At 37.1% G+C, this 72,089-nt stretch overlaps 1 protein-coding gene across 1 annotated transcript; it reads left to right on the top strand.

Moving 5' to 3' along the window:
- The first annotated feature begins 44,737 nt into the window (after positions 1-44,737).
- LOC130817634 (PHD finger protein At1g33420) lies at positions 44,738-51,570 on the top strand. Its single transcript, XM_057683461.1, has 5 exons — positions 44,738-45,554; positions 46,466-46,592; positions 48,834-49,049; positions 49,767-50,381; positions 50,465-51,570. Exons 1-5 carry the CDS (start codon positions 45,230-45,232, stop codon positions 51,312-51,314), a joined length of 2,133 nt encoding a protein of 710 aa, XP_057539444.1. The 5' UTR covers positions 44,738-45,229; the 3' UTR covers positions 51,315-51,570.
- Positions 51,571-72,089: the final 20,519 nt, after the last annotated feature.

Genomic DNA, 72,089 nt, shown 5'->3' with positions numbered 1-72,089 from the left:
CACACAATCCAATATGTTGATCTTCAGTTATTGAAGCACTGTTTATCTTCCGTGGTTAATCAACATTAACCATTGCTGTTTATCACCTTTAAACATTGCCTTTGATTGCTGGTCCAGTCTACAGCTTGTTGCTACCAATATTGGTGCGTTGATCAACTTATCATTTTGACACTTTATCTGCAACAGCTTATGAACCCTAAGTGCACAAGCAAATATAATACCATAAGCTATCGTTTTAAGGTATTTTGCTATAATTTTGTATTTGGACGTGAGATTATATTATCAAAGATCATTTCATCCATAAACTCTTTATCTTTTTATTAACTTGATTCATTTATTTATTCTCGTCTTTTTCTTCCATTTATAAATCAACAGCTATCTTGTCTTAATCCTTTTAAACTGAATTGCAAGTATGTAGGGAAATATGCTTAGCCTTGCTACTTTTACTTCTTTGCCTTGTATTGCTATTTATGTTACCTATGGTGTATTCTGGGACAAGTTTTATATGTTTCAGGTCATCCCCAAGTTACACTATCAATCTTCCAACAATCAGATGGGCCATATATGGTGATTGCTTCTTTCTCAACTATGTCAAACTGGATAAATGAAATAAAACAGTATAAAAGTGGTTTCTTCTTCCTGTTTTTTTTTTTTTTTTGAGAATTTAATACATAATTGTGCTCTTTTTAAATTTCAGGTTTACACCATTAATGAAAGCCATTATTTATCATGGTGATGCAAAAGAAAGGAATCAGATTCGACTGAAACATATGCCAAAGAACAAAATCCGGTTCAACATGATCGCACCAAACATGTAGAAGTGGACAGGAATTTTATAAAGGAGAAATTAGAAGCCCAAGTAATCAAGCTTCCGCATGTAAAGTCCAAGGATCAGCTAGCAGACATTCTTACAAAGGCAGTTGGAACTCAATTTTTTGAAGAGGTTCTGTGCAAGTTGGGTGTTGGTGACCCTACGACCCAACTTAAGGGGGAGTGTTAGATTATGCATTACGGTTATTCTTAGGAGCAGTTACTTGTATTAGTGGTGTGTAGTGTTGCAGTTACTAGTTATTCTTAGGAGCAGTTATTTTAAACATCTGTATAAATAACCATCATCAGTTGTTGAATGAAATACAAGAAACACAAAAACCTTGCTGGTTAAACAGAAAACATGGTATCAGAGCTAGAACGATTCTGAATCGTTCTTCGCAGCTTCGTCACATACCAATTAACCTACCTTAAAATCCAACAATGGAAGATGAATCAAGAACTGTCATAGCACCAGACCAACCGGTCACAATGGGGCAGTTTTTGCAACTCTTTAAGCAGTTAAACCCCAACAAACCACCCACTGAAACCAGCACACATACCCTCCTAATCTCAGAGAAATTAACTAATCAAAATTACACAAAATGGTCAAGGCTGATGCACTTAGCCATTAGTGGACGGGATCGTCTCAATCACATCATCGACGATCCTCCACCCACAAATGACCCAGCGTACAACCAATGGATCAGAAGTGATTCAATAGTTATCTCATGGATTCTGGAGAATATAGAGTCTGATCTAGTCAATCAATATCTCGATTTCCCGACAGCCAAAACATTGTGGCAAGGGATTGAAACACTGTATAGCAGTGGGAGGGATGGCCTGCAAATTTTCGACTTAACAGTCAAAACCAACAAGATCCAACAAGGGCCAGACACCATTGAAACATACTACAGCAAATTGATTGTGTTATGGAAAGAAATCGACAGAAGACAACCAAATCCGATGAAGGATCCATGCGACATCATCATTTATAATCAAATAACTCAACAAAACAGATTATACCAGTTTTTAGGAGGCATCAATGAAACATACGACAAGGATAGAAGAGATCTCCTCCTCTTAGACCCTCTTCCCACAGTGGAGGAGGCCTATGCTAGTATCAGAAGGGAGATTCTGAGACGAGGAATCATGAAGACAAACCCCTCATCTGATTTTGAGTCACCAGACACCGGAGGGATTTTTTCAGTCAAAGGGAAATCTTACCGGAGGGAGGATGAAAGATCTCACCTGAAGTGTACCTATTGTGGTGGTACTAGGCATACAAGGAACGAATGTTTCAAACTCGTGGGGTACCCAGAGTGGTGGCCGGATTCAAAGAAGAGGGGAGAAAGAAAACCGGCGGCGCGTTTTTCAGATCAAACTCGTATGGGAAAGGCAGCAGTAGGATGGCGCCAAGAGAGATCCACAACCATGGAAGAAGGAGAAAAACCAGGTGAAGCCATGAACGTTACAGGCAAGGAAGAAGGTATCAGAAACCCTAAAGGAGGCGCCCTAATAGTGAGAAGAAGAGAAAGGAGTGAAGGAAGGGAAGACCCCCCACCTCCTTTTAAAGGAGATGGATCAGAAACCCTAAAGGAGGGGGGGTCACGTGGCTCGTTTTTTCAAGTCCAAGAGTCACGTGGCTCATCATCTTTCTCATCCCACATTTTTTCTGTTTTTTCGTCCTCATTTAATACTTCGTCTTATTTTGATAAGGGTTGGATAATTGATTGTGGTGCCACCGATACAATGTCGTATGACCCGAACGATTTTTTGACTCGTGACACCCCTATAAAAACCCTTATTAAAACAGCCAATGGGGAAGGGATTAAAGTGAGCGGAGCTGAAACAATTTCTCTTACAGAAAATCTTACTTTAAAAAATTGTTTATTTGTCCCCGACTTATCTCATAAATTATTGTCAGTAAGCCAACTTACTAAAGATCTTGGTTGTTCTGTTCTCATTGAGCCCGGATGTTGTACTGTGCAGGATGCTCGGACAGGGAAAGTCATTGGGTGTGGTATTGAAAAAGGTGGATTATACTACTTGGAAGGGGAGACTCAAAAAGGCAAAGCAGTTCTTGCTCGCGGGTCAGAGGAAAGACAACTGTGGACATGGCATCGACGTTTGGGGCATCCATCAATAGGGTATTTAGGAAAACTTTTTCCTCAACTTCTAGGACTAAAAACTGATTTCATGTGTGAAACTTGTATTCGTGCAAAAAGTCATAAACACTCATACTCTACTAGTTTGAATAGAGCTGATTTACCTTTTATGCTGATTCATTCTGATGTGTGGGGTCCTGCACCCGTCATAGGGTTACATAGTTTTTCATATTTTGTCACATTTATTGATGATTGCACCCGGATGAGTTGGATTTACTTCCTCAAGCACAAATCGGAAGTATTTCATGTGTTTGTTGAATTTTATAATATGATATGTACTCAATTTCAAACTCAACCCCGCATGTTTAGAACAGATAATGGTGGAGAATATGTTAATTCAAACATGCAACAGTTCTTTAAACAAAAAGGGCTTATACACCAGACCACTTGTCCCAATACACCTCAACAAAATGGAGTAGCCGAACGGAAAAATCGCACACTTCTTGAAATGACTCGTGCGCTTATTCTTGATTCTCATGCTCCAACTTATCTTTGGCCTGAAGCCATCGCCACTGCTAATTACCTTACCAATAGACTTCCGTCAAAGAGCCTCCAATACCACACACCTCTAGCCACCCTTCAAACCTATTTCTCCTTACCTTCCTCACATACTCTACATCCTCGTGTTTTTGGGTGCATAGTTTTTGTTCACTGTCCAGCGAGAGTAAGAAACAAATTCGAACCGAGAGCAATCAAATGTGTCCTTATTGGGTATGGGAGGAATCAGAAAGGTTATCGGTGTTATGATCCCCTGACTAGAAAGATCTATACCACCATGGATTGCGAGTTCATTGAGAATGAATACTACTACCACCCTCTTCGATGTCAGGGGGAGAATCACAGTGACGATCTCAGATGGTTAATCAGTCCACGGTTGTCCAACTTAGACCCAAAAGACCAAGTGGGCAATGTTACAGAGTCACCCCACCAAGACGTTTTCTCCACTCCTCTACCATTACCAATCCTGTCTGATCATCAGGTAAGTCATACAGTTCTCGATAGTACTATTGCTCCAGACAACACTAATACTGATAATATAAGTGATGATCATGTGAATGAAGAAGTTGTTACAGATACAGTTGAAACAGGGAATCATGATAGCCAAGGTATTGAAGGTGAATCATATATGTTACCTCCTCGCTCCACTCGAGGGGTCCCTCCAAGAAGGTATGATCCTGAATATGAGGCACAACGTTCAAGATATCCTATAGAGAAGTCTTCCAAATCAGGTAATTTGTCACAAAGTGCCTTAGCGTTTAAGGTCACTTTAGATACAACCAAGAGCCCAAGAACAGTAGAAGAAGCCCTTGTATCTGCACATTGGAGGAAGGCGATGGAAGAAGAGATTAATGCTCTTAACAGGAATGGCACATGGGAGAAATGCATCCTACCGAAGGAAAAGAAAGTTGTCGGGTGCAGATGGGTATTCACGATCAAGTACAAATCAGATGGCACGATTGAAAGGTACAAAGCTCGATTGGTGGCGAAAGGATACACTCAGACATATGGGGTTGATTACTCAGAAACCTTCTCTCCTGTTGCTAAGATTGATTCAGTTCGAATTCTGTTCAGCATTGCAGCAAACTTAGACTGGCCCCTACACCAATTTGATGTTAAAAACGCATTTCTACATGGAGATCTACAAGAAGAGGTGTACATGGAAGCTCCACCAGGGTTTACATTAGGGTTCTCGGAGAATGAGGGATGCAAATTGAGAAAGGCTCTGTATGGGCTGAAACAATCTCCCAGAGCGTGGTTTGGAAGGTTTACCTCTGCAATGAAGAAATTTGGCTACAGACAAAGCAATTCAGATCACACCTTGTTCCTTAAACGAAGAGAAGGCAAAACAACGTGCTTGATAATTTATGTCGATGACATGATCATTACCGAGGATGATAGAGATGAAATTGCAATTCTGAAGGGAAAATTATTTCAAGAATTTGAGATGAAAGATCTAGGTAGGCTGAAGTACTTCCTAGGGATTGAAGTTCTTAGATCAAACAGAGGAATTTTCATATCCCAAAGGAAGTATGTTTTAGACCTGTTAACTGAAACAGGGATGCTAGATTGCAAGCCTATCGAGACACCAATGATGATGAACCATGGACTACAGATGATCGAAGGAGGAAAGTTAGCTGATCGCATGCAGTATCAACGCATGGTAGGGAAGTTGATCTACTTAGCTCATACAAGGCCAGATATTGCATATGCAGTAGGAATAGTCAGCAGGTTCATGCACAAGCCTCAGGTTCAGCATATGGATGCCGTTTATAGGATTCTAAGGTACCTTAAGGGATGTCCTGGTAAGGGAGTATTTTATCAGAAAAATGGTCATCTTGATCTTGTGGCATATACAGATGCAGATTGGGCAGGTGATAGGGATGATAGAAAGTCAACTTCAGGCTACTTTACTCTTTTGGGAGGAAATCTAGTCACGTGGAGGAGCAAGAAACAAAAGGTGGTGGCCATGTCTAGTGCAGAAGCTGAATTCAGAGGTGTAGCAAAGGGAATCACAGAAGTCCTGTGGCTGAGAAAGTTACTTACTGAACTAGGATTCCCTCCTAAAAGGAGTTGCGAGCTGTACTGCGATAATCAAGCAGCTATCAATATTTCAGAAAATCCGGTTCAACATGATCGCACCAAACATGTAGAAGTGGACAGGCATTTTATAAAGGAGAAATTAGAAGCCCAAGTAATCAAGCTTCCGCATGTAAAGTCCAAGGATCAGCTAGCAGACATTCTTACAAAGGCAGTTGGAACTCAATTTTTTGAAGAGGTTCTGTGCAAGTTGGGTGTTGGTGACCCTACGACCCAACTTGAGGGGGAGTGTTAGATTATGCATTACGGTTATTCTTAGGAGCAGTTACTTGTATTAGTGGTGTGTAGTGTTGCAGTTACTAGTTATTCTTAGGAGCAGTTATTTTAAACATCTGTATAAATAACCATCATCAGTTGTTGAATGAAATACAAGAAATAAATACAAGAAACACAAAAACCTTGCTGGTTAAACAGAAAACATGGTATCAGAGCTAGAACGATTCTGAATCGTTCTTCGCAGCTTCGTCACATACCAATTAACCTACCTTAAAATCCAACAATGGAATATGAATCAAGAACTGTCATAGCACCAGACCAACCGGTCACAATGGGGCAGTTGTTGCAACTCTTTAAGCAGTTAAACCCCAACAAACCACCCACTGAAACCAGCACACATACCCTCCTAATCTCAGAGAAATTAACTAATCAAAATTACACAAAATGGTCAAGGCTGATGCACTTAGCCATTAGTGGACGGGATCGTCTCAATCACATCATCGACGATCCTCCACCCACAAATGACCCAGCGTACAACCAATGGATCAGAAGTGATTCAATAGTTATCTCATGGATTCTGGAGAATATAGAGTCTGATCTAGTCAATCAATATCTCGATTTCCCGACAGCCAAAACATTGTGGCAAGGGATTGAAACACTGTATAGCAGTGGGAGGGATGGCCTGCAAATTTTCGACTTAACAGTCAAAACCAACAAGATCCAACAAGGGCCAGACACCATTGAAACATACTACAGCAAATTGATTGTGTTATGGAAAGAAATCGACAGAAGACAACCAAATCCGATGAAGGATCCATGCGACATCATCATTTATAATCAAATAACTCAACAAAACAGATTATACCAGTTTTTAGGAGGCATCAATGAAACATACGACAAGGATAGAAGAGATCTCCTCCTCTTAGACCCTCTTCCCACAGTGGAGGAGGCCTATGCTAGTATCAGAAGGGAGATTCTGAGACGAGGAATCATGAAGACAAACCCCTCATCTGATTTTGAGTCACCAGACACCGGAGGGATTTTTTCAGTCAAAGGGAAATCTTACCGGAGGGAGGATGAAAGATCTCACCTGAAGTGTACCTATTGTGGTGGTACTAGGCATACAAGGAACGAATGTTTCAAACTCGTGGGGTACCCAGAGTGGTGGCCGGATTCAAAGAAGAGGGGAGAAAGAAAACCGGCGGCGCGTTTTTCAGATCAAACTCGTATGGGAAAGGCAGCAGTAGGATGGCGCCAAGAGAGATCCACAACCATGGAAGAAGGAGAAAAACCAGGTGAAGCCATGAACGTTACAGGCAAGGAAGAAGGTATCAGAAACCCTAAAGGAGGCGCCCTAATAGTGAGAAGAAGAGAAAGGAGTGAAGGAAGGGAAGACCCCCCACCTCCTTTTAAAGGAGATGGATCAGAAACCCTAAAGGAGGGGGGGTCACGTGGCTCGTTTTTTCAAGTCCAAGAGTCACGTGGCTCATCATCTTTCTCATCCCACATTTTTTCTGTTTTTTCGTCCTCATTTAATACTTCGTCTTATTTTGATAAGGGTTGGATAATTGATTGTGGTGCCACCGATACAATGTCGTATGACCCGAACGATTTTTTGACTCGTGACACCCCTATAAAAACCCTTATTAAAACAGCCAATGGGGAAGGGATTAAAGTGAGCGGAGCTGAAACAATTTCTCTTACAGAAAATCTTACTTTAAAAAATTGTTTATTTGTCCCCGACTTATCTCATAAATTATTGTCAGTAAGCCAACTTACTAAAGATCTTGGTTGTTCTGTTCTCATTGAGCCCGGATGTTGTACTGTGCAGGATGCTCGGACAGGGAAAGTCATTGGGTGTGGTATTGAAAAAGGTGGATTATACTACTTGGAAGGGGAGACTCAAAAAGGCAAAGCAGTTCTTGCTCGCGGGTCAGAGGAAAGACAACTGTGGACATGGCATCGACGTTTGGGGCATCCATCAATAGGGTATTTAGGAAAACTTTTTCCTCAACTTCTAGGACTAAAAACTGATTTCATGTGTGAAACTTGTATTCGTGCAAAAAGTCATAAACACTCATACTCTACTAGTTTGAATAGAGCTGATTTACCTTTTATGCTGATTCATTCTGATGTGTGGGGTCCTGCACCCGTCATAGGGTTACATAGTTTTTCATATTTTGTCACATTTATTGATGATTGCACCCGGATGAGTTGGATTTACTTCCTCAAGCACAAATCGGAAGTATTTCATGTGTTTGTTGAATTTTATAATATGATATGTACTCAATTTCAAACTCAACCCCGCATGTTTAGAACAGATAATGGTGGAGAATATGTTAATTCAAACATGCAACAGTTCTTTAAACAAAAAGGGCTTATACACCAGACCACTTGTCCCAATACACCTCAACAAAATGGAGTAGCCGAACGGAAAAATCGCACACTTCTTGAAATGACTCGTGCGCTTATTCTTGATTCTCATGCTCCAACTTATCTTTGGCCTGAAGCCATCGCCACTGCTAATTACCTTACCAATAGACTTCCGTCAAAGAGCCTCCAATACCACACACCTCTAGCCACCCTTCAAACCTATTTCTCCTTACCTTCCTCACATACTCTACATCCTCGTGTTTTTGGGTGCATAGTTTTTGTTCACTGTCCAGCGAGAGTAAGAAACAAATTCGAACCGAGAGCAATCAAATGTGTCCTTATTGGGTATGGGAGGAATCAGAAAGGTTATCGGTGTTATGATCCCCTGACTAGAAAGATCTATACCACCATGGATTGCGAGTTCATTGAGAATGAATACTACTACCACCCTCTTCGATGTCAGGGGGAGAATCACAGTGACGATCTCAGATGGTTAATCAGTCCACGGTTGTCCAACTTAGACCCAAAAGACCAAGTGGGCAATGTTACAGAGTCACCCCACCAAGACGTTTTCTCCACTCCTCTACCATTACCAATCCTGTCTGATCATCAGGTAAGTCATACAGTTCTCGATAGTACTATTGCTCCAGACAACACTAATACTGATAATATAAGTGATGATCATGTGAATGAAGAAGTTGTTACAGATACAGTTGAAACAGGGAATCATGATAGCCAAGGTATTGAAGGTGAATCATATATGTTACCTCCTCGCTCCACTCGAGGGGTCCCTCCAAGAAGGTATGATCCTGAATATGAGGCACAACGTTCAAGATATCCTATAGAGAAGTCTTCCAAATCAGGTAATTTGTCACAAAGTGCCTTAGCGTTTAAGGTCACTTTAGATACAACCAAGAGCCCAAGAACAGTAGAAGAAGCCCTTGTATCTGCACATTGGAGGAAGGCGATGGAAGAAGAGATTAATGCTCTTAACAGGAATGGCACATGGGAGAAATGCATCCTACCGAAGGAAAAGAAAGTTGTCGGGTGCAGATGGGTATTCACGATCAAGTACAAATCAGATGGCACGATTGAAAGGTACAAAGCTCGATTGGTGGCGAAAGGATACACTCAGACATATGGGGTTGATTACTCAGAAACCTTCTCTCCTGTTGCTAAGATTGATTCAGTTCGAATTCTGTTCAGCATTGCAGCAAACTTAGACTGGCCCCTACACCAATTTGATGTTAAAAACGCATTTCTACATGGAGATCTACAAGAAGAGGTGTACATGGAAGCTCCACCAGGGTTTACATTAGGGTTCTCGGAGAATGAGGGATGCAAATTGAGAAAGGCTCTGTATGGGCTGAAACAATCTCCCAGAGCGTGGTTTGGAAGGTTTACCTCTGCAATGAAGAAATTTGGCTACAGACAAAGCAATTCAGATCACACCTTGTTCCTTAAACGAAGAGAAGGCAAAACAACGTGCTTGATAATTTATGTCGATGACATGATCATTACCGAGGATGATAGAGATGAAATTGCAATTCTGAAGGGAAAATTATTTCAAGAATTTGAGATGAAAGATCTAGGTAGGCTGAAGTACTTCCTAGGGATTGAAGTTCTTAGATCAAACAGAGGAATTTTCATATCCCAAAGGAAGTATGTTTTAGACCTGTTAACTGAAACAGGGATGCTAGATTGCAAGCCTATCGAGACACCAATGATGATGAACCATGGACTACAGATGATCGAAGGAGGAAAGTTAGCTGATCGCATGCAGTATCAACGTATGGTAGGGAAGTTGATCTACTTAGCTCATACAAGGCCAGATATTGCATATGCAGTAGGAATAGTCAGCAGGTTCATGCACAAGCCTCAGGTTCAGCATATGGATGCCGTTTATAGGATTCTAAGGTACCTTAAGGGATGTCCTGGTAAGGGAGTATTTTATCAGAAAAATGGTCATCTTGATCTTGTGGCATATACAGATGCAGATTGGGCAGGTGATAGGGATGATAGAAAGTCAACTTCAGGCTACTTTACTCTTTTGGGAGGAAATCTAGTCACGTGGAGGAGCAAGAAACAAAAGGTGGTGGCCATGTCTAGTGCAGAAGCTGAATTCAGAGGTGTAGCAAAGGGAATCACAGAAGTCCTGTGGCTGAGAAAGTTACTTACTGAACTAGGATTCCCTCCTAAAAGGAGTTGCGAGCTGTACTGCGATAATCAAGCAGCTATCAATATTTCAGAAAATCCGGTTCAACATGATCGCACCAAACATGTAGAAGTGGACAGGCATTTTATAAAGGAGAAATTAGAAGCCCAAGTAATCAAGCTTCCGCATGTAAAGTCCAAGGATCAGCTAGCAGACATTCTTACAAAGGCAGTTGGAACTCAATTTTTTGAAGAGGTTCTGTGCAAGTTGGGTGTTGGTGACCCTACGACCCAACTTGAGGGGGAGTGTTAGATTATGCATTACGGTTATTCTTAGGAGCAGTTACTTGTATTAGTGGTGTGTAGTGTTGCAGTTACTAGTTATTCTTAGGAGCAGTTATTTTAAACATCTGTATAAATAACCATCATCAGTTGTTGAATGAAATACAAGAAATAAATACAAGAAACACAAAAACCTTGCTGGTTAAACAGAAAACATGGTATCAGAGCTAGAACGATTCTGAATCGTTCTTCGCAGCTTCGTCACATACCAATTAACCTACCTTAAAATCCAACAATGGAATATGAATCAAGAACTGTCATAGCACCAGACCAACCGGTCACAATGGGGCAGTTGTTGCAACTCTTTAAGCAGTTAAACCCCAACAAACCACCCACTGAAACCAGCACACATACCCTCCTAATCTCAGAGAAATTAACTAATCAAAATTACACAAAATGGTCAAGGCTGATGCACTTAGCCATTAGTGGACGGGATCGTCTCAATCACATCATCGACGATCCTCCACCCACAAATGACCCAGCGTACAACCAATGGATCAGAAGTGATTCAATAGTTATCTCATGGATTCTGGAGAATATAGAGTCTGATCTAGTCAATCAATATCTCGATTTCCCGACAGCCAAAACATTGTGGCAAGGGATTGAAACACTGTATAGCAGTGGGAGGGATGGCCTGCAAATTTTCGACTTAACAGTCAAAACCAACAAGATCCAACAAGGGCCAGACACCATTGAAACATACTACAGCAAATTGATTGTGTTATGGAAAGAAATCGACAGAAGACAACCAAATCCGATGAAGGATCCATGCGACATCATCATTTATAATCAAATAACTCAACAAAACAGATTATACCAGTTTTTAGGAGGCATCAATGAAACATACGACAAGGATAGAAGAGATCTCCTCCTCTTAGACCCTCTTCCCACAGTGGAGGAGGCCTATGCTAGTATCAGAAGGGAGATTCTGAGACGAGGAATCATGAAGACAAACCCCTCATCTGATTTTGAGTCACCAGACACCGGAGGGATTTTTTCAGTCAAAGGGAAATCTTACCGGAGGGAGGATGAAAGATCTCACCTGAAGTGTACCTATTGTGGTGGTACTAGGCATACAAGGAACGAATGTTTCAAACTCGTGGGGTACCCAGAGTGGTGGCCGGATTCAAAGAAGAGGGGAGAAAGAAAACCGGCGGCGCGTTTTTCAGATCAAACTCGTATGGGAAAGGCAGCAGTAGGATGGCGCCAAGAGAGATCCACAACCATGGAAGAAGGAGAAAAACCAGGTGAAGCCATGAACGTTACAGGCAAGGAAGAAGGTATCAGAAACCCTAAAGGAGGCGCCCTAATAGTGAGAAGAAGAGAAAGGAGTGAAGGAAGGGAAGACCCCCCACCTCCTTTTAAAGGAGATGGATCAGAAACCCTAAAGGAGGGGGGGTCACGTGGCTCGTTTTTTCAAGTCCAAGAGTCACGTGGCTCATCATCTTTCTCATCCCACATTTTTTCTGTTTTTTCGTCCTCATTTAATACTTCGTCTTATTTTGATAAGGGTTGGATAATTGATTGTGGTGCCACCGATACAATGTCGTATGACCCGAACGATTTTTTGACTCGTGACACCCCTATAAAAACCCTTATTAAAACAGCCAATGGGGAAGGGATTAAAGTGAGCGGAGCTGAAACAATTTCTCTTACAGAAAATCTTACTTTAAAAAATTGTTTATTTGTCCCCGACTTATCTCATAAATTATTGTCAGTAAGCCAACTTACTAAAGATCTTGGTTGTTCTGTTCTCATTGAGCCCGGATGTTGTACTGTGCAGGATGCTCGGACAGGGAAAGTCATTGGGTGTGGTATTGAAAAAGGTGGATTATACTACTTGGAAGGGGAGACTCAAAAAGGCAAAGCAGTTCTTGCTCGCGGGTCAGAGGAAAGACAACTGTGGACATGGCATCGACGTTTGGGGCATCCATCAATAGGGTATTTAGGAAAACTTTTTCCTCAACTTCTAGGACTAAAAACTGATTTCATGTGTGAAACTTGTATTCGTGCAAAAAGTCATAAACACTCATACTCTACTAGTTTGAATAGAGCTGATTTACCTTTTATGCTGATTCATTCTGATGTGTGGGGTCCTGCACCCGTCATAGGGTTACATAGTTTTTCATATTTTGTCACATTTATTGATGATTGCACCCGGATGAGTTGGATTTACTTCCTCAAGCACAAATCGGAAGTATTTCATGTGTTTGTTGAATTTTATAATATGATATGTACTCAATTTCAAACTCAACCCCGCATGTTTAGAACAGATAATGGTGGAGAATATGTTAATTCAAACATGCAACAGTTCTTTAAACAAAAAGGGCTTATACACCAGACCACTTGTCCCAATACACCTCAACAAAATGGAGTAGCCGAACGGAAAAATCGCACACTTCTTGAAATGACTCGTGCGCTTATTCTTGATTCTCATGCTCCAACTTATCTTTGGCCTGAAGCCATCGCCACTGCTAATTACCTTACCAATAGACTTCCGTCAAAGAGCCTCCAATACCACACACCTCTAGCCACCCTTCAAACCTATTTCTCCTTACCTTCCTCACATACTCTACATCCTCGTGTTTTTGGGTGCATAGTTTTTGTTCACTGTCCAGCGAGAGTAAGAAACAAATTCGAACCGAGAGCAATCAAATGTGTCCTTATTGGGTATGGGAGGAATCAGAAAGGTTATCGGTGTTATGATCCCCTGACTAGAAAGATCTATACCACCATGGATTGCGAGTTCATTGAGAATGAATACTACTACCACCCTCTTCGATGTCAAGGGGAGAATCACAGTGACGATCTCAGATGGTTAATCAGTCCACGGTTGTCCAACTTAGACCCAAAAGACCAAGTGGGCAATGTTACAGAGTCACCCCACCAAGACGTTTTCTCCACTCCTCTACCATTACCAATCCTGTCTGATCATCAGGTAAGTCATACAGTTCTCGATAGTACTATTGCTCCAGACAACACTAATACTGATAATATAAGTGATGATCATGTGAATGAAGAAGTTGTTACAGATACAGTTGAAACAGGGAATCATGATAGCCAAGGTATTGAAGGTGAATCATATATGTTACCTCCTCGCTCCACTCGAGGGGTCCCTCCAAGAAGGTATGATCCTGAATATGAGGCACAACGTTCAAGATATCCTATAGAGAAGTCTTCCAAATCAGGTAATTTGTCACAAAGTGCCTTAGCGTTTAAGGTCACTTTAGATACAACCAAGAGCCCAAGAACAGTAGAAGAAGCCCTTGTATCTGCACATTGGAGGAAGGCGATGGAAGAAGAGATTAATGCTCTTAACAGGAATGGCACATGGGAGAAATGCATCCTACCGAAGGAAAAGAAAGTTGTCGGGTGCAGATGGGTATTCACGATCAAGTACAAATCAGATGGCACGATTGAAAGGTACAAAGCTCGATTGGTGGCGAAAGGATACACTCAGACATATGGGGTTGATTACTCAGAAACCTTCTCTCCTGTTGCTAAGATTGATTCAGTTCGAATTCTGTTCAGCATTGCAGCAAACTTAGACTGGCCCCTACACCAATTTGATGTTAAAAACGCATTTCTACATGGAGATCTACAAGAAGAGGTGTACATGGAAGCTCCACCAGGGTTTACATTAGGGTTCTCGGAGAATGAGGGATGCAAATTGAGAAAGGCTCTGTATGGGCTGAAACAATCTCCCAGAGCGTGGTTTGGAAGGTTTACCTCTGCAATGAAGAAATTTGGCTACAGACAAAGCAATTCAGATCACACCTTGTTCCTTAAACGAAGAGAAGGCAAAACAACGTGCTTGATAATTTATGTCGATGACATGATCATTACCGAGGATGATAGAGATGAAATTGCAATTCTGAAGGGAAAATTATTTCAAGAATTTGAGATGAAAGATCTAGGTAGGCTGAAGTACTTCCTAGGGATTGAAGTTCTTAGATCAAACAGAGGAATTTTCATATCCCAAAGGAAGTATGTTTTAGACCTGTTAACTGAAACAGGGATGCTAGATTGCAAGCCTATCGAGACACCAATGATGATGAACCATGGACTACAGATGATCGAAGGAGGAAAGTTAGCTGATCGCATGCAGTATCAACGCATGGTAGGGAAGTTGATCTACTTAGCTCATACAAGGCCAGATATTGCATATGCAGTAGGAATAGTCAGCAGGTTCATGCACAAGCCTCAGGTTCAGCATATGGATGCCGTTTATAGGATTCTAAGGTACCTTAAGGGATGTCCTGGTAAGGGAGTATTTTATCAGAAAAATGGTCATCTTGATCTTGTGGCATATACAGATGCAGATTGGGCAGGTGATAGGGATGATAGAAAGTCAACTTCAGGCTACTTTACTCTTTTGGGAGGAAATCTAGTCACGTGGAGGAGCAAGAAACAAAAGGTGGTGGCCATGTCTAGTGCAGAAGCTGAATTCAGAGGTGTAGCAAAGGGAATCACAGAAGTCCTGTGGCTGAGAAAGTTACTTACTGAACTAGGATTCCCTCCTAAAAGGAGTTGCGAGCTGTACTGCGATAATCAAGCAGCTATCAATATTTCAGAAAATCCGGTTCAACATGATCGCACCAAACATGTAGAAGTGGACAGGCATTTTATAAAGGAGAAATTAGAAGCCCAAGTAATCAAGCTTCCGCATGTAAAGTCCAAGGATCAGCTAGCAGACATTCTTACAAAGGCAGTTGGAACTCAATTTTTTGAAGAGGTTCTGTGCAAGTTGGGTGTTGGTGACCCTACGACCCAACTTGAGGGGGAGTGTTAGATTATGCATTACGGTTATTCTTAGGAGCAGTTACTTGTATTAGTGGTGTGTAGTGTTGCAGTTACTAGTTATTCTTAGGAGCAGTTATTTTAAACATCTGTATAAATAACCATCATCAGTTGTTGAATGAAATACAAGAAATAAATACAAGAAACACAAAAACCTTGCTGGTTAAACAGAAAACATGGTATCAGAGCTAGAACGATTCTGAATCGTTCTTCGCAGCTTCGTCACATACCAATTAACCTACCTTAAAATCCAACAATGGAATATGAATCAAGAACTGTCATAGCACCAGACCAACCGGTCACAATGGGGCAGTTGTTGCAACTCTTTAAGCAGTTAAACCCCAACAAACCACCCACTGAAACCAGCACACATACCCTCCTAATCTCAGAGAAATTAACTAATCAAAATTACACAAAATGGTCAAGGCTGATGCACTTAGCCATTAGTGGACGGGATCGTCTCAATCACATCATCGACGATCCTCCACCCACAAATGACCCAGCGTACAACCAATGGATCAGAAGTGATTCAATAGTTATCTCATGGATTCTGGAGAATATAGAGTCTGATCTAGTCAATCAATATCTCGATTTCCCGACAGCCAAAACATTGTGGCAAGGGATTGAAACACTGTATAGCAGTGGGAGGGATGGCCTGCAAATTTTCGACTTAACAGTCAAAACCAACAAGATCCAACAAGGGCCAGACACCATTGAAACATACTACAGCAAATTGATTGTGTTATGGAAAGAAATCGACAGAAGACAACCAAATCCGATGAAGGATCCATGCGACATCATCATTTATAATCAAATAACTCAACAAAACAGATTATACCAGTTTTTAGGAGGCATCAATGAAACATACGACAAGGATAGAAGAGATCTCCTCCTCTTAGACCCTCTTCCCACAGTGGAGGAGGCCTATGCTAGTATCAGAAGGGAGATTCTGAGACGAGGAATCATGAAGACAAACCCCTCATCTGATTTTGAGTCACCAGACACCGGAGGGATTTTTTCAGTCAAAGGGAAATCTTACCGGAGGGAGGATGAAAGATCTCACCTGAAGTGTACCTATTGTGGTGGTACTAGGCATACAAGGAACGAATGTTTCAAACTCGTGGGGTACCCAGAGTGGTGGCCGGATTCAAAGAAGAGGGGAGAAAGAAAACCGGCGGCGCGTTTTTCAGATCAAACTCGTATGGGAAAGGCAGCAGTAGGATGGCGCCAAGAGAGATCCACAACCATGGAAGAAGGAGAAAAACCAGGTGAAGCCATGAACGTTACAGGCAAGGAAGAAGGTATCAGAAACCCTAAAGGAGGCGCCCTAATAGTGAGAAGAAGAGAAAGGAGTGAAGGAAGGGAAGACCCCCCACCTCCTTTTAAAGGAGATGGATCAGAAACCCTAAAGGAGGGGGGGTCACGTGGCTCGTTTTTTCAAGTCCAAGAGTCACGTGGCTCATCATCTTTCTCATCCCACATTTTTTCTGTTTTTTCGTCCTCATTTAATACTTCGTCTTATTTTGATAAGGGTTGGATAATTGATTGTGGTGCCACCGATACAATGTCGTATGACCCGAACGATTTTTTGACTCGTGACACCCCTATAAAAACCCTTATTAAAACAGCCAATGGGGAAGGGATTAAAGTGAGCGGAGCTGAAACAATTTCTCTTACAGAAAATCTTACTTTAAAAAATTGTTTATTTGTCCCCGACTTATCTCATAAATTATTGTCAGTAAGCCAACTTACTAAAGATCTTGGTTGTTCTGTTCTCATTGAGCCCGGATGTTGTACTGTGCAGGATGCTCGGACAGGGAAAGTCATTGGGTGTGGTATTGAAAAAGGTGGATTATACTACTTGGAAGGGGAGACTCAAAAAGGCAAAGCAGTTCTTGCTCGCGGGTCAGAGGAAAGACAACTGTGGACATGGCATCGACATTTGGGGCATCCATCAATAGGGTATTTAGGAAAACTTTTTCCTCAACTTCTAGGACTAAAAACTGATTTCATGTGTGAAACTTGTATTCGTGCAAAAAGTCATAAACACTCATACTCTACTAGTTTGAATAGAGCTGATTTACCTTTTATGCTGATTCATTCTGATGTGTGGGGTCCTGCACCCGTCATAGGGTTACATAGTTTTTCATATTTTGTCACATTTATTGATGATTGCACCCGGATGAGTTGGATTTACTTCCTCAAGCACAAATCGGAAGTATTTCATGTGTTTGTTGAATTTTATAATATGATATGTACTCAATTTCAAACTCAACCCCGCATGTTTAGAACAGATAATGGTGGAGAATATGTTAATTCAAACATGCAACAGTTCTTTAAACAAAAAGGGCTTATACACCAGACCACTTGTCCCAATACACCTCAACAAAATGGAGTAGCCGAACGGAAAAATCGCACACTTCTTGAAATGACTCGTGCGCTTATTCTTGATTCTCATGCTCCAACTTATCTTTGGCCTGAAGCCATCGCCACTGCTAATTACCTTACCAATAGACTTCCGTCAAAGAGCCTCCAATACCACACACCTCTAGCCACCCTTCAAACCTATTTCTCCTTACCTTCCTCACATACTCTACATCCTCGTGTTTTTGGGTGCATAGTTTTTGTTCACTGTCCAGCGAGAGTAAGAAACAAATTCGAACCGAGAGCAATCAAATGTGTCCTTATTGGGTATGGGAGGAATCAGAAAGGTTATCGGTGTTATGATCCCCTGACTAGAAAGATCTATACCACCATGGATTGCGAGTTCATTGAGAATGAATACTACTACCACCCTCTTCGATGTCAGGGGGAGAATCACAGTGACGATCTCAGATGGTTAATCAGTCCACGGTTGTCCAACTTAGACCCAAAAGACCAAGTGGGCAATGTTACAGAGTCACCCCACCAAGACGTTTTCTCCACTCCTCTACCATTACCAATCCTGTCTGATCATCAGGTAAGTCATACAGTTCTCGATAGTACTATTGCTCCAGACAACACTAATACTGATAATATAAGTGATGATCATGTGAATGAAGAAGTTGTTACAGATACAGTTGAAACAGGGAATCATGATAGCCAAGGTATTGAAGGTGAATCATATATGTTACCTCCTCGCTCCACTCGAGGGGTCCCTCCAAGAAGGTATGATCCTGAATATGAGGCACAACGTTCAAGATATCCTATAGAGAAGTCTTCCAAATCAGGTAATTTGTCACAAAGTGCCTTAGCGTTTAAGGTCACTTTAGATACAACCAAGAGCCCAAGAACAGTAGAAGAAGCCCTTGTATCTGCACATTGGAGGAAGGCGATGGAAGAAGAGATTAATGCTCTTAACAGGAATGGCACATGGGAGAAATGCATCCTACCGAAGGAAAAGAAAGTTGTCGGGTGCAGATGGGTATTCACGATCAAGTACAAATCAGATGGCACGATTGAAAGGTACAAAGCTCGATTGGTGGCGAAAGGATACACTCAGACATATGGGGTTGATTACTCAGAAACCTTCTCTCCTGTTGCTAAGATTGATTCAGTTCGACTTCTGTTCAGCATTGCAGCAAACTTAGACTGGCCCCTACACCAATTTGATGTTAAAAACGCATTTCTACATGGAGATCTACAAGAAGAGGTGTACATGGAAGCTCCACCAGGGTTTACATTAGGGTTCTCGGAGAATGAGGGATGCAAATTGAGAAAGGCTTTGTATGGGCTGAAACAATCTCCCAGAGCGTGGTTTGGAAGGTTTACCTCTGCAATGAAGAAATTTGGCTACAGGCAAAGCAATTCAGATCACACCTTGTTCCTTAAACGAAGAGAAGGCAAAACAACGTGCTTGATAATTTATGTCGATGACATGATCATTACCGGGGATGATAGAGATGAAATTGCAATTCTGAAGGGAAAATTATTTCAAGAATTTGAGATGAAAGATCTAGGTAGGCTGAAGTACTTCCTAGGGATTGAAGTTCTTAGATCAAATAGAGGAATTTTCATATCCCAAAGGAAGTATGTTTTAGACCTGTTAACTGAAACAGGGATGCTAGATTGCAAGCCTATCGAGACACCAATGATGATGAACCATGGACTACAGATGATCGAAGGAGGAAAGTTAGCTGATCGCATGCAGTATCAATGCATGGTAGGGAAGTTGATCTACTTAGCTCATACAAGGCCAGATATTGCATATGCAGTAGGAATAGTCAGCAGGTTCATGCACAAGCCTCAGGTTCAGCATATGGATGCCGTTTATAGGATTCTAAGGTACCTTAAGGGATGTCCTGGTAAGGGAGTATTTTATCAGAAAAATGGTCATTTTGATCTTGTGGCATATACAGATGCAGATTGGGCAGGTGATAGGGATGATAGAAAGTCAACTTCAGGCTACTTTACTCTTTTGGGAGGAAATCTAGTCACGTGGAGGAGCAAGAAACAAAAGGTGGTGGCCATGTCTAGTGCAGAAGCTGAATTCAGAGGTGTAGCAAAGGGAATCACAGAAGTCCTGTGGCTGAGAAAGTTACTTACTGAACTAGGATTCCCTCCTAAAAGGAGTTGCGAGCTGTACTGCGATAATCAAGCAGCTATCAATATTTCAGAAAATCCGGTTCAACATGATCGCACCAAACATGTAGAAGTGGACAGGCATTTTATAAAGGAGAAATTAGAAGCCCAAGTAATCAAGCTTCCGCATGTAAAGTCCAAGGATCAGCTAGCAGACATTCTTACAAAGGCAGTTGGAACTCAATTTTTTGAAGAGGTTCTGTGCAAGTTGGGTGTTGGTGACCCTACGACCCAACTTGAGGGGGAGTGTTAGATTATGCATTACGGTTATTCTTAGGAGCAGTTACTTGTATTAGTGGTGTGTAGTGTTGCAGTTACTAGTTATTCTTAGGAGCAGTTATTTTAAACATCTGTATAAATAACCATCATCAGTTGTTGAATGAAATACAAGAAATAAATACAAGAAACACAAAAACCTTGCTGGTTAAACAGAAAACACATAGGTCCTAATTTCCCTATTGTCATTGCTTCTTATGGGGTCGCTCTTAATGATGCTCGAAAATGTCTTACGCATTACAAATGGAAATATGTGGTTATTGATGAGGTAAAATTTTCATGTACTGAAAGTTTTATAGTCCTCTGCCCTATAATTTTGCATTTTTTCAATTCTGTATCTTTACTTGTAAACTGTTTATTCCAATGCATTTTTATGATTTGATAGGGCCGTCGCCTGAAAAATTCTAATTGTAAATTGCCGAGAAGTGTGAATTTGATCAAAACAAGTAGAATGTTTATGGAATCATTCTATAGTTTGAATCCCATATATTAAATATTGAGGCATTGATTGCTATAATGTGGAGTTCATTTCATGTCATCACGATAGCATTTAATTAATTACATTTAATTTCATAATTTTCCATAAAAAATCATGTTCTAGATTTCTTAAATATATATCTATAATGATAATTCATTTCTGGAGGCAACAATAGAGCAAAACTTTCTATTATTTTTGGTACCTCTTTTAAGGTTCTTGCTTAGTTCACTTATCTAGGTTAACTAAATTTGTCTGTTTTTTTTAATATGATATTGATGAAACTGGGTGGATGTTTGAAGGAATGAGTAGTTGTATTATCTGAGTTTCAGTAAGATGTTAGGATTTGCTGATTTTTTGAAGTGGTTATTATGTCCAGGTTTGATCTTTCGGGAAAACGCAACAATGAGGATAAGGAGGAAGCGGAAGAGAAGAAAAGAGTTCAGGCATGATTTCAATCAATACTGATTTGTTAAATTTTAATTATACTTGTGTCTTTTTGATTTCACGAGCCTTTATTGTATTAGGACTTTGTTTTCTTGGCTTTATTGGTGACATGGTTTTGAAGGAGTTATTGGTGGTTGGGAATGAACAAAGTTATTGCGGAGTATGTTTGGCGCTATCTGACCCGTCAAAAGGTTAAAAGAGAACATAAACGACCAGACAGTTTGCTACAACATTTGGAGATACCGGTGTGGAAGTGGGATGACATGTCGATGGATTTTATTGTGAGCTTGCCTTGAACAAAGTTGGGTAATGATGCTTCGTGGATCATAGTGGTTCGTTTGACAAAATCAGCACGTTACATAAAGTATGTCGTACGATTTCACGATGTACCCCGTGCAATTGAGTCGGATAGAGATACATGTTATTTGTCGCATTTTTGGAAGACTTTGCAATAGGCTATGGGCACTACATTGTTGTATAGTACGTCGTTTTCACCCGCAGACTGATGGGCAGACGGAAAGGACAAATCAAATTTTAGAGGACATGTTGCGTGCTATTTCCATGGAGTGGCCAGGGTCATGGGATGATCATTTGGATCTAGTCGAGTTTTCTTAGAAAAATAGTTACTAGGCGACAATTCAGATGGCTCCATTTGAGGCTTTGTATGGGAGACGTTGCCGAAGCCTAGTGTATTAGGACGATTTCACTAAAGCAGTGACTTTGGGACCCGATTTCTTACTTCAAATGACAGAGCAAGTGAAATTGATAAAGGATAGAATGAAAGTAGCACAAGACCATTAAAACTCTTATGTTGATTTAAAGCATCGTCCAGAATAGTTTGAAGTGGGGGATCGAGTGTTGCTTCGGGTATCGCCGATGCGTGGGGTAGTTCGTTTTGGTGCTCATGGAAAGTTGAGCCCTAGGTTTATTGGTCCTTATGAGATTTTGGAACGAGTGGGTAAGATGGTCTATCGGTTAGCTCTTCCCAATTCCTTCGAAAAAGTTCATAATGTGTTTCACGTGTCTCAATTAAAAAGATATTTTGCAGCGACCTCTCATCTCTTAGACCCCGAACCTTTGGAATTAGATACAATCTTGTCTTATGTTGAACAACCTGTTTGAATTTCGGATACGGAAGTTCATAGTACGCGAAGGAAAGATATTATAATGGTTAAAGTATTATGGTCAAATCATGAGCGTGAGGCGGCTATATGGGAAACTGAAACCTCCTTGCGTGAGAAGTACTCGCACCTGTTTCAGGTTAGTAAAGTTACGGGGACATAACTTCCTTAAGCAGGGTAGAAGGCGATGTGAATTTCACGCGAGTTAATAAGTGAATTGATTTAAGTTGTGGCCTGTCATTTAACAAGTGTTGTGTTGTGAATTGTATTAATGTGTTGTTTGTATGAGTTGTTAAATTGTTATCAACTATCTGCGTTACATTTGTAGGAGTTTTACGTTTCTGTGTCGTTGTACAAGTTATGAGGGCGTAACTTCTTTTAAGAGGGGTAGTTTGTAACACTCCATTAAATTATCGATTAAAAAGAACTTTAATTATTAATAAAAATTTAATCGATTCAATATATTATATAATTATTTGAGTATACCTTTGTTGCGCACTTGTTTGTCGCGTAACAAGTTTATCATAATGATAACAACTAAAACAAACAATAAAGTAATCACATAAAAATTTAAAATAAAATAAAAAATATAATGCCCTCTTGGACCATAAAATGACATTTTTCCCAGTTCAAAGCAAGGTTTACCTCGTAACACCTTTTCATATCTTTTTCAAGATTTTGCAAGCACGTGTCAAAAGATAAAACACCAATGCTGAAATCAACCATAAACACTTTCATAAAATTCTCAACCATGTCTGAGAAAATGACCATCATACACCTTTGGAACGTGGAAGGTGCATTGCACAATCCAAAAGGCAATTCCAAATAGGCATGTGAATGTTTTTTTGTCTTGGTCTTCCGGGTGAATTGGAATTTGGAAAAATCTAGATTAACCGTCAAAAAACAAAAATATCAATGAGAGGTCAATCTCTCTAACATCTGATCAATAAAGGGGAGGGGGAAATGGTCTTTCCTAGTGGCTTTATTCAACTTTCTATAATCAATGCACATCATCCAACTGCAGTGGTGCATGAAGGGATCATTTCACCACTTTCCCCTTGAATAATAGTCATTTCACCTTTCTTTGGTACAACATGAATAGGGCTGACCCATCTACTATTGAAGATAGAATGGATGATGCCTGACCTGAGTAGCTTAAGATTTACATTTTTTTTACTTCTTTCATGTTCGAATTCAACCTTCTTTGAGGCTCAACGGAGGTGAATAGATCATCATTCAAGTGAATTCAATGCATATCTAAGGAAGGACTAATTCCCTTGATATCATCTATTGAATATCCTATGACCCCTTTGTATTTTCTCAACAAAACAAGCAATTTTTCAAGCGAGGAGTCATCAAGGGTATCATTCGCTATGACCGGACATTTATGCTTAACATCTAAATAGGTATATATAAGAGCATGGGGAAGGGGTTTTAATAATACCTTGGGAGGAGGCATGGTACAATCCTCTATTGCAGAATCCACTTCCTCATCTCCAAATATGCTTTCCAAAACAACTTCTTCTTCCTCATAAGCTTGAGGTCCATCAAGTTATTTCTTGAAAAACATAGCCTCCTTAGATAGGCTTTCACTATCATCTCACAAGACCTCCTCGAGGGGGTCTTTGACATCAATCCTCTTAGCAAAAGAAGCCACCTTACTATCAATCACCTCCATACGATAAGCTTGCTCCGTTAATGGCACCTTGGTGGTCTTTGAAAATTTAAAGACCAACTTCTCCTTTGCTACCTCCACCGTGATGGTTTCATCTTTGCAGCTGATGAGAGCATTAAGATTTTTCAAGGCTGCTCTTCCAAGTATGAGAGGTGTGTAGAGATCCTCTTCCATTTCTATAACAACGAAATCACATGGCACCACCAAATGCCCAACTTGTATCGGGATTTCTTCAAACTCTCCATACGGTACCTTAACGTTGCAATCTACAAGTTGGATTATTTTTCGAGAGGTTTGTAGATCAAACACAAGCGTCTTAGCAATGGACAAAGGCATAAGACTAGTAGAAGCACCAAGATCCGCAAAAGCCCCCTTTGGTTCAGATGACCCAACTTCACTGGTAGGTTGAATGGCCCTGAACTCTTTCTCTTCTTGGTAGATTACGCTGAACGATCTTACTAACTTGGTGGGGCAACTTGATCACTTCCTCCTCTAACTTCCTTTTGTTTGAAAGGAGGTCTTTGAGAAACTTTGCATATTTAGGCATCTGCTCCATTGCCTCAAGGAATGGAATCTTCATTTTCATTTGACTCAGCTTTTTAATGAACCTCTTGAAATGAAATCAAGCTGTTTTTCTACCCTCCGCTACGTAAAGGGAACCAACGATACATATACTCTTTCATGTTCTCTCAATAACCCTTTTTCTTTATTTTTTTGGTGTTTTCTTTTTCTCTCTTTTTCATTTTTCTCATTTTCATATTTTTCTTTTTCTTCAATCTCATTCTCATCACCAGTTTCATTTTTCTTCTCATTCTCAACCTTTTCTTTCTCACCATCAATCTCACTTTTATCACTCTCATTTTCCTTTTCACTCAATTTCTCACATTGCTCTTGACTGTTGTGCTCATCTTCCCTTGGCATCTCAGGTTCTTTGTAGGAAGTCCTAGATCTCAAATGAATAGGCTTCGCGGTGTGCGGAGGTGTTTGGTTGATCGGGTTTGTTTGGGAATTTCCTGGAAATAAGATTTGTGGAGGAAGGCTGACTAGCTAGGCTAGTTGGTTATCTATCACCTTGAAATGAGCTTGCATTTCTGATATTTGTTGGGTAAGGGCTTGATTGATTTGGGTTATATTCTGCAACTGGGATAGGAATTGGTTTTGGAAATCTATTCCAAGTAGGAGCTTGATACTTTGGGAATGGAACATGACCCCTTTTAGGCCCTTGATTGAAGTTTGATGGACCTTGATTTCTAGCATTCAGGTGCTTATAAGGTTCATAGTTGTAACCTTGGTTGTTCCACCTCCCTTGATTTGTATTTTGATTGTAACCACGATCTCCTTGAGAATTGGAAGCTTGGTTTTGATTTCCATAATTTAATGGTGCAACATGTTTTCGGAATAAGATGCATCGTGGTTTGTTCCCCCAAAAATTTCAGAAGAGAAATTAGAAGCTTGAACGGTTGATACTTTTGAAGGCTTTTCAACACCCAGTTGAGCTAACTTCTTGTCTAGCAATGCTTCTAGTTTGCTCTCTTGAGACTCAGAATTCTTTACTTCGTACATCCCGTTAGCTCTAACCCTTTCTTCATTGCCCCATGACGAGTTCTTCAGTCCGTGGGATTTTGCATAATTTCCCTCTAACTTTGGAATCTAGCAATGCTTTGTTTGGTGGAAGAAGACCATCATAGAAGAAAGTATTGAGATGGTTCATAGTGTGGGCAAGCCCTCAACATTCTCTTAAATCGTTTTTATGCCTCTGTTAGAGATTCATCCTCATCTTAAGTAAAACCGGCAATTTTCTTTCTCCAATCTTGAGTTCTCACGGATGGGTAGAATCTTTCTAGGAATGCTTTCTTCACCTCTCCCCATGTAGTCAAAGAATCAGGCTCAAGATATTTATACCAATCTTTAACATCACCTGCTAGAGTAGATTGAAATAGATCTTCACATAATCTGGGCTATCAGTACATACTGGCATGAGGTCACAAAGTTCAGTGAATTTTTCCAAATGCTCTAGTGGACACTCATTCTTCATCCCAGAAAATACTTCCTCCCTAACTGTTCTTGCATTTTGCGGATGTATTTGGTAGTTTGTGCTGGTGGTAGGAAGTCTAATCCCCTTTGTGGCTTATAATTCCCGGGTGTACCAAATTGCCCAGAAAGAGGTTGATTCTCCATATGTTGCTCACTTTCTGTATCACTACTAGATGGTGATGATTGTGGCTAGTTAGAAGGGGTACTAAGATTACCCTCCTCAATGGTGTTGTGTTGGGGGTGGTTTAGCGAAGATGACGAAGATACCGATTTATTTCTAAATGAAGGGTTCAATTTCTTCGCTCCTTCTTCGGATTAAGCTCATACAACCACCACTGGAAAGAGATTGTTAGCAATGACTATCACAGATTAAAGTGTAAGTATTCTCAATATTTACAATATTTAACAATTGTCATAAGCATACTAATTTTGGCAGTCATTCTCCGGCAGCGGCGCCAAATTGATAGAGGTTCGAAGTCGTAGTCCTACGGTTTTTGATGATTTGACTAAGTCCACTCTATACAATAATTTAATTATACACCTTAAATAACCCCAATGACTAGCATTAGTGGTAAGTAAGGGGTCGATTCACAGGGAAATGCTTATGCGACAAGTAGAATTTTTATAATAATGAAGATTTTCGGTTTGGTGAGTTATAAAATAATTTATGATTCAAATTTTAAACAATAAAGTAAAGACTAGAGTTTTGAGGTTAACTTCTTGATTTACTAAAGGGGTGGGTTGAAAATATGTTTTTAATCAAGTTTTTTGATGAGAAAGTCTTTCTATTTTATCTCCACAACTTCTCGGCATAGGACCTATATAGTTATTAATATGATTTAGGAGATTCGGCGTTTGCGCGTAGAACTTGACCATACTACTAACTTTTTGATATAAGTTTATGACTTCCAACTTATGTTGAATAAGAAGCAATCATACAAGATTGACATGGTTCATCATCCTAAGGACTGACTAGGTCTCGAAGGAATCCTAATAAAGTTAGCTTTTGGGCTACTTATTACTAGACCGGAATCATACTTCACAAGTGTTCAATACATTCAATCAACATTAATTGTCCATGGATGGAGAACGAAATGGACTTTCGATTCCTTACCATAGAACTCACATATTCATTTATGTACATATTTTTACTCAACCCATTATCCCCATATGCAAATCAATATGTTAGCTACATCCCCAAACTCTAGAAGGTAGACTACTCACTCATGATGATGGAACTAAACACATAAACTATCGTAACATACATGATTTTTGCAATAAACTAAAAAGGAAAAGTTAAGATTACTTACTATCCTCAACAATAAAGGGGTTGAAGACAACTATGATAAGAACACGAACTTCAATGAAATATTTAAACACTCCACAATAAGTTATATACTTAAACCTACAATATTCTGAAAAATACCCAAATGTCTTGAATTACTAATGAAAAATACTTCCATCTACAAGAGTTCATAAACAAGATTACAACCCAAAGACTTAAAATGAAGAATTAATATGCTAAAGATAATGTTTAAATAAAAACTAAGGAATGTTTCTAAACTAAGGAACTACTTTAAACCCATTCAAGAATGAATATGCAAAGGAAGAAGAGAGAATGAGAGTTGGTTCAGCTTGTGAGCTGATGGGTATGCCTCCCTTTGAGAACCTTGGGGTATTTATAGCCAAAATCAAGAGCTCATCCACTTGCCTTCATGATGATTGTAGGGATGGTAAAGCAAGCAACCTCCCCCATCATTAGAATCAGATGCATAGGAGTAAGAAGGCTGAAGCATGTAAGGGAAGAGATTGAAGGAAACTTGAGGCAATAATTCACAGGCAAAAAATGAACAGTAGCTTGCAGGTGTGAACCAGTCAACTCGACTTGTGCCAGTTGACCGGTGATGTGCTCGTTTTTAGAGCACATTTATCTCCTCATTGTATTGTCGAGTCTCACGTTTTAGAATGATTTCACACACTTTACGCATGATTTCACCTTATTCTTGTCTTTATGGTGTTTTGAGGTAATTTCAGGTATTTTCGGATATTTCAAGGTATTCACGTTGCTTACGAGACTTAGATGCTTTGATCGAAGATTAGACATACATGTCAAAGCTTTCCCAAGCATTCCAAGTCTTCCTTAAGGTCCCCACAAAGCCTGGAAGCCATCTAGAACTTCAAAAGATCCAATTGGGCCAAAGAAAGGAAGCATTCGACCGAACCCCATCACCATTAGGTCGAATGGATTAGGATTCGAATGAATGTAATACTAATTCAGGCGAATGGGCACTTGATACTCTAGATTTGTGCTAAAACTTACTGGAAAACCCGAATGGAGCCCCAATGGGTTGAATGGGTGCCCATTCAGGCGAATGGTCCCACAATTCGGTTGAATGGACCCTCCGGATTGCGCATTTCTATTTCTTAGCAAGCTGAGCTTCGAAGGCTTTCAGGGCATTTTACCCTTTTTGTTCCTTATCTTATAAATACCCCTTTGTATCTGAATAAATCCTATGCCTAGTGTGGGTGCCCTTGTGCCTCACTCTAGAACATCACTCTTTCATTGCTTTCCTTTACTTTTTACCCAAATGTAGATTTAATGTTCTTCATTTATGCTTTCTTCTACTTTCAAGTCTCTTCATTTATGTAAGTTTACATTCATTTATGCTTTGATGTCTCTATTGTTTTCCTCTATTGCTTTCATTTAATGCTTTCTTAGTGTAGATTTAATGCTTTCTTCTTCAATTCCTTTAATGCTTTCTTTATTGTTTTCTTTCCTTTAATGCTTTCCATGTTAATTGCTTATGTTTCTAGTATGTTAGAGTAGTTTTTCTTGGGGTTTTAGATTGGAGAAACCCTAGGCTTGGTCTTGTCTTCCATGTTTAGGATTAGGGTTGAGATTGATTATGATTGTAATAAATATTCGATTTGAATCTTGTCCTGCCACTCTTTGAGAGACATACGGCGATTATAGGTTGTTCGTGTGGCTTATAGGGTCACTAACTTTCTATTGCTATCTAGAGTGTCTTCATTGATTGTCGTTCGATCTCCCTTGACCTAGCTTATCTTTATTTCCAATAGATCTTCCTAGGGTGGATCTAGTCTAGTCCCCGCTTGTCTTTCATTGTTTAGTTTCACTTTTTATCCTCGTTACTAGTTTAGTTCACCCACCAACCAACCTTCCATATAACTTTCCCACATCAAGCTTAGAGTCTAGCATTCCTTATCCTTGTGGTTCGACCCCTGACTTACCATTACACTCGTTGTAGTAGTATTAGGATGATTATAAATATTGTTTGCATAACTTGGTTCTTAGTGATAACGACGTGCAAAAACCCTGTTATCAAAATGGCGCCGTTGCCGAGGACAAGGTATTTTGTTTAGATTTTATTCTTGGGGTGCTTTAAGAATAACTTATGTGTGTGAAATTTTTGTTTTTCTTCATGGCTTGCTATCCCTTGCATCAATACGAGGATGAATCTTTTTGGATATTCTTTATTAGATATAGGGATTCTCTCCCTTATGAGCATAGCGTTGAACAATGGCAAATCTGTCTTGACGTTTATAAGGGATTGAATAGTGAGACTAGGGAATTTGTGGATTATGTTCAGTTTAATGCATTCCTTGACTAAACCCCGGTGCTCTGTTTGAATTTTTTTAGATGGTTAGCCAAGGATAACTTTAAGAAAGAGTGTCCCGGTTTCCTTCCCCTTGAGGTTCCACTAGCCTACCCCTTCACCGATTACATTTACAGTGATACACCAATGGGGTAAGAGTTGGAGAGAACGTGGAGTGTTAACCAATTTAAAAGGGCTTTTGAGGAGAGCCTAGGTACCCATGACCACCTTATGCCCTTGGTACTAGACCATGACCTAGACTCCCCTTGCTTTGTTGCTTACTCCCCTCCATCTCTTGATGATCAACTTATGGACGAGTTTTATGATGATATGTACAATTGGGAGGAGTTTACATTCCCCACACCCTTGCATCATTACTTTCCCGTTCCTTGTGTTGATGCACCACCTACCAGTGAGGTTCTTGTTGAAGTGCCTTGTGTGCTTCATACTAATGAACCCCTCACATATGTGTATGATCATCCGGCTAGTGAATCCAATGGCTTAGAGGTAGATATGCCCTCGATTGAGGAATCTCAAGTACATACCCTTAGTGTGTCTTCTGTTGAGTCTCACCCTACACCTCTTAGTCATTGACTTGCCAGTTTCTTCCCTCCCTCATCCTTTTGTTCGCTCTTCCTTCGGCTTTTCATCTCGTTATGAAAATTCGATCTTTGCTGTGTTTCTGCTTCTCTTCTTGCTTCTCTCCCTCTTCCACTCCCCAACCTCTGCTATTGTGGGGAGTGAGTTTGACAAACTCTTACGAAGTTTGATTCACCATATAGTGAGTCAGGTCTAGCTAAAGACCTTAAAGAAGAGCTTGCTGGGAGGCAACCTAACTGTAAATATTATCTTTTATTTTATTTTTTTTCTTTATCGCATTGCATTTTTGCTAGTCAGTGCTCACGTTTGTTTTGTAGTGTTGTTATTTATGTAGTTCTAAGAGTGAAAACCCTCCTAGCCTAGGTATGACCTTCTTCCCTCTATATTATTGTTAGTGTTTGTGTGTGTTGGGTATCGTGAAAATCTTGTTGACCATTGTTTAAAATGATTCACCTTTGTCTTCTCTCTCCTTCTTTGCTAGGGACTAGCAAAAGCTTGGCTTGGGGGAGAGTTGGTCAACAATTATTTCACCATTACCCATTTTTTTGTGCATTTAGTGTCAAATAGGTCTAGATTAGTGCATGGCATGTGTTATTTTGTATATATTTTGCATGATCACCTTGCATTAATGGCATATTATATATATTGCATATTCATGCATGTGTTATTTTGAGTTGTGAAACTAGCATGCAAGCTTCTGGTGTGTATATCTATGGTCTTACACATACTTATGTTTTTCTAGCCCTGTGCTTGTTTTGGGACCAAGTGAGTGACCGTTTTCCACCTGACTTGGGGGATCTGGGTTTGCTTGGATGGTGGCTAGGATGACTACTTATTGAGGCACATTTCGACTAGCTGGTTAGATTGAGCCTTCTTGGGCTCCCTTGTGAGTTCCATGCATTTTGAGTGCTAGTTAGGGGATCTAAGTATTGTGTCTATTCTCCTCCAACATAGTCTACTTTTCAAGGGCCAAGGATGATGTTGTAAGATCGCGTAATCCTTAGGGGTTCTTACAAGCTTTAATCACGGATCGAAAGAAAGAACGATGAAGGGAATGAAAGGTGGTGAATGTGGAATGCAATGACTATATCTTTTTTGTGTTTTCTGTTTGATTTTCGAAAATGCAAATGGAGGATAGTTATGGCTACTATGAATCCACGTAGCAAGTAACGACGCTCTTAAGGCACAGGTGCACGCGCCAAGTATACCACGCATACGAACTTTTGCGAATATGACTCTAATTCAAGAATCATACATACAACGTGGATTGAAACAAAACGTTTCGGGTTTTCTTTATCATTAATCAACTTTCCTAAAAAACATAATACATGCTGAACTTATTTATAAAGGAAAGCAAAACTAAAGAAACTAACTAAAAACCGACTAATGAAACCGTGGCTATAGGGACGTGTGGAGGTTACCACTTTGGCTAGTTGTAACGTCTTAGTAACTACCTCCTATGTGTCCATTCTACAAGTAACTTCTTGCGTAACTTTCGTCCCGTAATTAACTACATACAAAACCGACAATACTCCTAATTACTTGCATAAAATCAAAAAATAATTATCTAAAGATAACTACCTAAATTTTTGATTTTCTTTTATTGCATACATAAATAACTATCTAGCTAATATGGACTAAAAGGGCTTAAAAGGTGATGACTTTGTGCATTCCTTGCACACGCTTGAATGGCGCTTGACTTACTGAAAATAACTTCCTTGATGTCGTGCTTTGACCTGATTAACTTCCTTGATGTCGTGCTTTGACTTGATTTCCTTCTTTGTTTTCTTCTTGTCTTGTACTTCCATACTTGCTTATGACTTTCAAAATATTTAAAATTCATGACATATTTTCGTATGTTTTTTTTAACTTAAAATTAAATACTGAAAACATAAAAGGACCGACTCTAATAAACATAAAGTAAAAACACAAATTAGGAGCTAAGAATTAAAATTCAGATTTGAATTTGATTATGGATGATATTTGAAAGGTGGAATAAAGATTGCTTGTTGAATGAGGGTGGTGCGCGAACATTGAACTAGAATTGCAAATAAGATTGAGTGATGGATTGATATAGTCCACACAAAAGCTGCCCTTGTATGATGTTGTTGATGTCTTTGGATAAAACAAGCCATGAATAAAATTTCCTCCCAATTTTGAAATATTGGTGGACTTTGATTACTTTGATTTGCAAATAACATATTTGTTAGATTTATGCTACACAGCCAAATTGCATACTATGGATGTTAAATTGACTTTACGTTAAGCCAAGTTCTTGCCTTTACCTTTTCTTTCGTAGCCATGCTATTTAAACTCCACATAAGCCAAATATTTTCTCTTTTGACCTAGAGGATAGCTTAGTGATGGTGGGGTTGGTGTGTTACACTATGTTGTGGGCTTTTTGGTTAGTATAGCGGTTGTTGGTTTATGATGACTCTATTCATTCATACTTTACTCATATTATCTCTCCCTTTTCTTCTTTTGCTTTACATAGTGATTATCATATACATACACGTTCATTGAGTAAGGACACCTTCCTCTCGTTTTACAAAGAGCTTTACATATATATATATATATTTATTTTAGTAAGGAAATCATTACTTTCATTTGGGAGATGAGCTTTAAAAACACATGATGAGAAAATTGTGATGAAATTAAAATTTTTGATGGTGTTTTATGATAGATTTCATTTGTACTTTATTTGTGGTTTTCGGGTTAATATCATTATTGGATACGGTGTTTATTGGTTTGTTATGAGGTGTTTGTGGTATCTATTATCTTGGGTCACTAGCTATCCTCAACTTTAGCGCCACATTCCCAAATGTATCCCACCTTAACCTAAGCCTACGTTATAACCTTTCACAAACCTATACGACTTGGTCTGATTAGTGTGTTTTGTGCTGGAGAGTAGATATGACACAATTCCAAAGATTTGCCTCTATTAGGTCTTTGATTCCCGAATCATCTTTAGTCGGATGACTGTGTGCGAAACACGAACCATAATCAAACACATAAGAGTTGATAACCGGCTTCTAGCACGTCGTTAATACTAAAAGCCTAGCTATGCAAACAAAATTTATAATCGCGCTAATACTACTACTAGTGTAATGGTAAATCGGGGGTCGAACCACAAGGACAAGGGATGCTAGACTAAAGACTTGATGTGGGAAGGTTGGTTGGTGGGTGAACTAAACTAAAGACAAGAATAAAAAGCGAAACTAAAACAATGAAAGACAAGCGGGGGATAAACTAGGTCCAACCTAGGAAGATCTATTGGAAATAAAGATAAGCTAGGTCAAGGGAGTTCGAAGGATAATCAATCAAGATGCCCTAGATATCGAGAGGAAGTTAGTGACCCTATAAGCCACACGAACGACCTATCATCGCCCTATGTCTCTCTAGGAGTGGCAGGACAAGATTCGAATCGAATATCTATCAACAACCATCATCAACCTCAATCCTAACCTAAACATTGAAGAAAAGACCAAAACTAGGGTTTCTCTAATCTAAAACCCCTAAAGAAACTACTCTAACATATTGAAGATAAAAGCAACAAGCAAGGAAAGCATTAAATCTACTCTAGAAAGCATGAATAAAGTGAAGAACAAGAAAGTTATAAAGAAAGCATAAAGGAATTGAAGAACATGAAAGCATTAAATCTACACTAGGAAAGCAATAAATGAAAGCATAAATGAAAGTAATAAAGATATGAAAGCAATAAATAAATGTAAACTTACATAAATGGAAGGACATAAAAGTAGAAGAAAGCATAAAGGGAAGAACATTGAATCTATACTAGGGTAATAGTAAAGAAATAAGTAGATGAATGATGTTCTAGAGTGAGGCACAAAGGCACCCACACTAGGCATAAGGGTTTTACAAAAATGAGGGGGTATTTATAAGCTAGGGAACAAAAGGGGTAAAAACACCTAAAAGCCCTCGGGAATAAACTTGCGAAGAAAAGAATTTGCGTAGTTTGGGGCCTCCATTCGGTCGAATAGAACTATGGTTCGCCCGAATGGTACCTCATTCGACCGTATGGAGGTAGATTCGAGCTTTCTAGTGCGTTTAAGCATCAAACTCGAGCATCATATGACCATTCGCCTGAATCTCATGGGAATTCGCCCGAATCAACACCATTCGCCCAAATTGGGCTTTCATTCGCCCAAAACAGTGACATCCATCATGTTTCGTGAGTTCCAATGGTTTATTCGCCCGAGCCAGCACCCATTCGACCGAATGGGTGGTCGAATGCCTTGATTTCCTTCTCTTAATGTATCTTTGAAACGCCAGAAGGTCTTTGAACTTTGCGAGGCTCTCGGTGGTGACTTGGGATGTTGGGAGAAGGTTCCATATGCGTGTCTAATCTTTGATTAAAGTGTCTAAGTCTCGTACGCAAAGTGAAATACCTTGAAATCTTCAAAAATACCTGAACCTACCTCAAAACACCATGGAAACAAGAACAAGGTAAAATCATGCGTAAAGTGTGTAAAAACGATTCAAAGTCGCGAGACTCGACACTATAATTAGGAGATATGCCATTTTAATTCTGAAGACTCGGGTCTCCATTGTTGACGTTCTTTTAGTGCCTGAACATGCTAAAACTTCCTCAAAAATGGCTAAAAGCTCCTAAAATCAATTAAACAACTATACCACAAGCGTAAATCATAGAAATTGAGCATAGTAGGCCTAAGTTGAGTAAGATATGCATATAAAAGGCTTAAAATCAATTAAGACTGGGCATAATTTGTGCAATAAGGGCATGTATTAGACCCCAAGATACCGAAAAGGGAAAGAACCTTCAAGCATACCAAGGATATCCATTACTTCTATCTTTATATCAGTAGCCACCCTTGGAATGAAAAGCACTAGTGTGTATCATGGTAGCCACAACACTAGGATGCACTTTACAGAACATAAGAAGGTCATCGGTGAACAACAAATGGGTAAGCCCTACTTTGGGTTCTTGCTAGTATCCTGGAGCACTCTAGATAAGTACTCTATACATAGTATAAATAGGTAGGGAGAGAGGGGGTCACCTTGCCTCAGCCCCTTTGCAGCTTTAAAAGGTCTAAAGGGAACACCATTTACCAGAATCGAGAAAGAAACAGTGGTAACACAAGTAAGTCCCCCACTTTGTCAGCATTAGAGCTCTTTGGGATGAGAGTCAAGGTTGCACAGTTCACAGGAGCAAACATTCTATTTGAGTTGAAAAAGAAGTCCACCGCTTCAGTGAAAACCTGATTGATCACCTCCTAAGTTCTCTTGAAAAAGTAAGCATTAAAACCATCAATCCCTAGTGCCTTATTATCATTTATACCCAATAAAGTGTCTTTAATCTCCCAATCTAAAATTTTCTGAGTGAAAGCCTGGACGTCACGAACCGTAAGCTGTGGCCCATTTCTCATCGCAGCTTTATTAATCCCCATAGTTACTCTAGAGGGGGCCACTTGAAGATTTTTATTGAAACTATGAATTTCTTCTTGAATGTCACTTGCTTTTGTAAGCGCCTCCCCCTGACTGTTCTTTAGCGCATAAATGCCATTACTCGATTGTTGTTCCTTTATGGTTGCATGAAAATTGGTGGAGCTCTCATCATTATGGTGAATCTGATGGATGCAGGATTTTTGGTGGAGAGTAAAGTTTTCAATCCCTCTAAAGCACCGAAGTTTGCCAATAACATCTTTCTCCTGATTGTGCAACTCAGAGTGGAAAGGTTGAGCCTTAGATCAAATTGAATATCATCAAGATTTCCCTCTAAACTCTTGATTTTACTAGTTATCCCATGAAGGGTTTTCAGACTTTTCTTTATTGCAATCAATTTGCCTTACAAACAAACCATAGGCGGTCCCTTGTTATGGGACTTCCACGCTTCCTTAACTACTTTGATGTAGTCCTTATGATCTGCCATGTAGTTCAAGAACCTGAAAGGACGAGCTCCAGAGGTATTCTCTTTCAAGAGGTTTAGGGTCAGGGGGTGTGATTCGATTGCCTCAAATTTCCATACTTCACCATGATAGTTGCATAAGAATTAAGCCAAGAAAGATTTCCTAAGCATTGCCCTCCAATGGCTTCAGGAAGTGAAGATGAGCAACAGGGGGCTTGGTACTTTTGATCAAATGCATATGATCCAGAGTCCAGTACAGAATCAGAAGAAGAACCATAGAACATGGAAGAACAAGAACCACAGCAACAAGATCATCATAAGCCAAGGCTCAGCAAAGAGTTAAAGGCATCTTATTTTCCAAGAAATGTTGTCACTAAAAGTTAGTGACTCACTTCCTCATGGTACATTCAAACGGATTGCTCAAAAATACGGTTATCATCATAAAACCATAAGAAATTTATGGAAACAAGAAATTCAAACTAAAGAAGCAAACAAGGCATACGTTGTAGAATCGAAGTACAAAAATTGTGGAAGAAAAAGTGGTGGTACCACCAAACATACTTGAGTCTAAACCAATGGGCGAACATACTTGCATTAGAGATGTGGCAACATGTTTAGACTTGGCACCGTCAATGGTTTGGAGGTTGATAAAAAGAGGCGAGATAAATGCACATTCTAATCCATTACACCCCGCTTCACCGATGCTAACAAAATAAGAAGGGTGGAGTGGATTTTGAGCCTTATCCAAGAAGACACCATTCAAAGATACCCAATATACAAAGCCACATACGATTTTATTCACATCGACAAAAAGTAGTTTTATTTAACCAAGAAAACACAAAGGGTTTATTTAGCACACAAAGAAAAGCTTCCGTATAGGGCAGCAAAGTCATCAAAATTCATACCTAAGGCCATGTTCTTAGGGCGGTTGCAAGGCCTAGATGGAATCGATATGGCCAATTTACGTTTGATGGGAAAATTGGAATTTTCCCTTTCACCAATAGGGTGGCAGCACAAAGTGTAACAGACTCGAAATTTCTCTTTAATCATCCGATTATTTTTTTTTTCTGATAAATTCTTAATTCATAATCCTTAACTCCAATTTAATTTAGTCATCATATATAATTTTATTCCTCGAGATTTAATTCTTATATCCGATTTTATATTCCGTTAGAATTACAATACGTGTCCGAGTTCTTTAAATTATTTTCAACTCGAAATTTTAAATTTTTAAAATATTCTTTTTGAGCCCAAAAGTTTTAATTACTAATTTATATACTTTGAAAATTTCAAAATTATTTAATTAACTTACGGTTTACTAAAGCTTTACGTTTTAGATGCTTAATTCCTAATTAATTCCATTAAAAATTATTTTAACGACTTTAACACTTTCACTTAAACTATTTTAATTAAAACTAGTATAATTATAAAACTAAATTTAATTACACTTTTAAGCTTGTTTTTACACCTAAACTAATCCTAACTACCTAAAACTAATTAGTCTAAACCTACCTATAGTTTTTATTACTTATTTACTTACATAAGTAAAATAAGTTCAAAAAGAAATCAAACTTCATCCTTACCATCATGTTGGATGGTTATGGGTAAGATATATAGCTATGATTTTTTTTATTTTTTATCCAAATATTATAAGATCTTGTCCCATAAATATCTTCTTTATATACTAGCTATTTTCCTAACATTTAACCTTGCAAAACTTAAAACAAAACTCACCTAATATATATCATTCTAGTTATGTAATATTAAGGAATTAAGTCATCTACTTTTCTTCCATTTGCTCCTAATTTCACTTCATTATATCATATACTAAATTCCTAAAATTAATTAGTTAAAGAAAATCAAGAAGAAGAAGCATAGTTGGGTATCATTTTGGGTACTTGAAGATCATCATTTTGGAGTTTTGGGCTTGGAGGATCACACTATCCATTTTTCTAATTAGTACTTAGTATTAATCCTTAGTGGTAGTATGGCATAATTTCCTAACCTACTTTTTATATGGAAATTTTACATTACATTTACTTTATAATATGCAAAGTATGAAATATATGGAGCATGATTAATTAGGGAAATTGGTTGATGAATTTATGATTATGTTTATACTTAGTACGTTATGCTAAAAATATTGTTAGTATGTTGTTTAATAAATTTTGAACATGTTAGAAAGTTCGGTGGATTATTATGCTCTAACTAAAATTAAGTTTTACTTATGTATAAATTTGTGTTAGTATGTTTATGGGTTGTGTATTATATTAGGAATGTTATTATAATTAAGTATGTTTATGCTAGAATTTATTTTAATATGTTTATGTTAGTTTTAAATAATTTTATTAAGTTGTGAGTAGTTTTTATGAACATGTTATATTAACTAGGATTATATTTAAAAAGTTTGTATTAGAATTATTTGATATTTATGTTATCGAATTTTCAAGTTATTGTGTTGAAGTTTTTATTTTTTTAGTAATTATGTTAATTATTTAAACTTAGGATATACTACAAAAAAAATAAATTAAGTTGTTTATAAGTGGAAAATACTCTAAAAAGTAACCTAGGCCATTTGACCATATTAGTTTATATATAAATAAAAAAATAATAATAATAAAATAAAAATAAAATAATTAAATAATATAAGTTACTAAGTACCCATAATGAGATTAAAGAATATTTGTGAATAACATTTTATAAGCATTCAAAATGTTTCCTTGAATATATGAGAAATTATAATAAAGATAACTTTTATGATATTAAATAAACTAGTCGTACAAAATAATTTTATTTTTTTTAGTTTACTATTTGAGAAAAAATTTATGTACAAAGATATAAAAGTATTTTTAGAAATTTGTCTCTTAAATTATGAGTTAAATATTGATTTTTATGAAAATGTCAAAAAATAAAGTTTTACCCGTTTTATATCTAAAACATTGATTTTCGTGAAAATTATAAAGTTTACTTAAAATAATGATTTTTGTGAAGTTTTAAAGTTTTACTTGCTTTACAACTAAAAATATTGAATTTTCGTAAAAATTACAAAGTTTACTTGAAATATTGATTTTAGTGAAAAATTTGTAAGTGTCACTCTGTTTTTATAACTAGAGATATTAATTATTGAGAAGTTCCAAATTTTATGATTATTTGCTAAAATATTAATCTTTTTGTAAACTTCATAAAGTTCTTGTTTCCCTAAAACTTGAAACGTTGACTTTTATGAAATTGTTGGATTTGAAAAACTTATCCTGAGATTTCAATTTAACTTGGAGTTATAAATAAAATAATTAATTATCCGAAAATAATAAGTTGTATTGATTCTGTAACAACCCGACTTACCGTTGACTGAGTAAACAGGGTCATCACGGTGTTCATTTCCTAAGAAACTGAAATCACACTTCCAAAACTTTAGCAAAGGGGTCACCAGCTCTTCAACGTAATTAACTCATCTACATCTCAAAACAAACATCTAACTAAAACACAGGATAATCATCCAATTCTCTACAAGTCTGATATAACCAACACAACCAAATCAAATTTACATTAATCCAAAATCCTAATACAAATCTACGAATTCCTACGTACTCAGCTCAATATACATTCTTGGAACCTCTAATCACCTCCGCTAATCCATTATTCCCGACTGGTTCCAATCTGTAAACAAAACTAAAAGTTGGAAACAACAGAAGGTCAGATTAAACTGAATGAGAAGTAACAATCCAAAACAATAAAACACAGTAATTCCAAACAAAGATTTAAAAGCAACATCATTTTCCTAGATCTATGTGCGCATAGGGAGTCTAGTTTGAGAGTTGCCCCATAGCTCTAAGGCTATGTCGCTCTCGGGTGAAGCTAGTCAATATCTGAATGACAACTCGCCTCAAAAATAGGGAGTAGGGAATAATGTTCCTCAACTCCGTCAATGACCAACTCGCAAGCCCGATCTATTGACCATATTATAATATCAACATAAGCAGTCACAACAACATTTGTCTCAACAATTTTCAATTTCAAAAAAGCTTTAGTAAAAAGTTTATTTTCAAGAAATGTAGTCTGATCAGACCCTTTAAGGGACTGCTACTACTCACCAAAAAGAACACTTCAAGAAGCTAAGTTTGGTACTCCGCGATGACTAGAAGGGCTCCTCGATAATGTCGCCTCCTGCGCAAACAAATATAGCATCACAACAAAGCATACGATACTACAACTAGGTTCATATAGCTCATTGCATCTAATCCTAAGAATGCATCTTAGTTCCATAATCTATTCTAATATTTCACATTTCAGAGATTGTGCAAGATCTAACTCCAACCCTCAATATCATCAAAATATATAACCTTGCCTTAGTCTAGCTTATATTCTTGTAAAGATTATACGTCTCCACAATTCCCTTTGTATTCCAATTCAAACACTTTAATGTTCATCTAGACTCAAAACCAAGAAACTAAACAAGATTAACAAACTATCCAAAAGGACTCAGCTAGTTTATCCATTCAGCTAATAATTTCCACACGAACCCTAAATACTTTCAAGAACAACCAATCAATCAACATTTAACCATTACCATAATTTGAAAAGATTATTATTTTATCCAAGAACACTGATCTAACCACAACTAAATCCTTCAAATAATCTACTACTAAAATCATTGTCCACACTTAAATTCTCATCTTCACATGACTCACTAATAACACATTTTCCATGAATTTCCAATTAATAACTCATCTAACTAACTCATACACATTCCAAGATTCAACAACATTTAGGGTTTAACACATGAATGAAAGATTATACAAGGAAAAGTATATGAATAAGAGCATAATTATTAAGGAAAAACAAGGAAAGAAATCAAGAAGGATTATCTTCTATTTACAATAGCAAGAAACAAGAATTCAAATTCAAAGCTTGATTTTCCGGCTCGGATTTGATGTTTAATCAATCGGGACCAAATCTCACTCAAACCTCCACCATTTTGGTAGAATCTGGGTCAAGGAAGGGAAATTTCGACTGCTTCTACACTTATTGAGGTTCGAATTCAGAGAACAGGTAAAATGAATGCTGCAATACTGTATTGGAAAAATCAAAGAAAAAATCGAGGAGATTATACCTAATGGGCTTCAATTCGTCACCTTCGAAAATCAAGAAAAGGACTACGTTTCTTGAAAAAACTAGGCGCAAAATCAGATGGTTGAGAACATTGTTGCTTCGAAATCAAATTAAGAAGATGGGTAGAGCTGCGTTTTTCTTTGAAAATCGAAGACAAGGAATGACGAGATGAGAGGTATGGGGTTCGAAGGTTTTGAGAAGGCAAAGAAGGGTTTGATTTTTTTTCTTTTTTGTGTTGAAGATGATGATGAACAGTGGAATGCGTGAAACTGGTTCCTATTATTCTTTTTATTTTTTTTTATTTTTTTAATTTAAAAGAAAAGGAAAAGAAGAGATATTAAATTGAAAATATTTTATATCTATGTGTATTTAAGATCATTCTCGTACTGATAATTCTCTTAAACCTCCTCGTCTTAAATTATTAATTTTTTTCCCAAATGTTATAGATTCTAAGTTAGGCAATATCGATTTTAGGAGTTTATTTCAGAAAAATAAATTTTATTAGCTACCAGTAGAAAATATTAAAAGTGGAGACTATTAATAAAATAAGTATTTTTTGCTGATAAATGAGGAAACTATTAAACATAGAGTGATAAATAAAATATAATGAGTAAAGATTAATTTATGAACTACAAGGGCCTAAAGATAAAATTTAAGTCTATAGTAGTAACTATATTAAATAAAGAAGTTATCACCTTAGTTGAATAAAGTCAAAGTTAGCATGTAATAATGAAAATGTGATGAACTTATGTGAAATTATCTGATTATTGGTTGAATGACCCTGATAATAAGGTAATGTCGAACCATGGACCGGCATATAAAATTCCGGCGCCCGTGTTAGCCGGCACGTATAAATGAGGTGTTAGATATAGGGCTACCTATCCTATAGAAGCTCGAGCATAAACATTGGTGGGGTGACGACCCCCACCATAGTTAGATATAGGGTTTTGGCTCTAATCTAGCCAGACCCTTACATATATCAGGTGTCATATTGTTGTGCTTGCTTGTTGATCAGTGATAAACTTGACTAGTGTTGATGCAATGAAGCATGGTACGGTTATGAGTATTAATCAAGTGAACTTACTTAAGTATTAAGATTACCGATAGTATAAGTGGCAGTAACGTACTTCTGCCAAGGTTGAGAATGGTATCTTAATGACTTAAAAGTTTAAAACAATAAAGAATATAATAAAATTATACAGTGGTATCAATTAGTTATAAGTTCGTACTTTAAATATTATTTTGTAAATATTGTGTACAATTTTTGTATTTTAAGTTGGATAGGGAGTTATGCTCGGCGTTAAACGCTGAACGGTTCAACCGACTGTCACCCGTATTATGGATGGTAGCATTTTTATAGGAATTAGTTTCAGGTTCTGATCCAGGCCGCAACTATCAATTATTTATGCTATCGAGGACATAGCTGCATTTTGTTATTCACTTGATGTTTGATGATCTTGACGTATTTACTCTTAATTATTATGATATTGGAACAAACGACATATTTTTATCGTTTGTCTTAAAGCTTTTAGTTTTTTTATTCACTTCATTTGCCTTCTCGGATGTAATATTTTTATCGTTTGTCATAAAGCTTTTAGTTTTTAAAAGCTTTTAGCAAATCGGCACTTTGAGACTTCCGCATTGTTATTGCAAATATTATCATTAATGTTAATTATGTATCGAGATTGCCGCTTCTGTTACACAAAGAGACTCAAAAAATCGACCAAGGGGATCAATAGAGATTTAACCGACCGAGTTAGTTACTCAAGAGGTGTATAGGAGTATGCTTATACAACAACTCATTCCAGTTATACTAAGGAAATGGCCAAGTGAAGGTCCGTCCATTATTTTTATTTAACAAGATAATGCAAGAGTTCATATCACAAATGATGATCCGATTTGGCAACTATATAATAGGCAAGGGGGTTTAACATTCATTCTCACACAACAACCTTCCAAACAGTCCGGATTGTAACATTCTTGATTTGGGTTTCTTTAGGAGCATACAATCACTAATGCATAAAAAGATGCCCAAAAACATGACAGAATTAATCACAGCAGTTGAAGATGCATTCGGAAAGTTACAACCAAAGACCTTAACTAATGTGTGGATCTCATTACAACACCATTTACATGAGATCCTAAAGGTTAAGGGGTGTAATGACTACATACAACCACACTTTAGGAAGAAAGTACAACAGGATAATGGAAGGACAAGGATTCAAGTAAGAATTCCAACACAACTGGTTAAAGAAGCTGTTACGTTTCTCAACCCAAACAGAGATCAACAACAAACACAAACAGAGATTAGCAACAAACACAAACAGAGAATGAGGATGCTGCACAAAATTCATAAATCAATCATGAAGCATATGATGAAGCAATTGAAGAAACTTAAGGATGATAAAAACCACAGCCCCTCAGTTTAATTTTTGTTTTGGTCATCATTAAAAATATGACTTTAAACACTTAGAAGCAACAAATTGTCAACCACAATGCATATCAATGATTAATGTTCATGTTTTCTAAGTCACTTTATTATTTTACATTATTTCAGAAAAAAAAAGCCCCCTGATTCATCACAGAGGTCGTGAATCCTCTCAGATTTTAGAATGCTCATCACCAAATGAAGCAACTAAACATGAACAGAAAATCAATTGATGTGTTTAAGTTAAACAAATGCTACTCAACCAAGTAATTAAAGTTATTTATTTAGAAATTAGAGGTCTAAAATCTTCAAAAAGTTGACATCACAGGGGCGTATACAAAAATCAACATAAACAAATTCCAGAACAACAACATAACCAATGAAAGCAAACAAGAACAAAATTTCAGAATACCAAAATAAATCAGGGGCATATACGAAACATCCACACACTTCAAAAAACATAAACAAAAGATCATTGTAAATCAGCAGCAGACATCAACACAAAAACCAGCATCAAAATGTCAATACTAGTTCTATAAAAAACGAAAACCATAACATGCTTACAAACATCAAATACGTTTTTAGGGTTTATTTTAGCCCTAAAAGCAATAACATCTTCAGTAGTGTCAGAGACAACCAAATCGACTTGATCATTCAATTAATAATTAATTAGGTGATCAAATTCATCAATTATATGTTTCGATGTTCAATTTTAGTTCAAAGCATATTTCCATAGAGAAGTTAGAGAGACAGAGTTATGGAAATCATTAAGGACAATATTAAAAATTTAATATATAAATTGTGAAGGGACAATGAAAAGGATGACAACATATTTTCCAATCACTTTTACATTTTATTTTGCTTATGGTCTCCATATGTTTCCAACTAACATAATAAAAATATTTTTTATTAATTATGATCCTCATATTTTTTAAATTAACTTTCTTTCAATACTTTTTTAATATTTATAATTTCTAGTTTCCTCCATCAAATTTAAAAATTAATAAAATAATATCTTTACTATATAAAACATTCATGTTTCATAATTTGCTAGAATAATTCTTATGAGCAAGTATTAACACGTAATAAAAAAAAGTGTAGTGACTAATTAAACCTAGGGTTGGAAATACCGAAGCAAACGCCTTTACATGCGGTAGTCCGTTATTCTCATTTCTATTTATCACCTAAATATTTTAAAGAGCCATTGATTTACTTTTCCCTTCTTCATTTTAATCTTCCGTTCTCCCAATTAACTTGCATTAAATTCGTACATTCCTGCGTTCCCCCACAACAAAAAAATAATTATTCAAAAAAATCTACTCCTATTTCCAAACAAACCGCCATGCCCTTTCTTCTTCGTTAAGAAAAAAATATTTTCCAATTAATTTTTTTAAAAAGGAAAAAAATTAACATCATTATCGTCACTTCTTTCTTTCTCCCTCACCCATTTTCGTCGCTTTTTTCCTGATCAGTTGCCCAGATCTGTTTTATTCTCCTCAGATCTGAAGTACTATTACTAGTCTAAGCTTTTTCTGTTCTTCAATGGTGGTTAACGCTAGATCTCTGAAACGGATGAAGCGCCGAGTTACGGCCGAGTTATACGATTTTTTGAATTTTCCGGTACCGGAATCTGGTGATAGACTTTCTGGAGGTCCATTTAGGTCTAACGTTAAAGCTTTCCTAGCTCGCCACGCGCTTCTTCCTTCTCCTTCATCTCTTCTACCTCATCTCGTAACGTGGCAGGTTCGTTTCCGAGTTGGTGACTCGGTAGATGACTCAGTTCCTGGTGTTTTTGTTTCTCTCGATGTTGTTGAAGAAGATGTCGCCAGATCTAGATCTGTTTACTGTGACCAGTGCCGCGTTGTTGGTGAGTCAAACATGTTCGAGTCTGCAACCGACTCTCGTATTTTTAGCTTTATATGTGTGTCGTCCATTTGTTGCTTTTTTTTGAACGATTTACAACCGAGTTGACTCGGTGACTCGAACAAGGTGACAGACCAAGCGTGTTATACGGGGCGGTGTTTCTGCATGGAAATAGTATTTAATACTTAACAGTGCATTATACGGTGTCGTTTCCTTGTTGAATGGAGAAATTTATGTATATAGATAAAAAGTTTAGTAGATATGCGAGAAATTAAGGCCCGATATTTTGGGGGGAGGTGAGAGTGATGAAGAGGAGGACAAAACGGTGTCGTTTAATGATGACAGGTGGCTCGAAGGGATTGAGTTGAGTGACTGTATACCTCACTTAATGCGTGATTGAGTAGCTTTGTGCGCAAGTCCAGTGGATCGCTAATTTCCGTAATACCTGCCGTTTAATATTCATTTCATTTAAGGGTAAAATTGTCAAACAAAATTGGACTAGTATCTTTGACTGTTTTGGATTTTGGTTTATCCACAAATTTCCAATGTTACACGTCTTCCACTGCGGACCCTTTACAATAACAAACAAATAAATAAATTCGTACAATTTCACTCTAATTAGGCATAAAAAGTGGCTGTCCAACCTTGTCTTTTTCGTTAAAAAATTATGATTAAAATAAAAATAAAAAAAATAACCTACAAGCATAACGCCGAATGCAACCAAGAAAATCCTTTGGCTCAGGAAGAATCTTGAGAAAAAGAAATTTTTACTAGGAAAATTACAAGTTATTGGTTAAATTGGCCTACTATTCATTTGTCATCCTTTACCAAACATCTTCTGCTTTTCTAAATTAATTATACATTCATAAATTTTAATTGGAAAATGATTTTAATTTAGGTTTAATTTTTATATAGGATGGGGTGGGCACCCTGTTTGCACAAAGAGGTATCATTTTATAGTTAAAGCAGATGAAAATTCACTAGGTGGGTATGTGAAGCCTTGTCCTAAATGTGGAGATGCGATTCATCTTGCTGAACCTAGGTGAGCTACTTATTTTCATCCTATGTTTTTTACTCTCTTGGCTGATGAAAATTGCTATTAGGCCTATGCATCCCCTTGAGTTTTCACATTATTCAACACAATTTTCTCTTATTTATATTTTATTTTTAATTTATAAATTAAAACGTGTAGAGAGGGTGGAGAGAAAGAGTCATGTGCATGAAAGGAAATAAAACACATAAAAATTACAGAGAGAGTATAATATTGATACTACCTCCTGTTCAGTCTAAATGTTCCATTTGATTTTTGGCACTATTCACTTATCACTCTTAATTTGTATTTTATTCTTAATCTATAAGTTAAAACATAGTCATGTGGGATCTTGTTTGATTTGTCTCAATACAAGGATTATTAATATCAACTTTTTATAATTTTTAATGAAGAATAGTTTAAGATATTAAGGGTTAAAATGTTACCTCGACAAGTGTGAAAAGTCAAATGAGACATTTAAGCCGAATAGGAGGGAGTATTTTTTAAGTAGGCAAAACTTGTTGTCAATGTGCCAAGGAGAGAACTGTGTAGATGAAATAAAATAAATAACTTAATTATATCGGACGAGCATTGAGGAAAAAGGGACCGTGGCCAATTCATGGGAAGGTGGAGTGCTTCATATTGATTTTATTTTATTTTATTTATTTATTTATTTTTTTACGGTTTTAACTTGCGGTTGTGGCATTGAATGAATTTATTATGCACTTATCATATGATTGTTTGATGATTTACTTGAACCGTTCTTTTATTTACTATAATAATAATAATAATAATAATAATAATAATAATAATAATTTGTGACTAGTTCTAAGGCATACGTTTTTTTCTTTTAGTTTTTGGGATTTGGGATTTCTTTTTTTGATCTTTTACTAATTACTAATACTACTGAGCTAATTTGCATGCACACCCAATCTATTTCTATTTTTGTACAGAAGTAATTTTATCTTACTTAAATATAATATATTAATTTTATTTTATTTTAATTATTATTAACAATTTTAGTTTAATAATAATTCTTGATTGTATAATAAAAATGGATTCTAGCACATTTTTTTTAATTTCATTAAAAAAACGTGGGGACACAATGACAAGGTTGTCGAAATTTAAAGATCGGGTATTTCAACCCAAAAGACATAATTTATGGGTACTATTTAAAGATTGGGTACTAATACATATGTTTTTTTTATTTTTTTGGGAATTCATTTTTATGTTTTACTAATGGGTTAATTTGCATGTACACCCAATTTGTTTTGGTAAAAAAGTATTTTCTTCATCTCTTTTTTTTTTTTACCATCATTGTGGTTGGTCTAAGTGGACTTAGATTCAAATACAGTTATTTCGCTTCTTGATGGTTATGAGACGCTAGTTTTTCTTCTTATTGGTTATTTTATAAGGATGTTGTGTTTGCCTATTTTATAAATAAATTGTGTATGTTGGTTTGTTAATAGTGGGAAAAAATTTGTATGTTGACGCATGTTCAGTTAATGTACAAGGGGTACAATAGATGATTTGGATAATAATTAGTACAAGTGAAGAGTGGATTGAAGAAAAAGAATTTGTATGAGCATACCAAAACAGTGGGAGTTTGTATGAACATATAGATATAGATAGACATTGCTCTTTGTCTCTGTCAATGTTTATGTATATGAACTCAACTGGAGTTGATTATGACCTCGATGTCAATGTGGATCTGTCTGTCACGAAACCTTTGACTCTACCCTGGAAGGATTCAAATAGGTTGATTGTAGAGCAGAATTATTATATTCCAAAAGTATGAGATAATTTTACAATTATGATTGTGAATGAGTATCAAGTGATCATTGCCATTGGTAATTTGGTAAAAATATATAAATCATGGCACTCGTTGATAAATCTAGTTTGCATTTAATAGTTAGGTACTGTTAAGGGAGTCTTTGTTTACACTTTTGTATTGTTCTCTTAAAGTTGAGTTTGAGCTACTGGCTATTTTGTATGCGTTGTTATTTTTATTTGTCCACATTTTGTAGTGTTGCAAGAATGGAAGAAAAATGTCTTATGTTTGTGCATGTTTTGTCTACCAGTCGACTAAAAACTATTCTGATTTGTGATTACACTATCATGTGATTAAATATATTTTTAGTTTGTTTAATGCATTGTATGTTTGTGGCAGTGGACATAAATCTGAGACACTTCTACTGAATTGGTGAATGATGAAAAGTCTTAATAGTGATCTTATTATTTATGTTTTAATAGGTGCAAGACATGCAACCATGTAATGACTTGTGATGATATTGAAGACTGGATTTATCACCAGTTGGAGGATACTACTCATCTATTGCACGGTGTAGTTCATGCTAATGGATATGGACACCTTCTTAGAGTTAATGGTAGAGAAGGTGGTTCAAGGGTGCTTTCAGGAACTGATATTATGGGCTTCTGGGATCGCCTGTGTAAATACCTTGGAGTCAGGTTAGGACTCTACATGGTGTTCTTACCTTTTTGTACCTTCATGAGGATGGAAAACTTGAAAAAGAAGTGATTAAGATGTTAAAAGTTACACATAGTAGCTTTCTTTTGCTTCAAATTTTGGTGGAATTTGAATTTGGATTTCTTTTATTTCATTCTTTAATGTCTTTTGCAGCTTTAGCCATTGTCATATGTTGCTTTAAAAAACTGTTGAGTATATTCAGTTTCCATGGAAGAAAATTTTCTTGTGGTTGATCAGTGCTAGGTGTTTATATCTTCCTTCCTATGCTGAGAAAAGCAACTATAAAAAATTATTATCTGTTCTGACCATTAGTCACATAATTTTGATGCACTATAGTGCACCTTTTTCTGGTTACTATTTTCTTTCTTTTTTGATCGAGTATCTTGGATTTTCTTTTTTATGAAAATTGTTAATTAGTTGCTGTATCCGTGTTGTCATTCACAATATTTAAAAATTCTTTACGAAATTCAGTGTATTAAATAAAAATAAATGTAGTAGGTTTTGAATTATATTTTGTTTTATAATCACTGAAATTATAGAAGTTAGTGTATTCTGGATTATTTTTAAATTTTGATTGAGTGAATAAACTGGGCGAGGTTTGTAATTTCTAATATCAGCATAGCTAATCAATGTTTTTTAACCGGATCTTGTACTTATTTTATTAAGACCCTACAATGTTGCTTTGCATACATCAACAGAAAGATCAGTGTCATGGATGTATCCAAAAAGTATGGGTTGGAGTATCGACTCATTCATGCCATCACGAAGGGGCATCCATGGTATGGGAACTGGGGTTATGAGTTTGGGTTTGGAAGCTTTGCTCTTACTCAAGAAGCGTATATTGAGGCTGTTGAAACTCTCGCAAGTACGCCTCTGTCATGCTTCATCTGTCAAGGGAGGAAGCCACGTACTCACATTCAGGACTTGATATTTTTTTATCAGTCCCTCTCAGAAGGAGAACTTGTAAATGTAAGAGACCTATTTAACTTTATAATGAGTCTACTGCATGATGTGCAAAAACCATCCGTTGTCAGTGAAGACACCTTCAAGAGACGTCGGTCCTGTGCTCCTGGAATACTTTGTGCATGGACGGCAATTGACATCAAACGGGTCGAGGTTGCAATGATAAAAGTTCTACGTGCGGTCACAGGTTCCAACTGGGTGAGTTGGCGTACTCTGAGGGGAGCTGTTTGTAAAGCGGGTCCCCCAGAGCTACTGGACTACTGTCTCAAGGAACTTGGTGGCAAGCAATCTTCTGATGGAATGACTGTTCATGCTCGTTGTAACCCTGATACTGGTGCACTCGAGTATAGGTAACTATTTTGTTTGTTTATCAATAAGTTAAAGATTCTTAGTTATTACAAACTTCTGAAGCTCACTTGAAATTCCTTTACAGAGTTGAGTTGGGAAACTTCTCTTTTCAAGAAAATTTGGGGTGTGCAAATCCTTCTGTTTCGAACAGCCCTTTCCGAGAACAAATCTTGCGTGACTTGAGAGTTTTGTACGAAGGTCTACTTCATCCCCAGACGATGATGGACTTTGGAAACAAAGGGAAGAGGGAGTGTGCATTCAGCGCAGCATCAAGGCTTCTCGACTGCAAGCAGTTTTTGAAGAACTATGAGCCTGAGTCCACAATATCCCTTGAGAATCCTTCTGCTATTTACATTTTTTGCCAAGTGGAGCTTCCTGAGCGTCAATCAGAAGTGAATGCTGTGAAGCCACCTCCGGAACTTGTTGCCCTCTCCCCGAGTGCCACCATTTCAGACCTTAAACGTGAAGCATCCAAGGCTTTTCAGGAAGTTTATGTAATATTTAAAGGATTCCAGGCGGAAGAGCTGGTTGACTATCGAGGTGTAGAGGATTCCACCCAGGTCAAGCTCCTGTTTCCCTTCTTCGTAACTCTGAGGCTTCAGGGAAGATGCCCTTTGAAGAATGGGCTGGGTCGATTTTGTTTGGAAAGAGGCATCGAGCGTTGGACGGTGGATTGCAGCTGTGGGGCCCGTGATGATGATGGGGAAAGAATGTTGGCCTGTGATGTATGCGGTGTTTGGCAGCACACTAGGTGTGCTGGAATTCCGGATTTTGAAATCGTTCCAGCAAAGTTCATCTGCATTATGTGTGGTGGCTCGAGAAGGGAAACTTTGGATAATGTGAGGTTGCACTGCAAGGATGAGTCTATGGTGGGGTGCAGTGGAGTCTGCGGCTGTGATGGGAAAAGCTTGACCATGCTGTTTGATGTACGTTAGGTTAGGTAGTTTGCTTTTTTTGTTCATCCTTGTATATAAATGGTTTTTCTTGCCAAGGAAAGAATATGTGAATAAATTTTAGAAAGGGCCTGAAGAATCTTTATATATTTATGGTTTTAACTAATTTAGCTCTCCTTTTTTTTTTTTTTTTTTTTTTTTATTTTTATTTTGTAAATGTTATGCTCTTATTTCTATGAAGCTTTGTAAATACAGAAAAGAGAAGTAGAAAATGAATGGAAAAAAAAAAGCATTTTAACTTAATTTGCGTAGAATATCTATTTTCAAGTTCCGTATCAATCTTACAAAACTACTTTTTTTATATCCTCTACTTATTTTTATCTTATTCTTCAATCTAATATCTCTTTTAATTAAATTTTACCTATTTTACATCTAATGCAAAATGAAAAGAAGAAAAGATTTATAAACCTAAAGAATGGTGATTGGTGGATTTTGAATCCGACAAAACTTACTTTCTGTTTAGTGGGGTTTGATGTATTCAATTTCTTTTACCGTTGAAGGTCTCTTTTTCTTAGCGATTTTGTTCGTTAGCGCTTTTAAATTTTTTGATCTGTTCTTAACACTTTTTGCCTTCATTTTCTTGCGCAGCTTAGTAATTTGTATGTCTGATCTGTTCTTAGCACTGCTCGTTAGCGATTTTTGTTCTTAACTCGGTTCATTTTATCATTGTTTGTTGTATATCTGGATTCTGGTCTATTTTTTCGATTTCTCTGATATGTTTTCGAAGACATTATATTTTCATATCTGGTTCATTTGTCTATTTTCTTATATTCACTTGCTGCTTTGATCTGTTTTTGACTTCTTTGCTGTTGGTGTATTTAATGTATTTGCATCCTTTGCTGTATTTTTCACTTATGTTAACATTTGATGTTTTGCTGTATTTTTTGAATTGTTATGAGCAAGTAGACAATATTTTCTTATTTGGTTAGAATTTGGTGTATTTGCTGCATTTTGTTGCTTTTTTCGAATAGTCTTTTGTTACATTGCATAATCAAAGATTTGCCGATTTCTTTGCCTTAATTTTCTTGTTTTTTTGCTAATCTTATGTTGTTATTTGTTGCTTCAATTTGATGCATTTGCCTAATTTTTTGATCTATTAGTCCATGCTTTATTTACTTATTTAGTGTTCTATCTTTGCCTTATTAGTGTAATAGTGTTCTATCTTTCTTTCATTTAATTAATTATTTATTTACTTATTTATTTAGTGTATCTATTTGTTTATTTTGTGTTGATCTCTGTTAGTGATCTGATTGTAACCTTTTACCTTAGTCCGTAATAGTTGAGTATAAAGTTAGGAAGCAATAATTGGTCACCTGAGGTCAGGTCCAAGGAGAGGGGGTCAGGGGGGCCAACGTAAGCAGGATCTAGAACTAAGAGTGAGGACTTGGAACATAGGTACCCTAGAAGCCAAGTCCTTGGAGTTGGCCAATGAGCTTTCTAAATACAGGATTCATGTAGCGTGTGTGCAACAGACTAGGTGGAAGGGGCAAATAGCAAAAGGTATAAAGGGATATAAGTTGTGGTATGCAGGTCTGGACGGCAGACGTAACGGGGTTGGCATCCTAATGTCTAATGATATCTTAAAGTAATTGGTTGAAGTAAGGAGGTGTATTGACAGGATTATGCTAGTTAGGATAGTAGTGGGGGAAGATATCATATCCATTGTCAGTCCGTACGGGCCTCAAGTTAGGCTCGATGAGCAGGTGAAGTGCGAGTTCTGGGATAACCTAGGAGACCTCATGAGAACTATCCCGGAAGATGAGAAAGTTTTTTTAGGAGGAGACTTTAATGGACATATAGGCAGAGATGCAAGCAACTATAACTTGGTACATGGAGGGTTTGGTTTGGGGGCAAGGAATGAGAGTGGGGAGAATTTGCTGGATTTTGTGCTAGCAAAAAAATTGGTTATAGCAAACTCGATCTTTAGAAAGAAAGATGAGCATTTGATCACATATAAGAGCGGCGGGCATGCAACCCAAGTTGACTATTTCTTAGTGCGCAAGGGAGATCGGGCCTTATGCTGGGATTGTAAGGTGGTGTTGGGTACAAAGATACCCACCCAACATAGGCTTTTAGTACTGGTTTTCAAGATGAGGAAGAAAATCGTAGAGAAGAAGGTCGAGTCCAGGGGAAAGATCATGTAGGGGAGACTCAAAGGGGATATGGTCACAACCCTGTCAAGCAAGATAAGTTATTGGGCTTCCCAAGTCAGTCAGAAGATGCGAATGAAATGTGGGTGAACATGGCAAAAATCATTAGAAAAGAGGCAAAAGAGACCTTGGGGGTGTCGTCATGTAAACCAAAAGTGTTCAAAGTATCATGGTGGTGGAACGATGAGGTGGAAAAGAAGATAAAGGATAAAAACAAGAGATTTAAGGAACTTATGACCTGCACGAAAGAGGAGGATAGGATAGAAAAGAGAGTGAGCTATAAAGAAGCAAAGCGGGCAGCAAAGAAAAAGAGGTAACAGAGGCAAATATCGTGGTTATGAGAACTTGTATCGGAAGCTTGACACAAAAGGGGAGGCACTAGTGGAAAAAAATGTATCTGCTTCTATACATGTGCTGCGGTTTTATTTATACGCAGCATTTAATAGAAAATAAAATTGAGCAAAAAAAAAATTCAACAAATGCTGCGGGTTTTAAGTATGACCGCAGCAAATAAGGCATTGAAGAAATGAAATGCTGCGGTTCTTAGTATGACCGCAGCAAATAAAACATTGAAAAATCAGCAAAATGGATATATGCTGCGGTTCTTAGTATGACCGCAGCAAATAAAACATTGAAAAATCAGCAAAATGGATATATGCTGCGGTTTTTGCTTTGACCGCAGCAATTGACCAATTTAAAAAGGCGCCTTTTAACGTCTATTTTCATAAACCCTACTGTTTCATAAATCACAAACACACGCACATCATTTCCTCTTCTTCTTCCTTCGAAATTTCTCAAACTTCAAACGATTGTTCTTCTGAACTTCAAACTTCGAATTTTCATAAACCCTACTGGTTCATCATCTGCTCGACTATTCTTCTTCTCCCACAACTTCTACTGTTCATCATTCTTCAAAACCCTTTGAAACCAAAAGCATTTGGTCTTGTTCATCTTCAAAACTCACGAATTAAGGTATTATTTCTCTTTTTAATTTCTTAAACATTTAAGTTTTTTGCAAGTTCAATACATACGAAAATTAGGGCTAATTTTTTTTTCTTTGTAGATTATTACATAACCCACGAAATCAAGGTAATTTCTATTTGTTTTGTAAATTTGCAAGTTTATATTTTTATTGTTTCACTTGTAATTTAGTAATTTAGTTAAAAATGTAGTTTGTTAATTATTTGCATATTTAGTAATTATTTGTGAATGTGGTTTATGTGGTTTGTTAATTATTTGCATATTTTGTTAAAAATGTGGTTTGTTGTTATACTTGTCTTTAATTATTAGAATTAGAATACTTATATTTCTAAGGTTAAATGATTTAATTTTATTATTTATATTTTGAATATGATTTTATTTACAATGTAGTGCTTAATATTGAAGTATGAAGTATATAATTAGAATATGTTTGGTTATATAGAATTAGAATAAGAAGTATATGAAGTATGAAGTATACAATGTTAATTATTCTAAGTATATATTTTTAGGGTTAAATATGTTTGGTATAAATAAGTATATATGTTAAAAAGTTAAGTATTAATTTTGTTTTGAATTAATTAATCACACTAATTAGGAAGCACTGAATTGTCAGAATTTATTGATGGCGTATTAGAATTTTGTAGTATTGCGGTTGAACATCAAGTTAGGACAGGGGGGTTGGTTTTTATTGCCCATGTGTCACTTGTGGCAAGATATCAAAGGTAGATAGTGTTGATATCTTTAGGGAGCACATACTTCGACGTGGGTTTAGGCCTCAATATCATGTTTGGGTTTGGCATGGTGAGGAGGGAGTTTACAAAGAGAAAAGTGTTGTTGATGACGTCAATAACGTGGCTGATGTCAATGAGGATGTAGTAGATCATGTTGATGGGTATGAGATAGATGAAGAGAATATCGATGAGGATGTGGATCGTGTTGATGAGATGATGGAGGGATTCGAGGATGAGTTAGGAAAACGTCCTCGTGTTTTTGACTTGTTAACAGAGGCTTCTCAAAAGCCTTTGTACCCAGGATGTACAAAGTTCACCAAACTAACAGCAGTGTTGACAATTTTCAACATTAAGTCAAAGTTCAATTGGAGTGACGCTAGTTTCATAATATTATTAGAAGCGTTAAATGAGATGCTTCCTGAGGGAAATGAACTTCTAAAGTCGACATATTATGCTAAAAAGCTCACGTGTCCTTTCGGCTTAGAGTACTAGAAGATTCATGCGTGTCCGAATGATTGTGTATTGTATCGGAATGAAAACGAGAACTTAGAAGAGTGTCCTAGGTGTGGGTTATCGCGCTACAAGCGTAAAGGGGCTCGGCATGCTAAAGGGCCCCCGGCTAAGGTATTGTGGTATCTTCCAATAATACTTAGATTCAAGCGCTTGTTTTCTATAAAGAAAGATGCGTTAATTTGAGGTGGCATGCAGATAGGGTGAAGAAAGGTCACTTGCTCACACATCCATCTGATTCTCCGGAGTGGAAGAGTATTGATAGGTTGCATAAGACTTTTGGGGATGAGGTTCGTAATTTAAGGCTCGGACTGTATATGGATGGAATGAACCCATTCGGCAATCTTAGTTCTCAACATAGTACTTGGCCGGTACTGTTAGTGATCTATAATTTGCCACCTTGGTTGTGTATGAAGCGTAAGTACATTAAGCTTTCGGTTCTTATCTCGGGTCTTAAACAACCTGGCAATGACATAAATTTATATTTTGCACCTCTCGTTGAGGATTTGAGAAAGATGTGGGATGAAGGCGTTTCCGTGTTTGATGCATATGCTAATGAGGAGTTCACCTTGTGTGCAATGCTTTTATGCACCGTTAATGATTTTCCGGCATATGGCAACTTATCGGGGTATAAGAACAAAGGGAAAAAAGCATGCCCAATATGTATCGATGACATGGAATCCACGTGGATTCCTAAGTGCAAACGCGTATTCATGCACCATCGAAAGTTCCTCCCACGAGTTCACTTGGTTTGTTTTGCACGAAACTTGGCACACAACACTATTTAAGTAGGCAAGGACTAGGTCCAGGCAGCGGCAAGACTTAGAGGCAGTGAAACACATCAAGGATGAGGGAGGACGAATTCTCCTGAAACAAGAGGAAATCAAAACCAGATGGCTCTGGTATTTCTCTCAGCTACTCAATGAGTCTAGGGGGGCCAAAGGAGGTTGATAATCAAATTTCTGACGTCCAAAGACCACTGGAATATGGGTCAACGAGCGATATTACCACAGAAGAAGTAGGAGAAGCTCTCAAGAAGATGGGGAGAACAAAGGCAGTCGGGCCAGATAACATCCTTATTGAGGTGTGGAAGGGTTTAGGAGAAGAGGGCATTCATTGGCTGACTATTCTCTTTAATATTATTTTGAGGACACATAAGATGCCAGAAGAATGGAGAAATAGCACACTAATAACTCTGTTTAAAAACAAAAGCGATGCGCAAGTATGCGGGAACTATAGAGGTATCGAACTCTTAAGCCACACAATGAAATATTGTGAAAGAGTGATAGAGAGGAGAATTAAATAGAAAACGGTGATTAGAGAGAACCAATTCGGTTTTATGCCAGGAAGGTCAACCATTGAGGCAATACATGTTTTGAGGAGACTGATGGAGAAATATAGGTAGCGAAAGAAAGATCTACATATGGTGTTCATTGACTTGGAAAAAGCATATGATAGCATACCACGACGTGTCATCTGGGATTGCCTCAAGGTTAGAGGTATTTATTCAGTGTACATGGAGGCTATACGGGATATGTATGACAGAGTTTCGACTAACATTCAAACATCGGTGGGGATAGCAGAGCCTTTTCCGGTTAAAGCTGGACTACATTAGGGATTGGCTCTAAGCCCTTTCTTTTTCACTGTCATTATGGAAGAGATTTCTAAATCTGTTTGGGAGACGGTACCGTGGTGCATGCTATTCGCTGACGATATAGTGCTGGTAGCAGAAACTAAAGAGGAGGTTGGTAATAAATTGGATGAGTGGAGGGAAGCTTTAGAAGGTAAAAGGTTGCGCATTAGTCGTACGAAGACCGAGTATTTGCGCTGTGACTTCAGTGGGATAGCACCGGTAGGTGAACCAGAGGTGTCCATTGATGAAGTATTTGTTAAAAGTATGACCAAGTACAAGTATTTGGGATCGATCATTCAAAGGGAAGGGGAGATTGACGAAGATGTAAATCATCGTATACAAGCGGGTTGGCTCAAGTGGCGAGCAGCCACCACGGTGCTATGTGATAGGAAATTCCCAATCAAGTTAAAAGGAAAATTCCACCGGGCGGCAATCAGACCTGCTCTGCTATATGGGACCAAATGTTGGCCTGTAAAAAAGAGTTTTGAACATAAGATGGAAGTTACAGAAATGCGTATCCTGAGGTGGATGTGTGGGCACACATTGGTGGATCGAATTAGGAACCAAGAGTTTAGGGACAAACTAGGGGTAGCCCCTAAGTCTAGAAAAACGCACGAAAATAAATTGAGTAGATTGGTTTAAATTGCAAATGAAATTGAACCAATCTGTAATTTAAGTATGTCTTAATGATTTAGTCGGATTTTATTTTCTCTTAATTATGGTTTCTAGTCTGATCCTGATTTTTATTTTTTACACCAGAACAGGTAGGAAACCGTTTGAGTAGATTATGGAATGAAATACTTAATTCTAATATTCTATGTCTATTTTTATTATAATCATCATCATCATCATCATCCAACCCAGTATATCCCGTATATAGAAAACTATGGACAGGGTTCGGGGATGGAAGGACGGCGGCAACTCATACCCATGGAGGAGAGCGCGACCAAAAGAGTCCCCCGGCTCGAGAAAAATACGAAGATGTAGCTACATAGGAGAAAAGACTTATAAAATGATATAGGTAGACCCACCTACAGAATAAAAGGGGACACGAAAACTAATAAAAGGAACGGGAGGAGCCGGATGACAGAAACCTACAAGGACATCGGTAATCTAATACATGGATATGACGCCTCCAACTACCCCTATCCCTAGTCAGGCCCTTGGAGAGGTTTAGCTCCCGCAAGTCCATTTTTATCTGCTCGTCCCAAGTTCTCCTGGGTCTTCCTCGACTCCTCTTGCCCTCTACAATAATACTTTCTACTCTCCTCACAGGGGCGGCGAAAGTCTTTCTTTGGACATGTCCAAACCATCTCAATCTATTTTCGCGCATTTTTCCCAAAATAGGGGCTATTCCTAGTTTGTCTCTAAACTCTTGGTTCCTAATTCTATCCATCAATGTGCCCACACACCCACCTCAGCATACGCATTTCTGTAACTTCCATTTATGTTCAAAAGACTTCTTAACGGGCCAGCATTCAGTCCCATATAGCATAGCCGGTCTGATATCCGCCCGGTAGAATTTTCCTTTTAACCTGCTTTGAAATTTCCTATCACATAGTACCGCGGTGGCTGCACGCCACTTGATCCAACTCGCCTGTATGAGATGGTTTACATCCCCGTCAATCTCTCCATCCCTCTGAATAGTTCGATCACCAAATTCAAAAGGAGACCCAAATATGTAAATTAAAATTATCAAATATTGAGTAAGATACATGTTTGAAGGTTTATAAGAGTATAGAAACTCTCTAAAGAGAACAAATACAGAGTTTGGCGGATTTTTATTTTTCTTGTGAAAGCCATTTTAAGGCTTTCAAATACGCTTCAAATAGTTTTTTAGAATTGCTCTTAGGTCAACTTTTGCAACTTGTAAATAAACAATAATAAAGTGTGAAATAAAACGAGACAAAACATGATAAGTTCTTTTTTGAATTTCAGCTACAATAGCATACTTCCCTCCCCACCTATGGGTTCCCACAACCCTTAGGATTCAACATATTTTATTAATTTCTTGGAACTAGAAACATAATAAGATCTCACCATTTTCCCACACACCCTATTCGTCCCCTGAAAAATGATATACAATTCCTATATTAATAAGAAACAAATTTCCCTACTCTAACCATAGAGAAAGACAAACACTTTAAAAAGTGTTTAAATAAGAGACTTAAAATAAAGGAAAAATTGGGATAAATTATTAAAAATAAATCAACCTTTGCTCGATCTGTGGAAAATAAACTTAACTATGGTTTAATTTTAAATAAACCCACTTATTCTGTATAATTGTAAAAAATATGTAACACCCTCAGAATAGGTCGGACTTTTGAAAACACCTTTAATGAAAAACATGAGCCAAAACCTACTCATGGGAGTGTTACCGCCACATCTATTTCTAATAAAATAAATGTAAGGCTTAACGACTAAGAAATAACTTAATAACTTTAAATCAAACAAAGGGTCTTACAACATAAAAGAAGACTGAAACGCAATCTATGTCCATATAAAATTTAAACGACTTAAGGTAAAATTTAAACTGAAATACGACTCTAGTAAAAGCTATATTTCTAAGTGATCCTCACTCCACGATTCCCACGCAATCAATAAACTGCAACATATAAGAATGCAAGAAAAACAAGAAAAAAACTCCCAAAATCAGGAAATTGAGTAATTCCAACTCCATCCCGTAAAGCGATTAGGTTTGAAAATGAGTTTAAGAAAATAAGATATAATTAAATTGAAAATAATTTTAGAAAATAATATATAGCTGAGTTTAAAAGAAAACAAATTTGGAAAACAATATATATAATATCACATAAAACTATTTGTTAATTTGATATTTAATAATGACAAACACATAATCAATTTTTAATTTGAGGGAACGAGAACGCCAGTAGGCTGAGGCTTTACCCCTATACCTACTTCATTAAGAGGTCGTCACCCCAAATAATTCAAGGCCAGCAGAGTAGTCTTAGGGAATCCTAGTGTGCACACCCCTTCTACTTGGATCACAACAAATAGAAGAAAGACCAAACATCGTATCAAGTATTAGAAATAATAATAATAATACCTGTCGGCAGCTATACTAACCAAATAGGGCAACCTGTTCATCACCCTTATACTTGGATCACAACAAATATAAGAGCTTCATTTCCCTTGAGTTACACTTTACGTGATTTAATAGATTTTTATAATTAGTCGTGATCACGCAAACATATAATCAAACATACATTATTTATTTTATTTTAGGATCATAAATTTTTCCTAATAAATATATATCTTAGGAATTATCCAACTGAAATCTCATTTTCCAAATTACCATTCTAACACCAATTGGTGGCAATAGGAATTAATATCACAAATATTTCTCTTCCAATTTAAATAGTATCTAATTTCGTTATCAAAATAATAATATAAGTTTTATCGAAATAAAAATTATAAATTCAAGTTTGACAAAAATAATAGTAAATATAATTTGAGAATATATAAAACATAATATCATATAAAATAATGTCATATAAAATCATGCATTCTATTTAAACACATTAATTATCACTTAGCACATAATACTAACGGGATAGTCCTAATTAGATGGACATTGAGAATTACCTTGTCACGCGATCCTAGACAACGTACGCTCCTAATAATCTCTGTCTACGAATCCGCTGTCTACACGAGAAAATAATATATCTCAATTTAATACCCCGATCAACCCATTCAAAAATAATTTAAAAGACTCCTTTTTATTTTATATACTTTATTTAAAAAAAAAAAGAATAAATTTAAACATGTAATTTAAAATTGTAAGAGTAGTATAAAAGAGCAAGGTTTTAAATAACATAGTTAACTCATTTTATTTTAAGATTTAAAATTATAAGGGTTAAAATAATAATAATAATAATAATAATAATAATAATAATAATAATAATAATAATAATAATCATAATCATAATTATAATATAAAAAAAAAAAAAGAAAAGTGGGTGAGTTCCAAGAACCCACGAAAAAGAAAGAAGAAAGGGAAGGAGGAGAGAGAAGGAGAAAGGGAGAAGGAAGAAGGAGAAGGTGTCGGCCGGCGGTAGCTCCGGTGGCCGCCGTCGCACGCCAGTGGTATCCCGGTGACCGTCGTATCGCTAAGGTCAGAATTAATTTTTTTTTTCAAATGCAAAATGTGTAATTTGGATTGAAATTGGTAGAACAATATTATAAAGAGATGAAATTTCATACCTTTAATATCAAAATCTTGCGTTTTCTTGACTGAATTTTAAGCAAATGGGAGATAGAGGAAGTAATTTGTAGGAGAAGAAGGAAGTGTGAGTAATAATGTGAATGAAATTAAGGGTAATTGGTTTAATTTATAAGAGGTAAGTGAGGTTAGTTATAAGGTTTAGAGGGAGGAGTGGGAAGTTATTGTTAATGGGGAGTTATGTTTTCTTTTTTTTTTTCTGAAATTTATTTATTTATTATTATTATTATTTATAAAAAAACGGTTGTTACAAAATAAACGCAGCTATTGTTCACTTTTTGTTTGACCTGTTCGTAGTTACAACATGCTCCACAAATACGCACAGCAGCTCCCTTCATTCTCATTTTCCCCAATTCTCAAAACCCTATCTTATATTACTCGACATTCCCCTTACAAAACCACTATTAGACTAGCTTCAATCCATCAATTCTTGCATTCCTCTTTTTGGCACTTTAAAATTAGTCTGGGATACTCTAGCTTGCACAAAGGTAAACTTTTATGCGTTATTTTGAGTGTATATATATATATATATATATATATATATATATATATATATATATATATATATATATATATATATATATATATATATATATACATATATATATATATATACATATATATATATATATACATATATATATATATATATATATATATACATATATATATATATATATATATATATATACATATATATATATATATACATATATATATATATATATATACATATATATATATATATATATATACATATATATATATATATACATATATATATATATATACATATATATATATATATACATATATATATATATATATATACATATATATATATATATACATATATATATATATATACATATATATATATATATATACATATATATATATATATATATATATACATATATATATATATATACATATATATATATATATATATATACATATATATATATATATATATATATATATATATATATATATATATATATATATATATATATATATATATATATATATATATATATATTGTTTTTTAGGGTTTTGATGAAGTTTGGTTATACTAGTATGATATTCTATAACATATAGATGCCAAATATAATGTTAAACTTACAACACAAATGTATGATACATAATTACATAATAGTAATATTAACTAAAGTTACTGCGAACACAGTAGTAAAAGAGATGGATTCAGCAGCTCTAGGATCCCAAGACCCTAGTGTGTTAACTATGCAGCAGGAGCACAGGAGCACTCCTCTTTGGGATGCCCAGGTTAGGTGTCCGATAGTAATGATTTGCGTTTTACTAATGATAACATACAAGTAACTTATTTAAATGTCTACATTCATAGGTGTCCGATACAGACATGTTAGGCACTAGGCATCCAGATTCTGTTCCGTGGGTGATCGATGAGAGGATCATCCCGTACCTTGAGCTCACGAGGTTGTATGACTTTTACCTCGTTGCATACGGTAGAGTTGACCATGCTATTATCACAGCACTGGTGGAGAGATGGCGCCAGGAGAAGCACACCTTTCATCTTCCTCTAGGTGAGGCTACCATCACACTGCTTGACGTAGCCTTACTAACAAGGCTTCCCATTGAGGGACGTGCCGTGTCTACCGCCGGACGCCAGCTATCAAGCTGGCGTGACATGGTTCACCGCATCTTGGGAGAGCGCCCTCCAGCGGAAGTCATTAGGGGGAGCGGTTTGCGGTGCACATGGTTGGTTCAGACCTTCTCGCATCTCCCCGAAGGTACTGATGAGGGAACCATTTTGAGTTACGCTATTTGATAGGAGATGTCTTGTTTTCCGATAAAACAAGCAACCAAATACAGCTCCTATACTTGACTTTACTTGACGACCCCTACAAGCGTATCACCGAGTATAGCTAGGGCTCCGAAGCCCTAGGATACTTGTACAGGAGGCTATGTGGTGCTGCCCATAAGAACGTTAAGGAGATTGCAGGACCACTAGTCATATTACAGGTAATAACAATAACATTTAATTTTAATCCATATTTGGTGAATTACATACTAATTACATTTGCAATCGTTAGCTGTGGGCGTGGGAGCATATTCTTGTCGACCAAACCTTACAGAAGCGTTGGTCGTGGTGATGCTGCTCCTCCGCAACAACCCCCACCAGATGTTGCATATAATTCACGGTGGAATTTTGCACGCCGAACGCGCAAGCACACCAGAACCGGTCTAGGATTCTACCGAGATCAGTTAGACCTGTTGTGACCCAACCAGGTACATATTTCAGTATTCATTAACATTACTGCAATTTAATTAACACATCATTTACATTTTAATAACATATATTGTAGTTTTTGTGGGACCCGTACCCTGCCAAAACCTATGCAGCTATTCCTTAGCACTTGGGGATTCAGTCAGGTGCGTGGAGGGCTTCTGTGCCACTCATATGCTTCGACATTGTCGAAGTACATCTACCGGAGCGCGTAATTCGCCAATATGGGTTGGTACAGGGCTTTCTACCGCCTTGCGACACTGAACCCGAGTTGAACCTAATTTCGCACAAGAATCAGGGTACGGCGAACTGGACGAAGATCATCTGGCGCCACATCACTCAATTGGATCATAGACTTGAGCTGTTGGCCGAAGGTGCGCCGATCGATGTTCATGGCTCGCCGATGGATGACAGCACGTGGCATCATCACAGCGTCACATTATGCTCTTGCTGCGCCTACGATGACCCAATTTGTAAGTCATCATTAGAATTTAAATGATTAAGTTGTCGCTTACATAATATAATATTACATCAACTACATATTAATTGCAGGCACAAGGTGCGACAGCCGTGATGCGGTACAGCCACGAGGAGCTGGTGAGGGAGATTTCGCAAGGCATGCTCATCGGTACGCAGTTCCAGTACTTCACACCGGAAGTCGCTGCGGAGTCATCACCAGTTACCGCTGATGCACACGTTTTCCCTTTTTCTCACTCCTCTGCAACCGTTTTCCTTTCCTTCTTCCATTTTCATCAATCTACTCTTCTCTCATTGATTCTCACTTTTTCCTTTGCAACTGATTTCCATTTTCCTCTGCAACTGATTTCTATTTTTCTCTTGAACCGATTTCTTTTCTTATTGAATGACCCACATCCGATTTCTTTGAATTTGGTATAATATTTCTTCCATTTTCTTGATTTTTTCTTGCATTTTATTAATTTGCATGATTGAGTTTTCTATCATTGTATTCGGTCTATTATTTCCATTTTCACTAGTTTGTTCTTTAATTTTTCTTGCATTTTCTTTAAAATCTTTTTTTTGCATTTTCATGCATTTTTTTTTGGCATTTTCCACTTGTTTTCATGCTATTCATGTTTGTTGATGAAATAACAAAAAGAATTTCTGAGAATTCAGGAAGAAGAAGAGAGATTGCAGAAATTTTTTCGAACTAAAAATTACCACCACAAGCTATAGAAACAGGATATATATATATATATATATATATATATATATATATATATATATATATATATATATATATATATATATATATATATATATATATATATATATATATATATATATATATATATATATATATATATATATATATATATATATATATATATATATATATATATATATATATATATATATATATATATATATATATATATATATATATATATATATATATATATACCTGAGTTTGTTACTAATCTATTTATAGCAAATTGCTGTAGAAATAAACCCAACCGAGTTAATGTAAATCATCAACTCCAACACCCCCCCTCAAGCTGGAGTGGTATTAACAACTCCTAGCTTGATCAGAAGCTTACTGAATTGAGGTGATGGGAAGGCCTTTGTGAATACATCTGCTAGTTGACTTTAGGGTAGAAAGATATGTAAGCTGAAGAAGCCCTTCAAGAACCTTATCTCTAGTAAAATGACAGTCCACTTTTATGTGTTTGGTTCTTTCATGAAAGACAGGATTTTTTGCAATGTGTATTGCTGACATGTTGTCACAATGCAGAATGACAGGCTTTAAATTGTCCACACCAAGGTCTTGTAATAACTGAATCAGCAAAGTGATTTCTGATGCAGCAGAAGCCATGGCTCTGTATTCTATTTCAGAGGAACTTCTTGAAACTGTAGCTTGCTTTTTAGACTTCCAAGATATAGGTGAGTTACCAAGAAACATCACATATCCAGTAACAGACCTTCTAGAATTAGGACAAGCTGCCCAGTCACTGTTTGAGAATGCCTGTAGGGTAAGTTGATCAGAACCATGTAGTAAAATTCCTTGTCCTGTAGTTCCATTGACATACCTCAATACATGATGTAGAGCAACAACATGTGGCTGCCTTGGAGTGTGCATGAACTGACTCAAAGTTTGGACAGAAAATGAAAAGTCTAGTCTTGTGTGAGTCAAAAAATTTAGCTTCCCAATTAAGGATCTATAATGATCTGGGTGATCATACAAATCACCTGAGTTTGCCAGAAGCTTGGTGTTTAATGATAAGGGAGCAGGAGCAGACTTTGAAAGATCAAAGCCACAATTGTCAAGAAGAGATTTTGTAAACTTCTTCTGAGTGAGGATAACACCAGCTTTTGAGTAAGATACCTCTAGACCAAGGAAATAATGCAAAATTCCTAAATCCTTCATGCTGAAGACTGTGTCTAGATGAACTTTCAAGGCTTGTATTTCACTGTGATTTGTACCAATCAACAGAATATCATCAACATATACAGCAACAATTGTGATGTATGATCCTATCTTTTTGATGAAAAGAGAATAGTCGTGCTTAGACTGTATAAATCCTTGATGCAATAATGCAGTTTGCAGCTTATAAAACCATTGTCTGCTAGCCTATTTTAGCCCATATAGTGACTTTCTGAGTTTGCAAACCTTGTTCCTAGGATTTTCAATTCCTTTTGGCATTCTCATGTAGACTTCTTCATTAAGATCACCATGAAGAAAAGGATTGTTAACATCTAGTTGAAAAATATCCCACCCTTTGCTTGCAGCTACTGCAATTAAGGCTCTTATGGTTGTCATTTTGATAACTGGGGAAAAGGTTTCCTCATAATCCACCCCAAATTTCTGTGTATACCCTTGAGCAACCAGTCTTGCTTTGCATCTTTCTAGAGTGCCATCTGGTTTTAGCTTTACTTTGTAAACCCATTTGCAGCCTATAGGTTTTTTTCCAAGAGGCAGATCAACTATGCCCCAGGTGTTGTTCTTTTTTAGAGCATGTATTTCTTTTTTCATAGCTTCAACCCAATCTGACTGTTCTGAAGCTTCTTTATAACTTGTAGGCTCTGTGATGTTGTAAATATTTGACACTAATGCAAGATGAGATAAGGGAAGTTCAGAAAAAGATACTAATTTACACCAATGTTTGATTGAAGGACACTCATATTCACTGAGATAAGAGGGTGGTTTGGAAGGTCTGGAAGATTTTCTGGGAGTAGGATTAGAGATTGGTGTCATTTCTGAAATATCAATTAGGTTTGTATTCGAGGAAGAAGAGTTAGAGACAGGAAAATCATAAGAGTGTAAAGTATCAGTTGGCGAAAAGGGAATATTAGTATTGGTGTTAGAGGTGAATATGTCTGGAATGTCATCTGGTGAAATAGATGTAAAAGGTGTATGTGTCGGAAGGTATATAGCAGAAGGGAAGTCAGTGGAAGGTGATGGAATAGAAGAAGATACTAGATATTGATAATGAAAAGGGAAATGATGTTCATGGAAATGAACATCTCTTGAAACTGAGATTTTGTGGGTGGCTAAATTCAGGATTTTGTAGCCCTTTTGTGTGGGTGAGTATCCAATGAATACTGATGGTGATGCTCTGGGATCAAATTTAGTTCTGTAAGCGGTGGAAGTAGAAACAAAGCAAAGACATCTAAAGGTTTTTAGATGATCAAAGGATGGTTTGTGTTCATATAATTTTTCAAAGGGTGTGATGAAATTGAGGCTTTTAAGAGGCATTCTGTTTATGAGATAAGTTGCACAAAGGATGCATTCACCCCAATATTTAATGGGAAGTTTGGATTGAAAAAGTAAGGCTCTTGCTGTCTCCAAGAGGTGTTTATGTTTTCTTTCAACAACACCATTTTGCTGAGGTGTGTTACTGCAACTGGTTTGGTGTAAAATACCAAGATTGAGGTAAAGTTGTTTGATTGGTCCTTCAGTCAATTCTAAGGCATTATCAGTCCTCATACACTCAACCTTTGCATGAAACTGAGTATTTAAAAACTTCAAGAATTGATCAATGATATTAACAACATCAGTTTTGGACTACAAAAGAAACACCCAAGTAGATCTAGTAAAGTCATCAACTATAGTAAGAAAAGAATTACATTTATTATAGGTGCAGTGTTTGTAAGGACCCCAAATATCTAAATGCAACATTTGAAACTTCCTAGTAGTCTTTATACTACTTATTGGAAAAGAACATATAGTCTGTCTAGCTGCTGGACAGATAGTACAAATGGAATCACACTTATTAGGACTCAAGTGTATATTAGGTTGAACAAGCTTCAAGTGATCAAAAGGAACATGTCCTAATCTTAAATGCCAGAGCATAGCAGAATCTATAATAGAGATGCAAGCAGTAGTCTGTATGAACAAATCACTCTAAACATTGTAGAGACCAGCTTCTACTCTACTAAGAACTTGTGGCACACTCATTGAAGGGCCCTGTACAAAGCATTTATCAGCAATGAATGCTATTGTACACTTCTTGTCTACACATAGCTTGTTCACAGAAATCAAGTTGTAATGAAAATCAGGGACATGTAGCACATTATATAGAGTGATGTGTTCATTTAATACTACTGTTCCAGTGTTATGAACTAGGACTTGTCCACCATCAGGAATAGTAATGTAAGCTCTTGTATGCAAAATTGAATCATAAGTGGAGAATAGGCATGGCCACGGGGCGGGTTACCCGGAACCGAACCGGTGCCGAACCGCTTGGAACCGGAACCGTTTGCGACAGGTTCCGAACCGCGAAACCGTGAAACCGCCGGAAAAAAAGTTGCCGGAACCGTGAAACCGCCGGAAAAATACATCATGAACCGGACCTAAAAAACCGCGGTTTGGAACCGGAACCGGGACCGGTCCGGTTGAACCGGTCCACCGGTTCCATGGAACCGGAACCGGGACCGGTTCGGGTGAACCGGCTCAACGGTTCCATGGAACCAGAACCGCGAAAACTTTAAATTATTTTATTCTTCAAATTAATTAAATTTTAAATTATTTATTTATTTAATTATAGTTTTACAAATTTTAAATTATTTATTTAGATGAAGATGAACCAGTAAGACAACCTTTTCCGGCAATGCCACCTCCTAGTGGTAGAGCTGTTTCACATGTGTGGTCGTATTTCACAAAAAAACCTACCGAGAATCCAGATATTTTCTTATGCACTTGTCAAATTTGTGAAAGTCAAGGAGTAAAGCCCTTAGTTTCATACAATTTCGCCAGAGGTAAATACTTTTTAAGTTTTTTATACATACATTATATATTCATATTTTATAAAAATTTATTTATTGTGTTTTGTGAATACGTGTTAGGTGGTGGTACGGGATCTTTTAACAAACATTTGGCAAAGAAGCATGGAATCACAAAAGAAACTCATGCAGCAAGCGGCAGCGGGAGCACAAGTGGAACTGGAAGCCGACAGACACAGTGGGACATTCCCAGCACAGGTATGCCTTTTAGATATAATTGTAATGATATGATTGATGAATTTTTTAGGTATGTAATTTGTGATGAATTGCCTTTTAACCACGGTGAAAGTAGGGCATACGAGCGTTACGCTAGAAAAACTATGCAACCACAATATAGAGCAATCCCTAGGAGCACTCTTAAAAGACGCACAATTAAATTATATGAATCAATGCGCTATGAATTAGTTGAAATGTTTAAATCTTTTAATGGTAGGGTTAGCATAACAACTGACATTTGGTCTGCTCCCCCACATTTAGAATCTTATATGTGTGTAACAGCACATTGGATAGATCAAAATTGGATTATTCAAAAAAGAATAATTGCTTTTAAGACAATGCCAGAAAGACATACCGGTGAAAACATAAAATATAGATTAGTAGAGATATGTAGAGAATGGAACTTATTAGATAAGATATTTTGTTGTTCAACTGATAATGCAACCGCGAACATTAAATGTCTAAAACTTTTGTATAACGAACCTGCATTTAGTTTTATCCTTGGGGGTAGCTTATTACACATACGTTGTTGTGCGCATATAGTTAACTTATCTTGCCAAGCTGGCATAAAACAATTAAGCGATTTATTAGAACCAATTAGGGATATAGTGAAGTGGCTTAGGATTGGAAAGATAAAGAGACGTTATAAACAATTATGTGACCAATATCAACTTAAAAAAGTGTATTGGTCATTAGATACTCCTACACGTTGGGGCTCAACCAACGATTTATTAAGAAAGGCGATTGCTTATCGTCCAGTTATAACACAACTATATAGTGAGTGTACAGATAGTTACATAGCTGATGACACTTGGGAATTAGCTATAGATGTACATAACATATTAGAAGCGTATGACCACGCGACTAAGATTTTTTCATATGTTTATGAACCGAACGTTCACTTAGTAATAAGTGAGTGTATTACTATTTTTTATCATCTCCTTAAATATACGCATGATGATACTAACCCATATTTGAAGGATACATGATGATGATGATAATCAAGACGACGATGATGATCAAGACGATGATGATCCATGGATGATGATGGATACATCTGCATCATCGTCAGGAGGTGAGTCAGCGGAAGCATCTAACCAACCACATGATGATGACGAAGACGAATAGGATCAATCCGACAACGATAAATCAACATTCAACAACTATAAATAAAAGGTATGACAAAGAACTACGTGGGCTTTGATTCCTTCGGGATACGTAGGCAGCTTAGTATTCCTTTGGGTTCTAGGTTCAAGTCCATTTTCTCCCTTTTTTTTATTAATCATCTTTATCGACATTATCATTGATTCGTTTGTTATTAATTTATTTTTTTCATTCTTTTTAGTAAATATTTCAATAACGATGACAACTTGACATGCAATGAATTTCGCTAATAATCAAGTAATCATCAAAGGTACGTCCGCAATATTATAGTATTTTTTTATTATATAAATATTTAAAGAAAAAATAAAAATGGAACCGATGGTCCGACCCGCCCGTCCCGTGAGTTGGAACCGCCGGAACCGCCTCATGAACCGCCAAGGAACCGTTTGGAATCGCCCGGAACCGGAACCGTTCGCGACAGGTTCCAAATGGAACCGGAACCGGGTGGAACTGGAACCGGAACGGAACCGGACCAACCCGGACCGTGGCCATGCCTAGTGGAGAATAATCTCAAATCAGAACACATATGATCAGATGCTCCACTGTCCAATATCCAGGCATTGTTAGAACAGGTTAAAAAACAATAGGATGTACCTGCCATGAGAGCCTGACCATCATTGTCATGCTGATTACTAGTTTGTGTATTAACTCCAGTATCATTTTGAGGTTTAGTCAGAAGACTGAGTAGGTATGTTCTGAGTTGTTGTTCTACATCAGTTTTAGAGGATTCTGTTGCAGACTGATTTTTCTGATGGGCTTGATATCCATCTGTATGAACATGTGCTGCAAATCTTTCCTTTGTCCTTGAAAGTAGTGAACCTGGTGGATATCCATGAAGCTCAAAACATTTCTCTGTGCTATGACCAAGTATCTTACAGTGATCACAAAAATAGCTACTAGCAGGCCTCTTGCTACCACTTCCTTGTGCAAACCATCCTCCTGTAGTTTTGTTCTGTGAGAAGTTTCTTGAGTATCCAGGATTATGTGAGTACTGTTTGTGATCAATGTACCTTCCTTTGTTTCTTGCCAAAGCAACTGACTCAACAATTGAATTATTGTTTGCAGTTGTGAGTGCTTTGTGTCTTTCTTCCTGCGTCAGTAACCTGTAAGCTTGTGTGAGATTTAGCAAAGGATTCATCATTAGTATATTTCCTCTCACAGATCCAAACTCATCATTCAATTTCATGAGAAATTGCATCAGCCTAAAATCTTGTTGTTGCTTGAAGATCTTTTGAGTCAAATTACAGGTACATTGATTACATGTACATGCAGCTAAAGGACATGCCTCACTGATTTTATCCCATATTCCTTTGATTTCAGTAAAAAATTCAGCAATACTTTTTGAGCCTTGCACAAACTCAGATACCTGTTGTTGCAGAGAGTAGAGCTGAGGTGCTGATACATAGCCATACCTCTCTTCAAGATCGTCCCAAATCTCTTTGGCTGTTGGCAGATCCAGCACAATTTTGGCAATGGTAGGATCAAGATTGAACAAGATCCAGGATATCATCAGGTCATTACACCTTTTCTAAGCTGAATAGAATTTTTCATCTGCCGTTGGTTTTGGAATACTACCATCAATGAAACCGAGCTTGTTCTTGGATGAAATTGAGATCAAC

The sequence above is a fragment of the Amaranthus tricolor genome, chromosome 7 (genome assembly GCF_026212465.1).
Source record: "Amaranthus tricolor cultivar Red isolate AtriRed21 chromosome 7, ASM2621246v1, whole genome shotgun sequence".
In the NCBI taxonomy this organism is placed as follows: domain Eukaryota; kingdom Viridiplantae; phylum Streptophyta; class Magnoliopsida; order Caryophyllales; family Amaranthaceae; genus Amaranthus; species Amaranthus tricolor.
This window is presented reverse-complemented; position numbering and strand designations above follow the sequence as displayed.

Coding starts and splice junctions, on each gene's coding strand:
- LOC130817634 (XM_057683461.1), top strand. CDS start 45,230: ATGGTGGTTAACGCTAGATCTCTGAAACGGATGAAGCGCCGAGTTACG. Junction 49,050..49,766: donor TGTAAATACCTTGGAGTCAG/GTTAGGACTCTA, acceptor ATACATCAACAG/AAAGATCAGTGTCATGGATG. Junction 50,382..50,464: donor ACTGGTGCACTCGAGTATAG/GTAACTATTTTG, acceptor ATTCCTTTACAG/AGTTGAGTTGGGAAACTTCT.